This window comes from Bufo bufo, chromosome 3, assembly GCF_905171765.1.
Source record: "Bufo bufo chromosome 3, aBufBuf1.1, whole genome shotgun sequence".
NCBI classification, from domain to species: Eukaryota; Metazoa; Chordata; class Amphibia; order Anura; family Bufonidae; genus Bufo; species Bufo bufo.
The window spans coordinates 665,286,063-665,358,151 of NC_053391.1; the positions used below are offsets into that span (position 1 = coordinate 665,286,063).

The 72,089-nt window shown below is 45.2% G+C and overlaps 1 protein-coding gene across 1 annotated transcript; it reads right to left on the reverse strand.

Annotated features, from left to right (window-relative positions):
* Window positions 1–30,141: 30,141 nt before the first annotated feature.
* Window positions 30,142–56,252, reverse strand: PANX1 (pannexin 1). The gene is made up of 5 exons (XM_040426326.1): window positions 55,994–56,252; window positions 40,216–40,355; window positions 35,865–36,082; window positions 33,030–33,688; window positions 30,142–30,609 (listed from the first exon to the last, which is right to left on the reverse strand). The coding sequence occupies exons 1-5, from the start codon at window positions 56,172–56,174 to the stop codon at window positions 30,530–30,532; spliced, it is 1,278 nt and encodes a 425-aa protein (XP_040282260.1). The 5' UTR covers window positions 56,175–56,252; the 3' UTR covers window positions 30,142–30,529.
* Between the last annotated feature and the right edge of the window lie 15,837 nt (window positions 56,253–72,089).

The window sequence follows — 72,089 nt, forward strand, 5'->3', positions numbered from 1 at the left end:
TATGGTTAATCTACTGGTGTTATTAGTTAAGATTGATAGTTACTATCCATACAGCTGCAGAAAATCGCCTCAGTAAAGTACCTCAATTATAAATACTGGTGTTAAATTATAGACAATACCTTTAAAAAAATAACACATCTTAAAAATAGTAACACAATTTGTTTAACCCAAAAGACTGCTGTTTTCCTTATAGAGATAATGTCTCCTTTGAAAATAGTTCACTCTTAATGATACTTGTGAGACTGTTAGTTGATTCATCAGATTAAATACATTTAGGTGTTTATATTGTATCCATTATATTTTGCAACGCTCAGCCTTGTTAATAACGGTGCTTCACTCAACCTTGTTAATAATAGTGCTGTCTATAAGCAAGGTTAAAGACAGCACTATTATGAAAACATTAATATAAACATATTAAAACATAATATAGAGCGATTAAAAATCATATATAAATGAATAAGTACTATATGATAATTAATAACACAATCACCAAGGGGTACAGAATTAAGAAAATGATCAACGGTGATCCCTAATAAAACATAACTTTTAATCAGTTCAATTAATAAAGGTCCCTAAGAATATAACAGGTCAACAAGGAAAACATACAACAGGAGTGCTCGATGACACTCAAACATTATGGTCCACAGCGGCACCTAAAAAGTAACTGGTAGTCCTACCATATCGTGGGAGTCCTCCGGACTTTGTGGATACACAAACTGGTGGTACGAACCTGAAAAATCAAGGCAGGTAACAGACAGGTACGGAAAGGGGCTCTAGATCCCTAGACAGCCCTAAGGTACGGGTGCTATGCTGGCCCTATCGTCCTAGCCACAGAGGACCCATCCTAAAAAGAACGACCCCGTCCGGAACCTTGCCCTCAAGCTACTTGGCCCTAGTGCAGCTAGTCCCTACATGCATGTTTCGATTTACTCTCATCAGGGGAAACATAACAGAGACTGGATAGGAACAAAGACCAAATCCAGAAGGGCATAAGTAAAGTATGGTCTAACAACATAATGTACATACAAATAGGTACTGGTACATAGTGTGAACAATGCCTAAAAGATAATCAAGGCTATTTCAATGAAAGTGGGGCAATGGAGGCAATGGAAAAATGGCCCAATGGTCATTGAAAAGGGTTTAGGCAGAAACTCTTCTGTCCTGTGTGGGGGGCCTGGTTTGATCCTTGCTATGGGGCCCTTACGTCTCTATGTATGCCACTGCTCACAGTAGTTTTGCCCAGGTATGTGCCCCCCCTCACAGTAGTTTTGCCCAGGTATGTGCCCCCCCTCACAGTAGTTTTGCCCTATGTGCCACCTCACGATAGTTTTATCCTGATATGTGCCCCTTCACAGTACTTTTCCCTAAAACCAAACACTCACCTGGTTCTTCGATGATCTGTGCTCCCCAGCAGCAGCAGGCAGGATACACATCAGCTGCTCTGGTCTGTGGAGGAGGTGGAGCACAGCTGACTATCGGCCTGCCCCGCCCCCCGCACAGGCCAGCAGTGTGGAGTGCCAACTGCTGAAAGGAATGATGACACGGGGAGCTCCCTGCTTCACCATTACAGGCAACTGTCTCTGGGTCCTATGGACGCAGAGACAGCAGCCTGAGAGGAGGACATACCTCAACCATTCTGGGACCACGGGACAGCCACTGAAATCCGGAACTGTCCCACCGGATCCAGGACGGTTAGGAGGTATGTTAGATGACCAGCACAAAGTGAAAGTAAAAAGTATGATTCATACAGCTAGACAGTTAACCCTTTGTGACAGAACGGCACAATATTTTTAATAAAGACCAATTGAAAAAATTATTTTTAGCCCAAAATAAGTAAAATACAATCATAAAAAAATTTGCCTACGAAGGTCTACATCGCCTTTAAGGTATTTTCTACTAGAAAGTTCTATCAAGAGCAAAACAATCACAAAACCTTCCTGTATATATAGTTTTTGCCACAGTGCGGCTGTTACTACCATGTGTGAATGTACTCTGGTATGCAAGCGGGTGTGGACCAGCTATACACTGGAGTGGCGTGACTAAGTAACTACCTGGTCTTCACTAGAGCCTCTGATGGTGAGGATAAGGCTACTTTCACACTTGCGTTCGGGGTTCCGCTTGTGAGTTCCGTTTAAAGGCTCTCACAAGCGGCCCCGAACGGATCCGTCCAGCCCTAATGCATTCTGAGTGGATGCGGATCCGCTCAGAATGCATCAGTTTGGCACCGCTTGTCCTCCGCTCCGCTCAGCAGGCGGACACCTGAACGCAGCTTGCAGCGTTCGGGTGTCCGCCTGGCCGTGCGGAGGCAAACGGATCCGTCCAGACTTACAATGTAAGTCAATGGGGACGGATCAGTTTGAAGATGACACAGTATGGCTCAATTTTCAAACGGATCCGTCCCCCATTGACTTTCAATGTAAAGTCAAAACGGATCCGTTTGCATTATCATGAACAAAAAAAAAAAAATTAAAAAAAAAAAATATTTTTTTTTTGTTCATGGTTATGCAAACGGATCCGTTCTGAACGGATGCAAGCGTTTGCATTATAGGAGCGGATCCGTCTGTGCAGATACCAGACGGATCCGCTCCTAACGCAAGTGTGAAAGTAGCCTAAGCTTGGGCCATTAGGGTAGTTGCCAGGTGCCACTCCAGAGCGGTCCCCAGGCCAGTGGCAGCTAAACAGGGGGTCTGTTATCAGTTCAAGCACCAAGGGAAAAGACGTAGTCAACAAGTCTGGGGTCAGGGCAGGCAGCGGTCAAGCAAAGTCCGTAACCGAAGTCCAAGGTCAGAGGCTGGCGGCAATCAAGCAAAGCCTGTTAAATCAAGACGCAGGGTCCGGTATACGAAAAGCATAAACTTCTAAACATCTTCACTAAAGGGACTAGACCGGCTAGTGACCAAGATTGCTCAGGCGCCTTCCTGGGGCAGGAAGCGCCTTTAAATACTTCCTGCAACCCAACCATAGGCTGGGGAGATAGAGGGCGTGTACGTGCTGCCTCACAAAAGGAGGAGAGACACACCCTAACAAACAGTACAGGACGGAAGCAGGAAAGAAGCTTCGGCACGGAGTGAAAATACAACTACCTGCTGCCTGCGCTTGTCAGTGCACAGTGGCGGCCATGCCTGCGTGCAAATGCAGCAGCACAGGCACAAAGCACTGGGCTAACATACTCTAATCCTAAGTATTAATATGTGAGATATGATTTGTTATAGAGAATAAGAATATACAGAGAATCCTTTAGATAGTAGACACCACAGTCTCATGATTCATTTATGTAAACGGTAGTGACCCCTAGCAGGAGATAACCTCCATTTTTCACAGAAATAATTTCCATGTTCTCCGCCAAGGAGACAAATGGGGGTGATCGCTCTCGGACGCGGCATTTACGTCTTCTATTTCCTGCCTCAAAGAGAGCATTAACATTTGTAAGGTGCTCAGCTTCATGATTCATTTTAAGGACTTCAGTTTTACGTGACATTAATCTACTTATGAATAAGTATGTGATTAACAAGAACACGGGAAGAGGAAGGAGTCTAAAAATACAGTACGCAACAAAGAAAATGTACGTACTGCGGTATGGAACCTTTGATCAGCATTTATTCATGAGTCGTATTTAATAAAACTGAAAAGTGATGAATTAATTAAATAGCTTGTGTTCAATAAACTACACTGCGTGCAGAATTATTAGGCAAATGAGTATTTTGACCACATCATCCTCTTTATGCATGTTGTCTTTCTCCAAGCTGTATAGGCTTGAAAGCCTACTACAAATTAAGCATATTAGGTGATGTGCATCTCTGTAATGAGAAGGGTTGTGGTCTAATGACATCAACACCCTATATTAGGTGTGCATAATTATTAGGCAACTTCCTTTCCTTTGGCAAAATGGGTCAAAAGAAGGACTTGACAGGCTCAGAAAAGTCAAAAATAGTGAGATATCTTGCAGAGGGATGCAGCACTCTTAAAATTGCAAAGCTCCTAAAGCGTGATCATCGAACAATCAAGCGTTTCATTCAAAATAGTCAACAGGGTCGCAAGAAGCGTGTGGAAAAACCAAGGCGCAAAATAACTGCCCATGAACTGAGAAAAGTCAAGCGTGCAGCTGCCAAGATGCCACTTGCCACCAGTTTGGCCATATTTCAGAGCTGCAACATCACTGGAGTGCCCAAAAGCACAAGGTGTGCAATACTCAGAGACATGGCCAAGGTAAGAAAGGCTGAAAGACGACCACCACTGAACAAGACACACAAGCTGAAACGTCAAGACTGGGTCAAGAAATATCTCAAGACTGATTTTTCTAAGGTTTTATGGACTGATGAAATGAGAGTGAGTCTTGATGGGCCAGATGGATGGGCCCGTGGCTGAATTGGTAAAGGGCAGAGAGCTCCAGTCCGACTCAGACGCCAGCAAGGTGGAGGTGGAGTACTGGTTTGGGCTGGTATCATCAAAGATGAGCTTGTGGGGCCTTTTCGGGTTGAGGATGGAGTCAAGCTCAACTCCCAGTCCTACTGCCAGTTTCTGGAAGACACCTTCTTCAAGCAGTGGTACAGGAAGAATTCTGCATCCTTCAAGAAAAACATGATTTTCATGCAGGACAATGCTCCATCACACGCGTCCAAGTACTCCACAGCGTGGCTGGCAAGAAAGGGTATAAAAGAAGAAAATCTAATGACATGGCCTCCTTGTTCACCTGATCTGAACCCCATTGAGAACCTGTGGTCCATCATCAAATGTGAGATTTACAAGGAGGGAAAACAGTACACCTCTCTGAACAGAGTCTGGGAGGCTGTGGTTGCTGCTGCACGCAATGTTAATGGTGAACAGATCAAAACACTGACAGAATCCATGGATGGCAGGCTTTTGAGTGTCCTTGCAAAGAAAGGTGGCTATATTGGTCACTGATTTGTTTTTGTTTTGTTTTTGAATGTCAGAAATGTATATTTGTGAATGTTGAGATGTTATATTGGTTTCACTGGTAAAAATAAATAATTGAAATGGATATATATTAGTTTTTTGTTAAGTTGCCTAATAATTATGCACAGTAATAGTCACCTGCACACACAGATATCCCCCTAAAATAGCTAAAACTAAAAACAAACTAAAAACTACTTCCAAAAATATTCAGCTTTGATATTAATGAGTTTTTTGGGTTCATTGAGAACATGGTTGTTGTTCAATAATAAAATTAATCCTCAAAAATACAACTTGCCTAATAATTCTGCACTCCCTGTAGGCCCAGATAGTGTTTTTCTTTTGGGTTGCTGTGGTTTTTTACAGATATGCTCATGTAGTTGCTTACCTCTAGTACATCTTCCCGTGCTTTTTTTTTTTCAATTTGCACTCTCCTGACCCATTTCCACCATATGAACCAATCAGTGTGGTTTGTTTCTATCCTGTAGGTAGCACTTCCTGTTGCTGGATCCAACCAAACCCATGATGCACTTCTCCTTCCTCTGCCACAGCTCCAGCACTGTCCCAGCTACTGTATAACTTCTCCCACCCAGTTAGTTACATAGACACTCCCCCATCACTGCCCCGCCCATGGACATTACATCACAGGAAAGAAATTGCTGCATGGACATGGTCATGTGACCACAGCTCAGAATATCAGAATAGAAGACAGGCGCAATAGCACCCACCTTTCAACATTTCAAGGGATCTCGATACAAACTGGAAAACCACTTTAATGTGGAGTGGCACATGTACATACTGTAGCTCTTTCCAATGAAGTCTATGGGTGTTACATTGGTTCTTGAAAGTTTGTGAACACTTCAGAATTTTCTATATTTCTGCATAAATGTGATCTAAAGCTACATCAGATTTTCACACAAGTCCTAAAAGTAGATAAAGATAACCAAATCAAAAAAGAGTCAAAACTATTAGATATGATCTATTTATTGAGGAAAATTAACCAATATCACGTCTGTGAGTGATAAATGTGAACCTTTGCGTTCAGTATCTAGTGTGACCTCCTTCTGCAGCAATAACTAAATGTTTCTGGTAATTGTTAATCAGTCCTGCACATTGGCTTGGAGGAATGTTAGCCCGTTCCTCCGTACAAAACAGCTTCAGCTCCATTATGTTGGTGGTTTCCTCCCATGAACTGCTCACTTCAGGTCCTTCAACAACACTTCTATTGAATTAAGGTCAGGACTGTGACTTGGCCACTCCAAAACCTTACTTTTATTCTTCTTTAACCATTCTTTGGTAGAACAAATCTTGTGCTTAGGGTAGTTGTCCTGCTGCATCACCCATGTTCTCTTGAGATTCAGCTCACGGACAGATGTCCCGATATTTTCCTTTAGAATTTGCTGGTATAATTCAGAACTCATTGTTCCATTATTGATGAACCATATGCAGCAAAACATCCCCAAACCACGACACTACCACTAGTGTTAACCTAATCGAACTCCACAAAGTGGAATTCGATCCGAATTTTTAGGGAAAATTTCCCTAAAAAATGTATGCCATCACCATGCTGGCCAACGTGATGACATCACAAGCCACGCGAGAGTTCGCTCTAGATCTTCAATCAAGATGGCGGCGGCCGACTCTTCGAGATCAAATGAATGAGGGTAAGTATGATTTCATATATTTTTTTTTTACACTGTGTTATTACTGTCAGATACCGCAATCAGCTATGAATGCGGCATCAGAGGGGTACAATGACGGGGAGCAGTGCAATCTCCGCTCCCTGTCATTGCGCCCATTATTTACAAAGGAATGCGCTTTGTGACAAACTCAATTGTTACAAAGCAAATTTTTTTTTGTAAAATTCGGTGAAGCAGTCAAATCGAATTTTTGAATACTTCACTCATCACAACCACCACCATGTTTCACAGATTAGATGAGGTTTTTATGCTGAAATGCAGTGTTTTCCTTTCTCTAAGTGCTCATGCACACGACCGTATATATTTGGGGGTCCGGAACGGAAATATGGACATACGGAAACGGAATGCACACAGAGTAATTTCTTTTTTGCGGACCCATTGAAAAAAACTGAACGGACACAGAAAGAAAATACGTTTGTGTGCATGAGCCCTAAACATAATAATTCTCATTTAACCCCTTAGTGATTAGCCTGTTTTGGGCCTTTACTGACCAAGTGATTTTTTTTTTCATTTTTTTATTGTTGCTATAACTTTTTTATTCTTCTGTTTTTGACCGCCGTAAAAAGGTGTATTGGTGGTCACTAAGGTGCTAAACCAAATAGTTCTATTTTGGTCTCATTCATCCACAAAACGTTGGCGGAGATTTATCAAACTGGTGTAAAGTAGAACTGGCTTAGTTGCCCATAGCAACCAATCAGATTCCACCTTTCATTTTTTTTACAACTCCTTTGGAGCATAAAAGGTGGAATCTGATTGGTTGCTATGGGCAACTAAGCCAGTTCTACTTTACACCTGTTTTATAAGTCTCCTCCGTTGTTCAAATAGCCTTCTCGCTTGTCCAGGTGATCTTTAGCAAACTGCAGATGAGCAGCAATGTTCTTTTTGGAGAGCAGTGGCTTTCTTTCTTCAATCCTGCCATGTATGCCATTGTTTCTCAGTGTCCTCCTGATGACAGACTCATGAACATTAACATTAGCTAATGGGAGAAAGGCCTTTAGTTTCTTAGAGTTTACCTTGGGTTCCTTTGTGACCTCTTGTGGACTATTACATGTCTTGCTCTTAGCGTGATCTTTGTTGATCAACCATTCCTGGAAAGAGTAATAATGGTCTTGAACTTCTTTCATTTGTATATTATCTGACTGTGTAGTCCAATCTCTTTAGTGATGGTTTTGTAGTTTTTTTCCAGCCTGATGAGCATCAACAACTCTTCTTCTGAGGTTCTCAGAAATCTCATTTGTTCGTGTCATCATACACTTCTACAAACGTGTTGTGAAGATCATTATTTAATAGATCCATGTTTTTTAAATACATACAGTATTCACCCCCTTGACTTTTTTGTGTTTTGTTACATTACAGCCTTAAGTTAAATGTTTTGTTAATCTGAATTTTATGTGATGGATCAGAACAGAATAGTCTAAGTTGGTGAAGTGAAATGAGAAAAATATATACATAAAACTATTGTTAAGAAATAGAAAACAGAAAATTGGCATGTGCGTATGTATTCACCCCCTTTGTTAGGAAGCCCATAAAAAGCTCTGGTGCAACCAATTACCTTCAGAAGTCACATAATTAGTGAAATGATGTCCACCTGTGTGTAATCTAAGTGTCACATGATCTGCCATTACATATACACACCTTTTTTTAAAGGCCCCAGAGGCTGCAACACCTAAGCAAGAGGCATCACTAACCAAACACTGCCATAAGGGCCAAGGAACTCTCCAAACAAGTAAGGGACAATGTTGTTGAGAAGTACAAGTCAGGGTTAGGTTATAAAAAAATATCTAAATCTTTGATAATCCCCAGGAGCAGCATCAAATCTATCATAACCAAATGGAAAGAGCATGGCACAACAGCAAACCTGCCAAGAGATGGCCGCCCACTAAAAATCATGGACCGGGCAAGGAGGGCATTACTCAGAGAGACATCACAGAGACCTAAGGTAACCCTGGAGGAGCTGCAGAGTTCCACAGCAGAGACTGGAGTATCTGTACATAGGACGACAATAAGCCGTACGCTCCATAGAGTTGGGCTTTATGGTAGAGTGGCCAGAAGAAAGCCATTACATTCAGCAAATAACAAAAAGGCACTTTGTGAGTTTGCGAAAAGGCATGTGGGAGACTCCCAAAATGTATGGAGGAAGGTGCTTTGGTCTGATGAGACTAAAATTGAACTTTTTGGCCATCAAAGAAAACACTCTATGTTGTGGGGATGGGACTGGGAAACTGGTCAGAGTTGAGGGAAAGATGGATGGTGCTAAATACAGGGATATTCTTGAACAAAACCTGTCCCACTCTGTGCGTGATTTGAGGCTAGGACAGAGGTTCACCTTCCAGCAGGACAATGACCCCAAACACACTGCTAAAGCAACACTTGAGTGGTTTAAGAGGAAACGTGTTGGAATGGCCCAGTCAAAGCCCAGATCTCAATCCAATAGAAAATCTGTGGTGAGACTTAAAGATTGCTGTTCACATGTGCAAACCATCAAACTTAAAGGAGCTGGAGCAGTTTTGCAAGGAGGAATGGGCAAAAATCGCAGTAGTAAGATGTGGCAAGCTTATAGAGAGTTATCAAAAGCGACTTGGAGCTGTGATCGCTGCAAAAGGTGGCTCTACAAAGTATTGACTTTAGGGGGGTGAATAGTTATGCACATTGACTTTTTTGTTATTTTGTTCTATTTGTTGTTTGCTTCACAATAATAAAAAATTAAATAAACACCTTCAAAGTTGTGGGCATGTTCTGTAAATTACATGATGCAAATCCTCAAACAATCCATGTTAATTCCAGGTTGTGAGGCACCAAAACACGAAAAAAGTCAAGGAGGGGTAAATACTTTTGCAAGGCACTGTAGGTTGCCCACTCAAACCTGATTGTCATCCCATTGAATAAAAACACTAGGGGCCAGATTTATCATTAGCTCAAGTCAGAATAATGGAGTGAAAAAATCGCAAAAAAATGCACAAACGCTAAAACTGCGCACAAATTTGCGACTTCCTTCTGCTCTGCACTATGCTCGCCAGTTTTCTGAAAGTGAGCGTGTTTTCTTATGTAGACAGATTTACTATTGGGACTATTTAAAAAGTCACAAAAAAATGCGCAATTTCACTCCAGTGAGGACCATGCTTATCTTATGAGACTTTTTAATAGAACATGCAACTTTTTCGTAAAGACGTGCGACTTTTGTAAAGCTGCTTACTGACGGATAAACTACTACCGTCAAACCACATTTATTACAGTCTTAAAGGGCCAATCATAAATCTGACTTGGCTAAAACTGACTTTAGCCATATGTGAAAGTGGAGTGAGCTGTCAGAGAAGTGATAAATCTGGCCCTAGATGTTGATTTAGAAGATATTGGATCATTTTCTTCAATAAATAGCGAGGTTTAACATTTTTGACTCAATTGTTGGATTTTGTTATCTATCTACTTTTAGGATTTGTGTGAAATTATGATGTCGTTTTAGGTCAGATTTATGCAGAAAAATAGAAAATTCTGAAGGGTTCACAACCATTCAAGCACCACTGTATGAAGACAATCAAATCTTGTGACTGTTTTAGGTGACATAGTCCCTTTATAGTCCATTCAGACGATTATATTTCTGGGTCTGCATCCATTCCGAAATTTGCCTGCGGACAAGAATAGGCATTTCTCACCATAAATGGATGGACAGAATATAAAAAGACTTCTCAAGATGATAATCAGGGTCTATTTCGGAAAAGGGGGAACCACTCTGAAAGTAGGAAGAGTCACCAATGGTTTAACAGAAAATGCGGGCTCCTTATAGAGACGTATCAGAAAAGCATTCAATTAGTGGAGAGACAAAATGACATGGCATTCGGCTGCGATGTGTTCTGGAAAAATGTCATGATCCACCGTTTTGTTGTAAGTGCCACCTCATTATCCAGCTGGTAAAGTGGCACTTCTGTTATCCAGAAAATTGAGTTTTGAAGGTTGTGGGATTAAAAATGCCAGTGAAGCCAAGCCTATACGATAGAGGAAAACGACAAAGGACAGGCCGGTAGAGGAAGATTTTATTAGGCTGCAGATGTTCTGTAAATGGAAAACCTATCACAGGCAATGTACTGTAGGTTTACTGTTCTCCAAGCTGTGGCACTACAGCTGCTGAAAAACTACTACTCCTGGCTGGCAGGGCACACTGGGAGTGGTAGTTCTGAGAAAAACCTACAGGCTACATACATACTAAATACATCCGTCACATGTAAAATACCATACAGTCAGGTCCATAAATATTGGGACATCGACACAATTCTAACATTTCTGGCTCTATACACCACCACAATGGATTTGAAATGAAACTAACAAGATGTGCTTTAACTGCAGACGGCCAGCTTTAATTTGAGGGTATTTACATCCAAATCAGGTGAACGGTGTAGGAATTACAACACTTTGTATATGTGCCTCCCACTTGTTAAGGGACTAAAAGTAATGGGACAGAATAATAATCATAAATCAAACTTTCACTTTTTAATACTTGGTTGCAAATCCTTTGCAGTCAATTACAGCCTGAAGTCTGGAACGCATAGACATCACCAGACGCTGGGTTTCATCCCTGGTGATGCTCTGCCAGGCCTCTACTGCAACTGTCTTCAGTTCCTGCTTGTTCTTGGGACGTTTTCCCTACAGTTTTGTCTTCAGCAAGTGAAATGCATGCTCAATCGGATTCAGGTCAGGTGATTGACTTGGCCATTGCATAACATTCCACTTCTTTCCCTTAAAAAACTCTTTGGTTGCTTTTGCAGTATGCTTTGGGTCATTGTCCATCTGCACTGTGAAGCGCAGTCCAATGAGTTCTGAAGCATTTGGCTGAATATGAGCAGATAATATTGCCTGAAACACTTCAGAATTCATCCTGCTGCTTTTGTCAGCAGTCACATCATCAATAAATACAAGAGAACCAGTTCCATTGGCAGCCATACATGCCCACGCCATGACACTATCACCACCATGCTTCACTGATGAGGTGGTATGCTCAGGATCATGAGCAGTTTTTTTACTTCTCCATACTCTTCTCTTCCCATCACTCTGGTACAAGTTGATCTTGGGCTTATCTGTCTATAGGATGTTGTTCCAGAACTTTGAAGGGTTTTTTAAGATGTCGTTTGGCAAACTCTAATCTGGCCTTTCTGTTTTTGAGGCACACCAATGGTTTACATCTTGTGGTGAACCCTCTGTATTCACTCTGGTGAAGTCTTCTCCTGATTGTTGACTTTAACACACATACACCTACCTCCTGGAAAGTGTTCTTGATCTGGCCAACTGTTGCGAAGGGTGTTTTCTTCACCAGGGAAAGAATTCTTCGGTCATCCACCACAGTTGTTTTCCGTGGTCTTCCGGGTCTTTTGGTGTTGCTGAGCTCACCGGTGCCTTCCTTTTTTTTAAAAAATGTTCCAAACAGTTGTTTTGGCCACGCCTAATGTTTTTGCCATCTTTCTGATGGGTTTGTTTTGTTTTTTTCAGCCTAATGATGGCTTGCTTCACTGCTCTTTGGATCTCATCTTGTGAGTTGACAGGAACAGATTCCGAATGCAAATAGCGACTTGAAATGAACTCTGGACCTTTTATCTGCTCATTGTAATTGGGATAATGAGGGAATAACACACACCTGGCATAGAACAGCTGAGAAGCCAATTGTCCCATTACTTTTGGTCCCTTAACAAGTGTGAGGCACATATGCAAACTGTTGTAATTCCTACACCGTTCACCTGATTTGTAAATACCCTCAAATTAAAGCTGATAGTCTGCAGTTAAAGCACATCTTGTTCGTTTAATTTCAAATCCATTGTGGTGGTGTATAGAGTCAAATATCTTAGAATTGTGTCGATGTCCCAATATTTATGGACCTGACTGTATATACAGCATAAATATTTGGATGCAGCAGAGTAACATGTGATCCTGCAGTGCAGCAGAAAGTCCACCGGCTCAGTGTACATCTCAATGTTATAAATTGTTTAACCACCTCAGCCCCCATAGCTTAAACACCCTTAATGACCAGGCCACTTTTTAGACTTCTGACCTACACTACTTTCACCATTTATTGCTCAGTCATGCAACTTACCACCCAAATGAATTTTACCTTCTTTTCTTCTCACTAATAGAGCTTTCATTTGGTGGTATTTCATTGCTGATGACATTTTTACTTTTTTTGTTATTAATCGAAATTTACCGATTTTTTTGCAAAAAAATGACATTTTTCACTTTCAGTTGTAAAAGTTTGCAAAAAAAACAACATCCATATATAAATTTTTCTCAAAATGTATTGTTCTACATGTCTTTGATTAAAAAAAATGGTTTGAGTAAAAGTTATAGCGTTTACAAACTATGGTACAAAAATGTGAATTTCCGCTTTTTGAAGCAGCTCTGACTTTCTGAGCACCTGTCATGTTTCCTGAGGTTCTACAATGGCCAGACAGTACAAACACCCCACAAATGACCCCATTTCGGAAAGTAGACACCCTAAGGTATTCGCTGATGGGAATAGTGAGTTCATAGAACTTTTTCATTTTTTGTCACAAGTTAGCGGAAAATGATTATTTATTTTTTTTTTCCTTACAAAGTCTCATATTCCACTAACTTGTGACAAAAAATAAAAACTTCCATGAACTCACTATGCCCATCAGCGAATACCTTGGGGTGTCTTCTTTCCAAAATGGGGTCACTTGTGGGGTAGTTATACTGCCCTGGCATTCTAGGGGCCCAAATGTGTGGTAAGGAGTTTAAAATCAAATTCTGTAAAAAATGTCCGGTGAAATCCGAAAGGTGCTCTTTGGAATGTGGGCCCCTTTGCCCACCTAGGCTGCAAAAAAGTGTCACACATGTGGTATCTCCGTATTCAGGAGAAGTTGGGGAATGTGTTTTGGGGTGTCATTTTACATATACCCATGCTGGGTGAGAGAAATATCTTGGCAAAAGACAACTTTGTATAAAAAAATGGGAAAAGTTGTCTTTTGCCAAGATATTTCTCTCACCCAGCATGGGTATATGTAAAATGACACCCCAAAACACATTCCCCAACTTCTCCTGAGTACGGAGATACCACATGTGTGACACTTTTTTGCAGCCTAGGTGGGCAAAGGGGCCCATATTCCAAAGAGCACCTTTCGGATTTCACCGGTCATTTTTTACACATTTTGATTTCAAACTTCTTACCACACATTTGGGCCCCTAGAATGCCAGGGCAGTATAACTACCTACTTACCACACATTAGGGCCCCTGGAAAATGCCAGGGCAGTATAACTACCCCACAAGTGACCCCATTTTGGAAAGAAGACACCCCAAGGTATTTCGTGATGGGCATAGTGAGTTCATGGAAGTTTTTATTTTTTGTCACAAGTTAGTGGAATATGAGACTTTGTAAGGAAAAAAAAATAAATCATCATTTTCCGCTAACTTGTGACAAAAAATATAAAATTCTAGGAACTCGCCATGCCCCTCACGGAATACCTTGGGGTGTCTTCTTTCCAAAATGGGGTCACTTGTGGGGTAGTTATACTGCCCTGGCATTTTCCAGGGGCCCTAATGTGTGGTAAGTAGGTAAATGACCTGTGAAATCCTAAAGGTGCTCTTTGGAATGTGGGCCCCTTTGCCCACCTAGGCTGCAAAAGTGTCACACATGTGGTATCGCCGTATTCAGGAGAAGTTGGGCAATGTGTTTTGGGGTGTCTTTTTACATATACTCATGCTGGGTGAGAGAAATATCTTGGCAAAAGACAACTTTTCCCATTTTTTTTATACAAAGTTGGCATTTGACCAAGATATTTATCTCACCCAGCATGGGTATATGTAAAATGACACCCCAAAACACATTGCCCAACTTCTCCTGAGTACGGCGATACCACATGTGTGACGCTTTTTTGCAGCCTAGATGCGCAAAGGGGCCCACATTCATTTTATGAGGGCATTTTTAGACATTTGGATCCCAGACTTCTTCTCACGCTTTAGGGCCCCTAGAATGCCAGGGCAGTATAAATACCCCACATATGACCCCATTTTGGAAAGAAGACACCCCAAGGTATTCAATGAGGGGAATGGCGAGTTCATAGAATTTTTTTTTTTTTGGCACAAGTTAGCAGAAATTGATATTTATTTATTTTTTCTCACAAAGTCTCCCTTTCCGCTAACTTGGGACAAAAATTTCAATCTATTATGGACTCAATATGCCCCTCACGGAATACCTTGGGGTGTCTTCTTTCTGAAATGGGGTCACATGTGGGGTATTTATACTGCCCTGGCATTCTAGGGGCCCTAAAGCGTGAGAAGAAGTCTGGAATATAAATGTCTAAAAAATTTTACGCATTTGGATTCCGTGAGGGGTATGGTGAGTTCATGTGAGATTTTATTTTTTGACACAAGTTAGTGGAATATGAGACTTTGTAAGAAAAAAATAAATAATTTCCGCTAACTTGGGCCAAAAAAAATGTCTGAATGGAGCCTTACAGGGGGGTGATCAATGACAGGGGGGTGATCAGAGAGTCTATATGGGGTGATCACCCCCCTGTCATTGATCACCCCCCTATAAGGCTCCATTCAGACGTCCGTATGCGTTTTGCGGATCCGATCCATCTATCAGTGGATCCGTAAAAATCATGCGGACGTCTGAATGGAGCTTTACAGGGGGGTGATCAATGACAGGGGGTAATCAATGACAGGGGGGTGATCAGGGAGTCTATATGGGGTGATCACCACAGTCATTGATCACGCCCCTGTAAGGCTCCATTCAGACGTCCGTATGCGTTTTGCGGATCCGATCCATCTATCAGTGGATCCGTAAAAATCATGCGGACGTCTAAATGGAGCTTTACAGGGGGGTGATCAATGACAGGGGGGTAATCAATGACAGGGGGGTGATCAGGGAGTCTATATGGGGTGATCAGGGGCTAATAAGGGGTTAATAAGTGACAAGGGGGGGGTGTAGTGTAGTGTGGTGCTTGGTGCTACATATTGCTGAGCTATCTGTGTCCTCTGGTGGTCGATCCAAACAAAAGGGACCACCAGAGGACCAGGTAGCAGGTATATTAGACGCTGTTATCAAAACAGCGTCTAATATACCTGTTAGGGGTTAAAAAAATCACATCTCCAGCCTGCCAGCGAACGATCGCCGCTGGCAGGCTGGAGATCCACTCGCTTACCTTCCGATCCTGTGAACGCGCGCGCCTGTGTGCGCCGGCGCGTCCAGGTGGAATCAATCAACCACCTCCAGGACGTGTCGCTGCGTACGGCGGTCCGGAGGTGGTTAAGCTCCATCCCTGATTTCCCTAAGAACGCCCACAAACCGTTTAGGATACATTTGCATAAACCACGTCCACTTTAAAGGGCATCTGTCAGCAGATTTGTACCTATGACACTGGTTGACCTGTTACATGTGCGCTTAGCAGCTGAAGACATCTGTGTTGGTCCCATGTTCATATGTGCCCGCATTGCTGAGAAAAATGATGTTTTACTATATGCAAATGAGCCTCTAGGAGCAACGGGTGCGTTGACATTACACCTAGAGGCTCAGCTCTCTGCAACTGCCGCGCTCTCTGCACTTTGATTGACAGGTCCAGGTGTGATGACGTTTTCACTGCCCGGACCTGTCAATCAAAGTGCAGAGGGCGCGGCCAATGCCGGGAGAGAGCTGAGCCTCTAGGAGTAATGGCAATGCCCCCGTTGCTCCTAGAGGCTCATTTGCATATATTAAAACATCATTTATCTCAGCAATGCGTACACATATGGACATGGGACCAACACAGATGCCTTCAGCTTCTAAGCGCACATGTAACAGGTAAGCCAATGTCATAGGTACAAATCTGCTCACAGATGCCCTTTAAAAGCAGTTTGGCAGAACAATCCAGTGAAAAATATATGAAAAAGACATTAGTGGAGGTTGCCTTGCCATTTGAGTGACCACCTGCTGTTGCATGTCACAATGAGTTCTAGCTACTGGAGAAGACAATACGTTGTATTTCTAAAGACTAATATGTACAGTGGATATAAAAAGTCTACACACCCCTGTTAAAATGTCAGGTTTCTGTGATGTAAAAAAATGAGACAAAGATAAATCATTTCAGAACTTTTTCCACCTTTAGGCTGGGTTCACACTTGAGCATTTTACAGCGCGTTCAAACGCGCTGTAAAACGCTCAACACATGAAAACCAATGCTTCCCTATGGCCCTGGTTCTCACTTGAGCGTTTTACAGCGCGTTTGAACGCGCTGAAAAACGCCCTACGCTCAAACAAGTTCTTGAGCTTCTTTGGGGTGTTTTGACGCGCGTTTGTGGCCATAGGACACTGCAGTCAATCACACAAACGCGCGTCAAACGCGCGTTTACTATTGCAAAAAACGCTCGTCAAAGACGCTCAGGTCTGAACCCAGCCTTAATGTGACCTGTAAACTGTACCACTCAATTGAAAAACAAACTGAAATCTTTTAGGTGGAGGAAAGAAAACAAAACAAGTGTGCACACCCTTAAAACTAATACTTTGTTGAAGCACCTTTTGATTTTATTACAGCAATCAGTCTTTTTGGGTATGTCTATCAGCATGGTACATTTTGACTTGGCAAGATTTGCCCGCTCTTCTTTGCAAAAACACTCCAAATCTGTCAGATTGCGAGGGCATCTCCTGGGCACAGCCCTCTTCAGATCACCCCACAGATTTTCAATCGGATTCAGGTCTGGGCTCTGGCTGGGCCATTCCAAAACTTTAATCTTCTTCTGGTGAAGCCATTACTTTGTTGATTTGGATGTGTATGCTTTGGGTCGTTGTCATGCTGAAAGATGAAGTTCCTCTTCATGTTCAGCTTTCTAGCAGAAGCCTGAAGGTTTTGGGCCAATATTGACTGGTATTTGGAACTGTTCATAATTCCCTCTAGCTTAACTAAGGCCCCAGTTTCAGCTGAAGAAAAACAGCCCCAAAGCATGATTCTGCCACCACCATGCTTCACCGTGGGTATGGTGTTCTTTTGGTGATGTGCAGTGTTGTTTTTGGGCCAAAAAGGTCGACCTTGGTTTCATCAGACCATTGTAACGGTCGCGTACACACACACACAGGGGGAAGGGAAGTGACCACTGCGCTCCACCCTTACCCCTGGCCCTGCCTACTTGCCTCGCGAGTTCTAATGACAGGGGACAACTGGACGGCAATCCCTAGCTTGGAATAAGTGCAGGGATGACAGACAGACAAACAACAGAACGTGAACGGACCGAGTCAATACCAGGAACGCTACAAAGTACAAATGGAGCAAGCAGAGAATTGTCAGGAGAAGCCGGGGTCATAAATACCAGGAGAGTCGTGAAGTACCAAAGGAGTCAGCAGAGGATCGTCAGGAGGAGACCGGGGTCAGAATACCAGATGAGCAGCAAAGTACACAAGGAGCAGGCAGAGGATCGTCAGGAATTCAGCAGGAGGTAAGTACGCCAGGAAGACAAAGTCACAGGTGGAACCTAAATTACCAGGCAACCTGTAGCCAGCAGGCTGCCTGTATTTATAGTGGGGAGTGAGGGTCATGTGACGTGGCCAGCGTCACATGACCGACAGACCAACCAGTCGAGCACCGAGTGATCAGCCCGGCGCTCAAGGCAGACTTAGGAGCAGGGGGCCTCCCAGCTAGCAAAGCCGCCCTGGGAACGAGGTACAATAGAACATAAATAATGAATAGAACAAAAAAGAAAAAAAAAAGAAAACAAAATTAACATGCGGAGATCATGTCAAAAAGCAAAGGTTAGCTGATTTAGTACCTACAATTACTTAATAAATACACAATGACCCTCAATTAAGTATTCCCAAGCAACGTACCTTAAGAATCGTAAATTCTAATAGGTCAACCCACATTGTACATTCATTGAATATGAGGAGGACATCCAGGGCTCCCACAGCTTCTCAAAGGCTTCATAAGTGTCTTGGCGTATAGCAGTAAGTCTCTCGTAAAGGAATATTTTGTTAATTCTGTCCACTACTGCTTGAAAGCTAAGTTCCGCCATTCTCCATTTATAAGCAATATGAATCCTGGCTGCTAATAACATGTGCTGAGACAATTTAAATTTGGAGTATGATAGCCCTGAAGATTTGTCGCCAAGGAGGCATAAGGTAGGTGATAATGGGAAGGCACAATCCAGCACAGAGGAAATCAGGTCACGAATCCTACTCCAAAATCTCTGTACTACTGGACAGGACCACCAAATGTGGTAGACTGTGCCGTCCACTCCACATCCCCTGAAACATAAAGGAGAGACTTCTGGATAAATGCAGTGAAGTCTATATGGGACTAAATATGTCCTATGAAGAACCTTGATTGAGGTCTCTGCTAGAGTAATTTGCCAAGAGGTCTTAGTCAAGGTCTGCGAACATTGATGCCATTTAGCTATAGAGAGATCTTCCTGGATGTCCTTCTCCCACTCTAACATATATGGCAGTTTAATCCCTTCCGGCATGGTATTCAACAAACCATAAATCCTGGAAAGTAACCCCTGCTTATACAATGAGTAAGTAATAAATCTCTCAAAGGGTGTAAAATCCAGTGTCATATTACTAATCTTCAGGGAGTGGAGGCATGAAAAGATTCGTAAGGCATTAAATGACTCACTATCTGGAAGATCGTATTTATCCTTAAAGTCGGCTAGGGACATAAGTTTCCCTCTAATCAGAAACCTGTAAAGGGTAGTAAAGTTATTGGAGATCCACCACCGAAATGTCCCTATCTGGAGGCCAGGCGGGAACACTGGATTACCAAATAAGTGAAAAAGCGGTGACTGTTTGGATTGGAAGCCCGCTTTAAATCTAACAGACCGCCACAGAATCAGTGAGTGATGTGACAATGGTGAAGTTGCTCGAATGGTTGATGGTAAGGGAGTGGTATTCCAGAGCAAGGATCTTCAGGTCCAGGGTGCACAAAGAGTTTGTTCCAGGGACACCCACAGGGGGAAGACCTCTGGTTTTAAGTGGGTCAAGAATAATTGAGCCAAACCTGCTGCTTTATAGTACTTGATGAAATCTGGCACGGAGAGACCTCCCTGAGATTTGTGTCTACACATTGTGGACCTGGAGATCCTGGCCCGCTTGCCGGCCCATATAAATTTCATAGTATCTGCCTGTAAGTTGCGAAGATCTTTGATAGGGACCTGAACCGGGAGGGTCCGAAATAAATAAAGGATGCGGGGCAAAACCACCATCCTGACTATATGTATTCTCCCAATCCATGAGACTGGTAGTGAGCCCCAAGTTTTGTAATCTTCCCTAATCCTGTGATAAAGCGGAAGGTAATTGAGTTTGTATGTCATGAACAACTTCGCAGGTATTGAGGTTCCCAAATACTGAATATGGGTGGTTAGTTGGGAGAAAGGAAAGTTTTGCGAAAGTAAAGATTGAAGGGATGGAGGGGAGTTACATAGCAAGAGTTCAGACTTCTTGTGGTTAATTTTAAGCCCAGAGGCTATGGAAAAAGTCTTCAACAGCTTTAGTAAATTTGGGAGCGAGATAAGAGGGTTGGTCAGGGATAGTAGGAGGTCATCGGCAAACAAACTCAGTTTATATTCAGTGATTCCTATCTTAAGGCCTGATAAGTTAGGGTCATTTCTAATAGAAACAGCGAGGGGTTCCATGGCCAGGGCGAATAAGGCAGGGGAAAGGGGACAGCCTTGTCGGGTGCCTCTGAGAATTTGGATTGGGGTAGGATAGGTTGTTGGGAGTTTAAGGTATGCAACAGGCGCAGAATATATAGCCTGTACCGCCTGTAAAAAAGGGCTTTTGATGCCCATAGTGAGCAAAACTTTATACAGGTATTCCCAGCTAACGGAATCAAAGGCCTTTTCTATATCTAGAGCCAAAATGGCCAAGGGCGTCTTTCTTGTGTTAGCCACCTGAATCACGTTAAGGACCTTTCTGATATTGTCCGGTGCTTCCCTGTCAGGGATGAATCCTACCTGATCTTTATGTATAAGACCGGGGAGGATGATATTAAGGCGTCTCACTAAAATAGATGTAAATATTTTGGTGTCCAAATTCAGCAGAGATATCGGTCTGTAGTTTGTAGGCGATAAGGGATCCTTTTTAGGTTTGGGCAGTACAGTAATGTTAGCAAAAAGAAAATCAGGATGGGGAGTATGGCCAGTCAGTAAATGGTTGCAGAATTGTGTAATATGTGGCGTTAAAATTGGGGAATACTTTTTGTAATACAGAGCTGACAATCCGTCTGGGCCCGGGGCCTTGCCCAGTTTCAAAGAGCTAATCGCATAGACTACCTCCTCAGAACTAACGGCCCTACCCAAATCACGCAATGCATCGGGAGTCACCTGGGGGAGTGGGATCGAAGACAGAAAGTAGTCTCCAGCTGAGACACGTCCATCGTCCGATCCCTTACAAAGCTGTTGATAAAAAGCATGGAACGTATCGTAGACGGTATTAGGGTTAAAAGTTATATGGCCAGAGCGCAAGCGGATTTGGAAAACCTGGTTGATTTTCTGTTTAGCCTTCAGTTGGCGTGCTAACATTTTATTGTACATGTATTTTTAGCGTAGATACAGAGAAAAAAGTGCATGGACGTGCCGTATATCTACAATGCCTCTAGCAGTCGCTTCCTGCAGATTTCCCAAAATATACAGTTTGGGGGTGTGGTCTAATATACTGCAAATATGCATATACGATAAAACTGTGGGTCATGTAGCCAGTCAGACCGTGCATTTTGTAAACTGCAGTGCATTCTCTAAATGCATATACAGGCAAAACTCGAAAAATTTGAATATCGTGCAAAAGTCCATTTATTTCAGTAATGCAAATGATAAGGAATTGTATTAATGCAGCTTAAAATTAGAATTGAAAAAGGTTCAATATTCTAGGCTCAAAGTGTCACACTCTAGTCAGCTAATTAATCCATATCCCCTGAGCAAAGGGGGCCTCAAAATTGTGACTTTGGGGTTAAATAAGCTGTAAGCCATAATCATCCAAATTATAACAAATAAAGGCTTGAAATATCTCTCTTTGCATGTAATGAGTCTCATATATTAGTTTCACCTTTTAAGTTGCATTACTGAAATAAATGAACTTTGCACAATATTCTAATTTTTTAAGTTTCTCCTGTAATATACCGTACATACTGTATAATAAACATTTCTGCAGACAAAAGAAAATATTAGTAGTAGAGAATACAAAAAATTTCAGTTGGCTGTAAAAATCACTCGACCTCCCTTGTGTAACTTAAGGGAGGACTCCAGGATATTCATCAGTACAGCAGACACCATGTCTTGTAGGGCTCGCTCTGCTGTATGTAATGATCCCTTTCACTTAGTGATTCGTTGCTTCATTCTGGAGAAAAAGTACTTTTAATCTTTATGCAAATTAGTAGCTAGGTGCACTAAGGGCGGGCCCAAGCCACTCTGTGCACCTTTGCTCCTCCTACCAGCCCCTCCCTCTCCTTTTTGATTGTTAAGAACAGGTTCTTGCATAGTTCTCTTGCCTATTGTCACTTTTTTCCATGGGCTGGCTCTGGTTTTTTGGAAGAGGCGGCCATGTTTTTCCAATCTCACCCAACATTCACAGAAAGTCCTACCTGCTACATAACAGACTGCCTCTGCATGCTACACAGGCTTCTTTCAAATACCTTCCACTTAATGGGTTTATCCAGGAATTTGGTATGGATGGACTATCCTCAGGATAGGTCATCAATACCAGATCAGCGGGGGTTCGACTCCCGGCACCCCCGCTGATTAGTTGTTTGAAGAGGCTTCGGCGCTCCGTCCTCTTCCTAGGCCATTGTAGTAAGATTTCAACAGCACTCAACTGGGGCGTTCCCCAATACCAATATGAAAGTAATCCCAGCAGACGTTTTTCAATTCAGCACGGTATATTCTTTTATTCCAGCATACAAATATAGGTTTACAGGACGCGTTTCAGCCTCAACTTCCTAGGCCAGTGATGTCACTGTACTTCGGTCACATGGCCTAGGTTCATTTCAGTCCAATTCAAGTGAATGGGCCAGAGCTGCAATACCAAGCACAGCCACTATACAAAGTATTGCGCTGTTCTTGGCAAGGTGCGAGGAGGCCACAGCCTGATTTAAGAAAGCAGGAAACCAGGTTCTTGGAAAAATTCATTATTGCTCATTTTCGTTCCCAGGGGAAGGCACTCGCTCCTCAGGAAGGCGTCACACAGCACACAATGCAACGGGTGCGGACTAGTATACTGGAATAACAAAGCAGAGAAACAATGGACGCCCGGACTTTCCTCCGCTCTACATTTCATACATTGTAATATTCACTATCATTTCATAGCAACGCTCATCGCTCCTACTTTAGAAAATCCTAATCCTTTCATTCCCTAAGAAATTCTGGGGTACCTTTTCTGAGTTGTTGTTCCTCCGGGAAATGTATTAATGACAATATGCCACGAGGCATAATGTCTGATATTGTCCAATCACTATCAGATTGTGCAGCGACACAACCTATTGACAAGGGGAATGTCAACCTCCAGTTGGGGATTTATTCACACATTTCCAGGAACAATAAAGGACTATGACATCGATGCTATAAGAAAAGATTCCCCAGAAAAGTTTACTTTGTGGATAATACAAGTATTTACTATAACATAAGACAATTCCTCATTGGGGGTCGCCCAAAGCTTATATTGTGAGTAACAGTGGAGGAAACAGTCAGTAGGGTGCCTATCAAGACCACATGTTCTATCTTGTGGGACTACAGAATGGATATTTTTGGCAGCCCAATTGAAATGAATGTGTCTGCATCCAATCCGCAAAAGACGAGGATCAGATGCGGACAAAAAATACGGTGGTGTGAATGGGGCCTAAAGCACTTATGCCTGGTTTGCTCTCTCCTAGTCCCCACTCTCCAGATGGTACAGGCATCTTTCTCCTGCAGAGTTTCTTCCACTCCATCAGACAAGGACCGAGGCATTGGCCTGTCTCTTTATATGCTTTTTCGCGATTCTCCATGGTCTGATGTGCATCAGCAACAATAAAACTAATTTACTGCATCGAAAAAGGCGCCCTGGTCTCTGAATGGATCCTATCTGAGGGCATAAGAGGATAACGCTAAGCTCAGAGGTACAGTGGATATAAAAAGTCTACACACCCCTGTTAAAATGTCAAGTTTCTGTGCTGTACAAAAATGAGAAAGATAAATAATTTCAGAACTCTTTCCACCTTTAATGTGACCTGTAAACTGTACAACTCAATTGAAAAACAAACTGAAATCTTTTAGGTAGAGGGAAGAAAAAATATAAAAATAAAATAATATGGATGCATAAGTGTGCACACCCTTAAACTAATACTTTGTTGAAGCACCTTTTGATTTTATTACAGCACTCAGTCTTTTTGGGTATGAGTCTATCAGCATGGCACATTTTGACTTGGCAAGATTTGCCCACTCTTCTTTGCAAAAACACTCCAAATCTGTCAGATTACGATGGCATCTCCTGTGCACAGCCCTCTTCAGATCACCCCACAGATTTTCAATCAGATTCAGGACTGCGCTCTGGCTGGGCCATTCCAAAACTTTAATCTTTTTCTGGTGAAGCCATTCCTTTGTTGATTTGGATGTATGCTTTGGGTCGTTGTCATACTGAAAGATGAAGTTCCTCTTCATGTTCAGCTTTCTAGCAGAAGCCTGAAGGTTTTGTGCCAATATTGACTGGTATTTGGAACTGTTCATAATTCCCTCTAGCTTAACTAAGGCCCCAGTTCCAGCTGAAGAAAAACAGCCCCTTGGCATGATGCTGCCACCACCATGCTTCACTGTGGGGATGGTGTTCTCTTGGTGATGTGCAGTGTTGTTTTTGGGCCAAACATATCTTTTAGAATTATGGCCAAAAAGTTCAACCTTGGTTTCATCAGACCATAACACCTTTTCCCACATGCTTTTGGGAGACTTCAGATGTGTTTTTGCAAAATGTAGCCTGGCTTGAATGTTTTTCTTCGTAAGAAAAGGCTTTCGTCTTGCAACTCTACCCGATAGTTCAGACATATGAAGAGTACGGGAGATTGTTGTCACATGTACCACACAGCCAGTACTTGCCGATATTCCTGCAGCTCCTTTAATGTTGCTGTAGGCCTCTTGGTAGCCTCCCAGACCAGTTTTCTTCTCGGCTTTTCATCAATTTTGGAGAAACGTCTTCACTGTGTTCCATGGTATATCTAATGCCTTGGAAATTCTTTTGGACCCTTCTCCTGACTGATACCTTTTAGCAATGAGATCCCTCTGATGCTTTGGAAGCTCTCTGTGGACCATGGCTTTTGCTGTGGGATGCGACTAAGAAGATTTCAGGAAAGACCAACCAGAGCAGCTGAGCTTTATTTGGGTTTAATCAGAGGCACTTTAAATGATGGCAGGTGTATGCTGACTCCTATTTAACAGGATTTTGAATCTGATTGCTTAATTCTGAACACGGCTACATCCCCAGTTATAAGAGGGTGTGCACATTTATGCAACCACATTATTTTATTTTTTTTATTTTTTTTCTTCCCTCCACCTAAAAGATTTCAGTATAGGTCACATTAAAGGTGGAAAAAGTTCTGAAATTATTTATCGTAAATAATTATAGTAAATTCGGCAGGCTGCAGAGGCTCCACCCCTCCCACTTAGTCTTGCTTCATTTGAAAAGTGGCGAGATTCACAAAAAAAGTCCCAAATATGGCGTGCACCCCACCCAGAGTGATTGACAGCTCCCCTTACAAACAGTACAAACTCATATAACAAAAGCTGTCGATCCCTGTGCAGGTGGTGGAAGCAGGACTCACAGGCTTTCTCTACGAGTGGGCAGGACTCAGGCTCTCTCTATGAGGGCAGGTGAAGTAGGACTCACAGGCTTTCGATACAAGTGGGCAGGTGAAGTAGGACTCACAGGCTTTCTCTACAAGTGGGCAGGTGAAGTAGGACTCACAGGCTTTCTCTACAAGTGGGCAGGTGAAGTAGGACTCACAGGCTTTCTCTACGAGTGGGCAGGACTCACAGGCTTTCTCTACAAGTGGGCAGGTGAAGTAGGACTCAGGCTTTCTCTACAAGTGGGCAGGTGAAGTAGGACTCACAGGCTTTCTCTACGAGTGGGCAGGTGAAGTAGGACTCACAGGCTTTCTCTACAAGTGGGCAGGTGAAGTAGGACTCACAGGCTTTCTCTACAAGTGGGCAGGTGAAGTAGGACTCACAGGCTTTCTCTACAAGTGGGCAGGTGAAGTAGGACTCACAGGCTTTCTCTATAAGTAGGCAGGTGAAGCAAGGCTTGGAGGCTTTATGTATAAGGGGGAGAGGGCTCATAGGCTTTTGCTATAAGGGGAAGGACTCTCAGGCTCTCTACGGGTGGGCATATGAAACAGGACTCACAAAACTCTGGGCAGGTGAAGCAGGGCTCGGAGGCTTTATCTATAATGGGGAGGACTCTTAAGCTTTCTCTATAAGTACTGGCAGCAGTTAAACAGCTTTTTACATGATAACACTGAATCAAAATCATAAAAAAACACAATGTTAACATTAGTCTATTCTCCTGCAACAATAGACACCACCGACTGTTCTTTTCTCTAGCAGAAAAGTGCAATTACAGCAAATTGTTTAAACGTAGAAGTGATCTTTGCCCAAGTACCTGAGCACATAATGTGCCGGGGGACACAATTCTAAAAATTCAGATAATCTCAAACAGCACAAAGACCGCACATCCCTACATGTTCACAAACAAAGGAGCTTTTACGGTATTATCCAGCCATCTATGGAGTAATTGGCACACGATGCAGCCGTTTGTATGCAGCAAGAGACCAAGTGGCGCCCCTTTAACTCCTTACTCCCATGATACAGAGGGACTAAGGCCTCATGCACACAAACGTTGTTTGGTTCCACATCCATGCCACATTTTTTGCAGCTCGGATGCAGACCGATTCACTTCAATGGGACCGTGCGCTGTCTGCATCCGTTGCTCCGTTCCGTGGGGCCGCAAAAAAATAGCAAATGTCCTATACTTGTCCTTTTTGCAGACAAGAATAGGCATTTCTATCTGTCCCACAAATTGCGGAACGCACAGGGGCGGCATCCGTGTTTTGCGATTTGTGGATTGCAAAACATGGCATGTGCATGAGCCCTAAGGGTATAGATTTGTGGCAGAAAGTTCTGTTACTGGAAATCCTTTCCATACGTATAGATGAGGCTGTTCCTGCTGCCAGCGCATGGATTTCTGTGAGCCCCACCAAAAGTACACAGCTGGATCCTGCAGGCGCTAAGATATATGCAAATTCAGTATATATATATATATATATATATATATATATATATAATTTATTTATTATTATTATTGTAAACCGCGATCCTGCCATATCATTTGCACCTGCCTGCGGCGGTCACATTGCACTGGGGGTGGTGACTGCCTCCATTTTGGTGGTGCACTCGCTCCCCCCCCCCCCACATACCACCCGTCCAAGGCAGTTTTTAACTAGTGCAGGCTTACAGTATTGCTCAACCATACCAGGGTGTATTTGCTGCAATTAGTGCATGTCTGAAGCAGTGGTTTTTGTTTCCTCACTGTATACTCCCACGGTATAGTTCAAGGTACTGAGCCTCGATATGGCGGTAATGCTATGTATTGGAGGTTTCTGCACTGCTATGTGATGTTATAGGTTTTGCTGCTCTGTATGCAGCCATATGGGAAACGCTAGGTCTAAAAAAATAAATAAAAAAGGGGGCATGGAGCGGGCAGGGAAGGGTCAGCTGGCCCATCTCATTTATTATTTTCTATGCATGTTTTAGGCATAAAAAATGGTCTAAATTAAAGCCAGCAAGGACTCTGTCTTACATTTAGACCGGCGGTGGGTGCGCCAATGTAGAGGCCGGAGCCTCTTCGTAACTCAGCAGACGGGGTTATTACGACCGGTCTTATTAAACGATCCCCATAGTATAATGGTTTATATACACATTAACCCTGTCCAGCACCCACCTGAAGTAATACTATTAACCCATTCACTATCATAATCTACCAAGTACTGTACATTAACACTGCAGTGCGCTGGGAAGCTCCTGGTGCTTACAATGCATTCGCAAAGTCTTCAGACCTCTTGACTTTTTTTTTTTTACACATTTTGTTATGTTAAGGCCTTGTGTGAAAATAAAAATTACATTTGAGTTTCCCCCCCATTCACTCAGGACCCCATAATGAGAAAGTGAAAAACTATTTTTAGAAATATTAGCAAATTTATTTAAAAAGTAAAAACTAAAATTCTGACTCTTTGCTATGATGCCACTTTAGCTCTGGGGGCCTCCCATGTCTCTGGATCATCTTGGAGATGTTTCTACACCTTGATTGGAGTCACCTATGGTAAATTCAGTTGATTGGACTCGATACGGAAAGGCACAGCCCTGTCTATATAAGGCCTCTTGCACACGACCGTGCCCCCCCCGTGGCCGTATTGTGGCCTGCATACGGCGGGGGACACCCATTCACTTCAATGGGTCCGCAAATCCGGAGATGCTGTGCGGAATGGAAGCACTACGGAGTGCTTTGGTGGCATTCCGTTCCGCAAAAAGATAGAACTTGTCCTATCTTTTTGTGGAACCGGCAGATCGCGGACCCCATTCAAGAGAATGGGGTCGCGATCCGCATGCGGCTGGCCCACGGTTCGTGTGCAAGAGGCCTCAAGGTGTCAAAGCTGACAATGCATATTAGAGCAAAAACCAAGTCATGAGGAGGAAAGAACTGCCTGTAGAGCTCAGAGACAGGATTGTGTGTGGGGGCACGGATCTGGAGAAGGGGACAAAAAAATTTAAAATCCAGAGTGGCGCAGCCAGAGAACTGACTTGAACCCAATCCAACATCTCTGGAGAGACCTGAAAATGTCTGTCCTCCCCCAGTCCTTATCCAGCCTGGCAAAAAAATATAAATAAATCCTCAAATCCAGGTGTGTGAACCTTGTGGCATCACCCCCAAGAAGACTGGAGGCTGTAATCGCTGCCCATCGGGGCTTCATCTAAATCCTGAGTAAAGGGTCTAGATTTTGGACATTCTGTTCTCACTTCTCACTATGGGGTAGTGAGTGCAGAATGATGGGGAAAACTGAATTAAATTTTTATTTTAGCACAAGGCGGCAACATAAAAACAAAAAAAAGTGAAGGGGTCTGAAGACTCCCAATGCAATGTATATTCTACCAATGGTGGCCAAAATAGTGTCCTATATAATTTTTCTGCTGTATGAAATAAACATAGCCTGCGGCATCTTGGGAAAAACCTGTATACTGCATAGTATACTTTTTAGAAGCCTATGGGCGATGTATGCCAAGATATGTATATAGCAACACACGTCAGAGGTCCATGTCGGGAAATCCTCCCTACGTATACCACGACATACATTATGGTGTATATATAGACTCTTACCTCAAACCCTAGGCCTCAGGGAACATCTGGGTTTAACCCTTGACTGCTATACAACAGCATATTAACCCCTACACCACCAAGTCACAAGCTTCAGTTGGGAGGATGGGACTCTGAAACGCAAGCGTGCACGCAGCCGTAGTTGCATAAATGGATGCTGGTCATAGAGATGGCTCTCTTGTTGCTCCATAGGTTGCAATTGGTATTTGGCGCAACTCGGCAAAGCTATATACATGGATTTAGTTTAGATGTGGCAGAGATGAGTTTGTCATTATGGGATATGTTTGTTATATACGATTTTACATAGGACTGTTGGTAAACAAAAGGTAGCAGACCCTCATCAAATGACAAATTCCGCTCTGCTATATTCACTCTAGTGCAACAAGACTGAACTCCAGCGACTTGTATCCAAAAACATAAATGAGGGCACCAGGGCCCCTTCTAATGATCAAGGCAGGACTGGAAGCCTTCAATGAGATTTATGTGAAGGGTTGGGGTAGTGAGAAGCACTGCAGCATTGGGTCGGTTCAGACAACCTAGGTGTAATGGCTGATACACCTTCTCCTTATGGAGACCTGGCTGACAGGGTGTCCTTAGAGCAATGCTCCCTGGGAAAAAAAAGTATGCAAATGAGCTCTCCTAGAGGGTAGAAGAAAACTGTCTCTTTACTGCCACCTAGAGGCTGCACCACAGCATGTCACACAGATAACCAGAACCCTCGGAGAAGCTCAGGAACACGACTAATTTGCGACCCCGGAAAAGTTTCACATTCACTTAGGGTATGTTCACGTGGCAGATTGTCACATGTATTTTGGCGCAGAATAGGGGTGAAATACCCACAAAATGTGTCCCACTGACATCAATATGTACATTGACGATCTGACAATTTGCACGGATTATGTGCCAAATCTTTCCAGTCAATGGGAGGCAGAGAAAGCTGCCAAAATGTCCGCACAAAACTGAAAACCCATCATAAATATGCTTGTAAACGGGTGGATTTTGGCATCAGATAATTTTTTTTTCCGGCCTATAAAATACGCAACGTAAACATACTTTGCAAGGTAACCACCTGAAGGTGGCGCTACAATCTCCTCCCTTCAGGAGGAGCTCTACTTTGCCATCTAGGCTTATAGAAAGAAGACAACAAAATTTCCAGCGGCAGCGGCTCCCTGCCATTTTTAAAAAAGAAAAAAAAAAAAAAAAAGTCATTAAATGTAAACTTAAGAACGTTCTAAAAACACGTATTATGCAGTTTTATCAGTTTTCCCCAGTTTTGTGACATCCAGTGTTGATTTTAGGTTTTTTCTTTTTCTTCGAGGCGCTGTATACCCAAAGACAAAACCGGTCAGTCTGTAAGAGTTTGATTGACAGCTCATTAGTATCGCAAAGAGTCCTTGGACACAAGCAACTTGCATTTGATTGCTGCCTTAAAGGTACAGCTCCACATTAAGTCTCCATATGGCCCCTCATTAGGAAGACCTGAGTAGTAACGGTTCAGCCGCAGTCCGGCTGTCCGCTCGTGCAGTGAATGGCCGCAATGGTTGCTGTAAACATGGTTGGAGAGGTTCGAGGCATTGATCAGCATGACGAATCTAGAAGTCTCTGTCTGACTTTCTTATCCTCCGTAGAGTTCTTCACCCCGTCGTTTGGGGTCAGATCTAGAAAGAGGAACACAACAAAAGGCATGGTGATTTTCCTGATACACAGCTCCAAATCTTCTGCATAGATATACATTTTAAAGGATTGTCCCATTACAACAATGAGTGTCTGATTGGCAGGGCTCCAATCCTCTCCCCCTCCCACTGGTCGCTAGTATACCCCCCCATTTAAATGAAGCAGAAGACAGCCATCCATGTCCACCGCGCCATTTAACTCTAAGGGATTTACGGAAAGAGCACAAGAGGAAACATGCATGTGTGTTCAATGTGCCATTCAAACGAGGCAGCACCGGCTTCCATTCTAGTGTTTGTCAGGGGCCCTAATGGTTGGGTCCCCCACCTATCAGACACTTATCCCCTATCCCATAGATGCAAATAACATCAAGGAGAAAGCGTCAGCCTGTGGCTCTCGTCTGCTTCCTTGTACAGCCTCCATTGATACCAAGAGGAGATACAGGAACCGTTCTTCATGTTATCACCCCTCTTACCAATTACAGCCCGTTACTGTCGTCTCTCCTCGTATAGTCCACCGTCAGATCACGGAGATGGGGATACAGGAACCTTTCTTCATGTCATCACCCCTCTTACAAAGCACAGTCTGTTACTGCCATCTCTCCCTGTATAGTCCGGTCAGCTCATGGTGAGGGGTATATATATGGACTTTTTTTCATTTCATCACCCCTTTTATTCACCATCACCTCAAGGAGACCACTACCGTAGACTGATACTTTAGCAGTGGTAGGTGACCTAGACTTCCAACTGTGGCTGAATACCAGTAAAGGGGTTCTCCATTTGAGATCATCCTAATGAATAAGGTAGCGGGACATCAGGTTTGAGCTCTGCTGTGCCTCCATGCCCCTAGCTCTGTGATGGCTAACCTCCAGCACTCCAGCTGTGGTAAAACTACAACTCCCAACATATAGGCCTCTTTCACACGGGCGTTGCGGGAAAATGTGTGGGTGCGTTGCAGGAACACACGCGATTTTTCCGCGCGAGTGCAAAACATTGTAATGCGTCTTGCACTCACGTGAGAAAAATCGCGCATGTTTGGTACCCAAAGCCGAACTTCTTCACAGAAGTTCAGGCTTGGGATCGGTGTTCTGTAGATTGTATTATTTTCCCTTAGAACTTGATTATAAGGGAAAATAATACATTCTGAATACAGAATGCTTAGTAAAATAGCGCTGGAGGGGTTAAAAAAAATAAATAAATAACTTAACTCACCTTAATCCACTTGCTCGTGCAGCCGGCATCTCCTTGTGTTTTCATCTTAGCTGTGTGCAGGAACAGGACCTGTGGTGACGTCACTCCGGTCATCACATGGTCCATCACCACATGTCCTGTTCCTGCACACAGCTAAGATGAAGACAGAAGGAGATGCCGGCTGCACGATCAAGTGGATTAAGGCGAGTAAAATTTTAATTTTAATTTTATTTTTTAACCCCTCCAGCGCTATTGTACTATGCATTCTGTATTCAGAATGCTATTATTTCCCCTTATAACCATGTTATAAGGGAAAATAATAATGATCGGGTCTCCATCCCGATCGTCTCCTAGCAACCGTGCGTGAAAATTGCACCGCATCCGCACTTGCTTGCGGATCCTTGCGATTTTCACGCAACGCCATTCACTTCTATAGGGCCTGCGTTGCGTGAAAATCACCGCTCATGTGAACAGCCCCATAGAAATGAATGGGTCGGGATTCAGTGCGGGTGCAATGCGTTCAACTCACGCATCGCATCCGCGCGGAATACTCTCCAGTGTGAAAGGGGCCATAACACTTGCTTGGTTGTGCTCATAACTCAATAGAAATGAAGGGAGCATGCTGGGAGTCGTAGTTTCACCACAGCTGGAGTTCCGGAGGTTAGCCATCACTGCCATAACTCACTACCAATGTAGTCTTTAGCTAAGGCCCTGAGTATCCGGAGTGGTTACTATGGATCTACTACCTGTCACCAGCTAAGGGTGGCCATACACCTTCAACAGCTGCCAGCCGACAGCTATTCCCCCATACATGTGTTCACAATGTGGGCAGTGGAACAATTTAATGCCAAGCACCTCTGATGGCGGCATATCTCCCATGAGAAAAAGGACTGGGCATGTTGAAATCCAACATCCCTTCTTTGCCCTACCCCTGACATTATCTGTCAAAGGAGCGTCAGCAAACCCCATATACATAAGATAGTCAGCTGGTTCTGCTAAAATTGGTAGGTTCGACCAACTTTACTCTTAGGTGTATGGGCACACTGTAGTTAGGCATTGTACCCACAGCAACAAGACTGTCAATCCAGAATTGGGTGGCAGTATGCCAGCTATACTAAATAGTATACTACATGAACGTGGCACAATAGGATTGAATGGATTAGAACCTCCAGTGGTCAGCCAAGGAAACTTAGCATCCATCAGAGAAATGAATTTACCTTTAAGCTCAGCGCCATCTTGCCCTGCAGGCGGCAGAGCTGCATTTCTAAATGCCGTCTGCTTCCCGTCGACCGTGTCCGTCTTCACAGTCCCAAGCGACGTCAGAAGCTGCATGGTGTCAAAATCTTCTCCCGTGTCCTTCAAGTTGTCCAGCACTTTGAGGAACTTGTAAGACTTGAGCTCACTTACATTCTCTTCCAGGAACAGAAGAAAGATGCTGAGGTCGTCGTAGCTCTTGGAGTGACACTGCTGGATGCTGAAGGTGGGCAGCAGCTCGTACACTTTCAGCACGTCGGACCGTCTCCTGTAGGGTACCAGCATGGCGTAGATGACAAAAGGCATGACAAAGCAGTAGACAATCAGGTTAATGTAACTGAGCAGCCGGAAGACTCCCACCGCGATCAGCTTGCACTGGATTAAGGACGGCAGCGTGGTGTCATTCTTCAGGATGCCGGTGCGGATGTTGCAGCTGAACTCGTCTGTCAGGGAGAAGAGGCTGATGTAGTAGCCAAGGTAGATACAGGCCAAGAGCATAATCACCAGCGTCAAGGATCGGCAAATGAGGTACTTGATGATTAGGTTGTAAGAGGTCTTCTTGGTCTTCAGATACTGTTCCACAAATGGGTACTTGACGTGACCCTCTGAGATCTCCAACAGGCTGCAGATGGAGGAGCATCAGACATGTTAATGAAACCAATCAGAAGTCAGTGCCCTCAATTATCACCTTCATTAGAAATGTAATCTGAACCCCTTTAGGTTCAGCCTAATTTAGGTCTTTTTTCATGGCATGGATCTCGCGGTATAAACACCACGGTACTCATTATTCATACTGCCATCTACTGAGACCCATCATTCTTCTGCTGGTGTAGTTGCAGGAGGGATTGCTGGATGAGGGCCATTTTGGGGGACATATAATAATTTACTTGACAATTATTTTTTTTAAGTTGGGGTTTTTAAATACGGGAGGTCATGTACTACATGTTACAATGCTCTTGCCACCTTTTGCCACCAAAATTGAGTGGGTGTAGGCGGGAGAAGGTGGGCAGCGGGTGGAAACTCCACAGCCTGGCTGGAGTACATTTGATGGACAGCAGAAGATGCAACACATTGAGGCCTCTTGCACACAAACTTGCGGTCCGCAATACACGGGCACCGACCGTGGGCCAGCCGCATGCGGATCGTGACCCCATTTACTTGAATGGGGTCCACGATCCATCCGTTCTGCAAAAAGGTAGGACAAGTTCTATCTTTTTGCGGAACGGAAGCACGGAACGGAACCCCGCGAAAGCACTACGAAGTGCCTCCGTTCCGCACCGCATCTCCGAATTTGTGGACCCATTCAAGTGAATGTGTCCGCATCCGTGATGCGGAATGCACACGGCCAGTGTATTGCGGACCCACGGTCGTGTACAACAGGCCTTAGGGTACATTCACACAACCGTATCAGTTTTGCAGTCTACAAAATACGGATGCGGTCAGTGTGCATCCCGCACTTTTCAAGGGCCCCACTGAAAAAAACGCCTATTCTAAATTGGCTAAACGGACAAGACATGTTCTATAATTAGTGGCTCCCCCGCATGGATGACATCTGTGTGCTATCCACATTTTTTGCGGCCCCACAGAAACGAATGGGTCCGTGTGAGATCTGCAAAAAACGTGGTTCAAAAGTGGTTCCGAAAATACCCTTATTCAGAGGCGTGATTCTCCTAAAGAGGTTGTCCGAGCTTTTTAATATTGATGACCTGTCCTCAGAATAGGTCTTCAATATCAGATTGACGGGGGTCTGACACCCGGCACCCCCGCCGATCAGCTGTATGAGGAGACAGCGGGCGCAGTGTGCATGTGCCGCCTCTCTTCCTGTCCTATAGACATACAGCGGAGAGCAGGAAGAGAGAAGGGAGGCGGCACCTGCACACTGCGCACGCCGTCTCCTCAAACAGCTGATCAGGAGGATAGGTCATCAATATTAAAGGGGTTATCCAAGTTATATTTATTGATGACCTATCCTCAGGATAGGTCATCAATATCAGATCAGTGGGGGTCCGACACCCGGCACCCCCTCCGATCAGCTGTTTGAAGAGAAGGCATGTGGTGTCAGCGCTGCCTCCTCCTCACTGTTTACCTTCTAGCCGTTGCATCTGCAGTGGTGAGCAGGTGTAATTACACCCAAGCCTTCCTATTGAAATGAATGGGACGGCTTGGGTGTAATTACACCTGCTCACCACTGCAGATGCAACGGCTAGAAGGTAAACAGTGAAGAGGAGGCAGCGCTGACACCACATGCCTTCTCTTCAAACAGCTGATCGGAGGGGGTGCCGGGTGTCGGACCCCCGCCGATCTGATATTGATGACCTATCCTGAGGATAGGTCATCAATAAATATAACTTGGATAACCCCTTTAAAAAGCCCGGACAACCCCTTTAATAAATAGTTTGGATCTTCCACTGCAAGGTTTTTACTAAAGGTATGTGAAGCGCCAGTCTTTAGTAAATGACCCCCAACGTGTGTTTTTTTTTTTCTCCAGGTTGATTTTTATGGGATTTTTTTTTCACATTTACCAACTTTTTCAAGCAGCAATCCTTTGACAATAGTATTCTAAAGCATTACTGCCAACAGGCAACCTATTAGGCCATGTCTCTGGCAGACCATGCGGGGCCCTTGTCAGGCACAGGCTGCCACAGAACCTCACCAGTACCCGGGGGCACCAATGGGCTAACAGAGGGAGCCCGCTGGTACCCTAGAAGAGAAGTTTAGACCCAAACAATACAAGAAAAATAAAATCTAAAAACGCACAAGAGACTCTAAGAGCTGGAGGCTTCCTTTAGTGGACTTACCTCTGTGATACGTTGTCACTCAGCGTCAGCGAACTGGCCCCTTCTTTCTTGCCGCTGCTCTTGCCGTTGGCAGCTTTGATGACCCTGTTGTAGGACTTGTCCAGCTCCTCCATGATAAATTTCAGGTCGGAGCAGAGATGAGGAGCTGCCGTAAACCTCCAGAACAAGGACGGCAGGTAGAGCAGAACGGCCACCAGGAGCAGGATGTACGGGAAGAACTGCAAGAAGGAAAACCATAATTAGATCGCTCACGTGCTGGATTGAATTTTACCTGTACTAACCCATCGTTTCCCAAGAGATGAGCAGTGCCAGATAAGCAGGGAATTTCATCATTCATCTATGGACATGGCATGCACGAGCCGAGATGAACGCCCATGTACAGTACAGACCAAAAGTTTGGACACACCTTCTCATTCAAAGAGTTTTCTTTATTTTCATGACTATGAAGGCATCAAAACTATGAATTAACACATGTGGAATTATATACATAACAAACAAGTGTGAAACAACTGAAAATATGTCCTATTCTAGGTTCTTCAAAGTAGCCCCCTTTTGCTTTGATTACTGCTTTGCACACTCTTGGCATTCTCTTGATGAGCTTCAAGAGGTAGTCCCCTGAAATGGTCTTCCAACAGTCTTGAAGGAGTTCCCAGAGATGCTTAGCACTTGTTGGCCCTTTTGCCTTCACTCTGCGGTCCAGCTCACCCCAAACCATCTCGATTGGGTTCAGGTCCGGTATCTGTGGAGGCCAGGTCATCTGGCGCAGCACCCCATCACTCTCTTTCATGGTCAAATAGCCCTTACTTTCAAAGTTTTCCCAATTTTTCGGCTGACTGACTGACCTTCATTTCTTAAAGTAATGATGGCCACTCGTTTTTCTTTACTTAGCTGTTTTTTTCTTGCCATAATACAAATTCTAACAGTCTATTCAGTAGGACTATCAGCTGTGTATCCACCTGACTTCTCCTCAACGCCACTGATGGTCCCAACCCCATTTATAAGGCAAGAAATCCCACTTATTAAACCTGACAGGGCACACCTGTGAAGTGAAAACCATTTCAGGGGACTACCTCTTGAAGCTCGTCAAGAGAATGCCAAGAGTGTGCAAAGCAGTAATCAAAGCAAAAGGTGGCTACTTTGAAGAACCTAGAATATGACATATTTTCAGTTGTTTCACACTTGTTTGTTATGTATATAATTCCACATGTGTTAATTCATAGTTTTGATGCCTTCATAGTCATGAAAATAAAGAAAACTCTTTGAATGAGAAGGTGTGTCCAAACTTTTGGTCTGTACTGTATGTGGAGGAGTTTGGGCTGTAGGAATAATGAACTGAAGTCTATGGACGCTTTTAGACCTCACTACAGAGACCGTCATATAGAACAGTGATCCCTACGCTTAATCTGGTGTGCGGTTCAAAGTAATATTTATGGCACGGAAAATCAATGGCCTATGCCAAGAACAGCATTATATACGATCGGTAGGGTCTCCATTTCCGAGGACCTCCGCCAAACTGCCGAGTAAAGGAGCCGTGGGTAAAATAGTGGAAACTCCATAGCAAGTTAGTGAGACACTGCCACCTAGTGTCACGACTGTAAAAAAGTACATCCACAAATCAAACCTGATTACACTGCATGCAGATTCATTTATAAGGGGAATTCCGGTTACACTAAGGCCCCTTTCACAAGAGCGATTGTTCCGGGCGGGTGCAACGCGTGATGTGAACACATAGCACCAGCCCTGAATCCTGACCCATTCATTTCAATGGATCTGTGTAGATGTGCTTTTTTTTTTTCACGCATCAGTTCTGCGTTGCGAAAAAAACGCAGCTTGTTCTATAGGATGCGTTTTTCACGCAGCCCTGGCCCCATAGAAGTAAATGGGGCTGCGTGAAAAACGCATTGCATCCGCAAGCAGGTGGAGTCTGAATGGAGTGGTAGTTGAGCATGTATAGTTTCACTCCATTTAAAGGCAACAGAACTGACGGAAACAGCGGTGTACAGCTCTCTGCCGTTTCCATAAGCCCCAAAGACCTTGAATAGAGCGGCAGGGCGGATACGTGACCCCCCGCTCCACTCCTGGAGGACTACAATTGGTCGGAAGATAAACAAGCACAACTAGGACGACCGGATCAGCTGGGGATTTTTTTATATTTTTATTATTTTTGAAGGATTTCTGTAGTCAGTCACATAGGTATCAAGTCCAACCTTTCTCAGATCAACTACACGAGATGGACTCTAACCCTAAGTGCCGTCTGCTATTAGATCAGCCTCTCGCCCTTTCTTCTACACTGACGTAGTATCTGCCATCACTACCTCTCAGGGTCAGTTATTCCGGAGTGTGTCTGCTCTTACTGTAAAGAATCCTTTCATGTATTCATCTCTAAATCTCCCTTCCTTCGCATGTAATGAATGTCCGCTAAAAAGACTGGACAAAAAAAGTTCTTACTGTAGAAAATAGTCCTGTCTTTTTAGCGGACATTCGTTACATGCGAAGGAAGGGAGGGTCAGAGATCAATACATGAAGGGATTCTGTCATGTATGAATAACTGATCAGAATGGAGATGAACAGTTTCTATTAACTGTTCATCTCCGTTCTGATCAGTTATGTGCCCGATCCGGCCATCTTGTTATGGTCGCTGTTCTGCGCCTCTAACAGAAACATTACGCGGTGACGTGAAAGGAGCCAAGGCGTCTTTTCGAAGCTGAACGGGCTTGATTTTTAAGCCTCTCATCACGAGACCTTCCCTCCCCTGGGATAATCCGCTCGCCCGTCTCTGAACCCTTTCTCGCTCTCCTATATCCTTTATAGTATATAGAGCCAGAAACTGACTCCCATATTCAAGAAAAAGATTAAAGGCGTAATATGACATTTTTATACATGGAGCACTGCTGCTGAGCCTTCTCCGGTTGGGTTTCCTTCATGTAATGTGTATGCAGCCGTAGGACTCATCAAGGCCTCCCTGTCATATCTGACAATCAAGCCGGGTTTTAAGCATCCTACACAATTCTGGAGCATCTTTTGTTCTGACTTTATGTTGTGCCATTCCTCTATTATTCCTGCTAGACTTTTATGAATTAGGCTACTTTCACACTGGCGTTTCTGGGTCCGCTGGCGAGATCCGTTCCAGGGCTCTCACAAGCGGCCCAAAACGGATCAGTTTAGCCCCAATGCATTCTGAATGGATAAGGATTCGTTCGGAATGCATCAGTTTGGCTGCGTTTGGTCTCCGTTCCGCTTTTGAGGCGGACACCAAAACGCTGCTTGCAAAACGGATCCGTCCTGACTTACAATGTAAGTCAATGGGGACGGATCAGTTTTCACTGACACAATATGGTGCAGTTGAAAACGGATCCGTCCCCCATTGACTTTCAGTGTAAGTCAGGACGGATCGACTTAGACTTTTTTTTGAATGAATAATGCAAACGGATCAGTTCTGAACGGATACAAGCGTTTGCATTATCAGTGCGGATCCGTCTGTGCAGATACAAGACGGATCCGCACCGAACGCAGGTGTGAAAGTAGCCTTAATTTCCAGCAGTCTGCAAAATCTGACTCTGGCAGCACTGATTGGATAGTATCAGCCTGTGCAGGGACACACACTTTACTGCAAGCTGCCTGCAATTCATTCATAACTTCTAGCAGGAATAATAAAGGAATGGCACAACAGAGTCACAGGAATAGATGCTCCAGAATTGCCATTACATGGGGAATTGAAATAGTTCCTGAGACAGACATGTCCGCCTTAAAGGGGTCGTCTCACTTCAGCAAGTAGCATTTATCATGGTGAGAAAGTTAATACCAGGCACTTACTAATGTATTGTGATTCTCCATATTGCTTCCTTTGCTGGCTGGATTCATTTTTCCATCACATTATACACGGCTCGTTTCCATGGTTACGACCACCCTGCAATCCATCAGTGGTGGTCGTGCTTGCACACTCTAGGAAAAAGTGTCAGCCTCTCTGGTGGCCGGGACCTCACGTAGGCTGCTGCTTTTTCCTATAGTGTGCAAGCATGGCCACCGCTGATGGATTGCAGGGTGGTCGTAACCATGGAAACGAGCAGTGTATAATGTGATGGAAAAATGAATCCAGTCAGCAAAGGAAGCAATATGGAGAATCACAATACATTAGTAAGTTGCTTATAGTAACTTTCTCTACATGATAAATGCCACTGACTGAAGTGAGACAGCCCTTTAAGGGCAGGAATGGTCTACTCTGCTAAAGAGCTTTTCACTGCAAATCCCCGGCCAATATATTTTATGCAGAAATATTCAGAGGAGCCGCCAGTTATATTTAATTAGCGGATCACTTCCATGTGTGAGAGATAAGCCGGGATTCGCGTCCTACCTTGTGAAGCCAGAGGGGGATGTTGCCAGCCTCGCTGCTTGACAAGTTCTTCTGCTGGACGGCTGCCCAACAGAAAGAGTCCACGTAGGCCGCCTGCCTCCAGGAGAAGCTGCCGGGGGCAAAGCAGGAGATCTGGGCACCTGTCAGCAAAGCACAAAGCAAATCAATGAGTGACGGCCCACGGGGGGCGAGAGCCAGACCCCATTCACAACCGGGTCTGTATGTAGAAGGCCCTAAACACGTTAGACAAGCCAGCAGTATTTCACATACACAGCAATTCTACTGATCTCAGATTAACCCAACGGAGAACGCTGCCTCTTATTTTAAGGTGTAATTGATCAGGGATAGCGTCGTATCTAACATACAGGAAGACAGGGCGGCTGTTAAGGGGCCCGTGGTGCTAGGGGCGTCCAGCACTTTTCTGCTTGCCAAGTGGCAAAGCTTTTCCTGCAGTTGCCACTAGGGGGAGCTCACTGCATAGAGATTTGACAGCTCCCATTTAATAGCAGCTGAATGAAATCACATGCAGTGTGCTCCCCCTAGTGGCGTGAATGTGATGCACACTGGACAGAAGGGAGAAAGCTCCTATCAGGTCTGAAAACTGAAGGTCCCATCCCCGGTAAAAAAAATTACATATTCAATTAACGTGGAGCTCAATGGGGCCCATTCTAAGTTTTGCGATGGGGCCCAATGATCTCTGCGTAAAAATGTAATAAGTCTCCCCTGTAAGTGTCCAAGGTGTCTGTCCTCCTGCGAAGGGCCACACATGGGGCTTGTATTCGCTCCTCTTCATGTAGGACCCATATCACCAGCAGCGGACGTGTGCCCCTCGTCTCCTACAGTTCTCCTCACCTTATACAACAGCGCCCTCCAGTGCTCACTATTAGTTACTGCTGCAATGCTAGTGTAAAGACCTATATTCGAGGGGTTAAACTTCTTAGCGTACAGGCTGTGATTGCCATGGCGCTATGTAACCAGAGAAAGTTCCATTCCAGACCGATTAACCCATTAGATGCCGAAATCTGAAATAATTACAGAACCCATTAGGTAACAGACAACAGGGATGGGGATCCCCTTGTTCCAAACAGACCCAGCATTGTAATCGCTGAGGTTTTGTGAGAGTTTAGTATTAAAGCCAATGGCTTAATGAGGGTCTTCAGGGTTGAGGGCACTTGCCTGAAAATGAAAGCATGGAGGATCCCTTTAAAAGGGAAGCCGTCACTTTAACCATGGTGTCTGAGCTGCAGGCAGCGGGTTATAGAGCGGGAGGAGCTGAGCAGACTGATGTATAGCTTTATAGGAGAAGATTCAGTAACATTTGTATTTCATTTCCTTCTCATTCTGGGCTTTGACATCTAGAAGGCGGAGCTATTAGTGATTGACAGCATTCTCCCTATGACTGTGTATACAGAGAGAGCTGTCAGTCACCGTTAGCCCCGCCTCCTTGACGTCAAAGTCCAGAATGAGCAGGAATATAAGTGAATGAAATACAAAGTTCTACTGAATCTTTTCCCATAAAAACTATATATGTTAAAAAAAGAAGAAGAAATATCAAACTGCTCAGCTCCTCCTGCTCTATAACATGATGCCTGCAGCTCTGACGCCATGTTCAACGTGACGGGATCCCTTTAAGTCAGTGCTGGACAATATGAGCAGAGGTAAGTAGGTGCTGGCAAACTCAGGCTACATGATGTTCAGGTCATTGCAAAACACCTGCAAGATTAATCTGCCTAGGTCAGCTTGATATCATCCATAGTAATTTAAGGGTACGTTCATACATATAGAATTAATGTACAGAAAATGGGAATTACTTTGCAAATGCATTACTTATCCTGTACTGATCCTGCGTTACATCCTGTATTATACTCCGGAGCTGCACTCACTATTCTGCTGGTGGAGTCACTGTGTACATACATTACATTACTCCTCCTGAGTTACATCCTGTATTATACTCCAGAGCTGCACTCACTATTCTGCTGGTGGAGTCCTTGTCAAAAATTAGGTCCTGCAGTCTGTGCTCCTAGTATAAAATCTACACCAGCTCTTAGATAAAAGACGACTGAAATCGACTAGTCAGTGAATATCCTGGGGTCACACTACGCCCCCAGAAGATTTTGAAGGGTGTCTTTGGGAATTTTTGCCCCTTCATCCAGAAGAGCATTTGTGAGGTGCGACACTGATGTTGGAGGAGAGGGCCTGGCTCTCAATCTATGTTCAAGTTCATCCCTAAAGCGCTGGATGGGGTTGAGGTCAGGGCTCTGGGTGGTCCAGTCAAGATCTTCCACACCAAACTCCCCGAACCATGACTTAATGGACCTTGCTTTGTGCACTGGGGCTCAGTCATGCTGGAACAAAACAACAACAAAAATAAATAAAATCATCGTCTGCCAAACTGTTCCCACAAAGTTTCAGCATGCAATTTTCCACAATGTTCTTAATTCTTCAGAATAACTGATTTTCCTTCACCGAAACTGAGGAACTTGATCCAACCCCTGAAGAACTCCCCCACAGCATTGTCCCTCCTCCACCAGACATTACATCTGGCACCATGCAGTCAGGCAGGCAACGTTCTCCTGGCATTCACCAAACCAAGACTCGTCCATCAGACATCACTCCCCAGAAGAGGTCTCCACTGCTCCACCGTCTAGTGTCGGCGTGCTCTACACCACTCCATCCGACACTTGGCATTGTGCTTGGTGATGTAAGGCTTGCCTGCAGATGCTCGGCTATGGAAACCCATGCCATGAAGCTCCCGGCACAGCACAGTTTTTGTGCTGATGTTAATACCAGAGGAGGTCTGGACTCTGCAGTTATGGAGTCAGCAGAGTGTTGGATGACCTTCATGCCCTATGCTCCTCAGCACTTGAAGACCCTGCTCTGTAACTTTATGTGGTCTCCACTTCTTTGCCGAGTTGCTGTGAAGCAATACATGTAATACGGACCTCAGCTGATGGTGGAATATCTAAGAGGAAAATATTTTCACGAACTGGCGTGACGCAGCGGTGGGACCCTCTGACAGGACCAGACTGGTATTCAGTGAGCTCTTCAGAACGAGCCATTCATGCCTATAAGACAATGTTTTTCAGAGTGACCGAGCGGATGGAGAATAATTATTAATACTGATGAGAATGGAGAACACAGAACGGCTTTGTATTTTATAAGCTCGTATCAGGCAGAGGCCAAGAAAACGGCCCTTGTTTACAGGGGTACGACTGACCGCACAAGGGAGGATTGTGCCCGTTCGCATGACTGCGGCACAAGTCATAGATTACCACGTTATATAGTCAACCCATCGAGATCTACATTATGTCAGAAGTGGAGAGACCTGAACATCGAGTTCTACCAACAGCTAAAAACGAGGCTGCGGAGAATTCCGAGGATTTACTGAAGGTGTGATTAATATGGACATATGCGCTCATTCAGGTGGCACAGGTAGGCAGCATGTCCTATATGAATGGGTGGCACATAAGGGTAAGATTTTTTGCATCACAGATAAAATGAGTGGCTGGTTGATCAGCAGATTGTCAGGGGTTGCAAAGGCTGGATGTGTGGCGATCAGAAGAAGCCTGCGCCTCCACGTAACTTCGGAAATCCACTGCCAGCTAGAAGGCTTATTAAGACCGGCGTCTAAAACGCTGATCTTAATAACTGTGCCCCTAAGTGTCTAATCAAGGCCAAAAAATCCTCGATGCAGTTTTTCTGCATCAAGGATTCGTTTAAATCACATGACTACGGAGCGTGACTGAAATGAAGCTGCTCGCGCACCGCTCCGTAGCCTCCTGTCGGCAACGCGCTGCAGGACCTTGCGCTCACACATAGTCAGCGCACTGCTGGCGCTGTGTGTGACGTCAGGTCCCCAGTGCATGCTGGGATGAAGACGCGTCTCCTGCGAACTCCATGTGTTGGCGCACTCTGCACTGAAAGCTAAGTAAAAAGTTGGCAGAGGCAGCAGCGGCGGAGCGGGGGAATGGTGGCACCTGTGATTTGGCATGTATAGAGTTATTGGCGGGGAGGGGGGGCGACCTGTGATTTGGCATGTATAACGTTATAGGCACCAGGCAGTCAGACTCCCACCGATCAGAGACTTATTCCCTATGCTGTGAATAGGGGAGAGGAGTTTGTAACGGGACAACCCTTTAAATTACAGGTGATCTCCTCTTTAATATCCATGGTTTTGCCCTCATTTACATGGGGCAATTATCTAAAAGCTCATAGCTCTATTCTCATCACGTACGCGGTATTGACTAAGCGTAGGATGATGGGAGGAAGGCTCCTGCTCCCCGGCTCGTCTCCAGGGGGATCCCTTTATTGTACAAACAGAATAATATCCCCGGGACAGAAGCTGCGCTCTGGTGTCAGCAGGGGATTTACCAGCCGGCGCTACTACTGGCATTACCAAGCAAAAACAGCAATTCAGGCGTGGCTGAACGCAGCAGTATTTGTCTGGCTGAGGCTGGCATTGATGCCAGAAAGCCGTCGGATCCCATTATAGTCAATGGTGATCTCTCGGTGCTCGGCGGTATCCGGCTATGCCAGATACGCCATCTCCTGTAGTCTTCTCCTCTGCCGGAACAGACCACCAGATCACCTTTAGCACATATGTGACTGTAGCCTAAGACCTAATGGCTAGTGGGGAAAAATTAATATGGAAAATGAAAAAAATTATAATAAAAAAAAATAAAAAATCTTTTTCTGATCCTCATCGTCAGCACTAGTCTATGTAGTGCTGAATATAATGATGACACAGCATCGATTAATATTTCATGGAGTTTTGATCCAGGCAGAAGGCGACGATCATGAAGTATTCCTGGCAGATGGCGAGCCTGACAGGATGAACAGAATGTGACTGACGCCCCAGCACCGTGTCTTCTTTGTGACTACCCGCCGTTTGCCGCTTTCAGAATGAGCCTCTTCTGTAATAAAGCAGCCCACAATCACAAGTAGATAATTATCGCAATGTTTAATGAGGAACATTTGGATTTTGCAGTCGGGAGCAGACTGGTTCGGACATTCAGCACCCGGAGCGAGGAACAAAAAGATAGTCCGCTACCGGGGCGAAGACATTACCTGTGTATTAACCAGTAAGGAGACGCCAGCAGACGTGATGTAAAGTCTGGAACAGATCATTCTTAAAGGAGACTTCATGGGACGGATATGGTTGTAATGTCCACTCAGCGTCCCTACAATGCCTGCCGTAAATGAAGAGGATGGCCGGTTGATCGTGCTCTCAATAGGAAGAGGGGACTAAGTCGCTTTCAGACACTTCTGGTATTGCCAATCTTTCTTGAGACCTATTGAAATCCTTAAAATCCAACAACCCCCCCCCCCCCCCCCCCCCAACATCTGCTGTCAGAGGCGAAATGGGACACCCCAATACACACTTGATGGCCGTCCAGTCCTGCCGAAAATTAGCCAGTTCTATGGACTGGAAAACACCTTTGAGACTACCCGTGGTCACCCCCTCAGTATGCCTCCCTGCCTAGTGGCCTCACTGAGGCACCGTAAATATATATATATTCCAAACGAAGAGCAGACATAATACTGCCATATAGTCCCCACATAATACTGCAAATCTATTGCCAAATGCGGCTGGTCTTGCACGTGCGCTGCCACTGCCTTCACCTCTATGGGACCGGTGGAAATAGCCAAGTGCTGTGCTCCGCAACCTCCCACATCCCACAGGAACTTTCTGCTCATTCTTCCCAAATGTGTTTTAGTAAATGATTCTATTCCCCATAAAATAAAAATCTGCTCCAGAATTGCTCTTAGAACGCTATGCGGTGCTGTTCCTCTATTATTCCTTTTGGAAATGTATCACTACATTTACAATTGGGGGTTACCATTCCACTGTTTAATAGGATGTGTCACTACATAGTCCAATACCAGTGACAGAGAGTGGACAGTGCCAGTGATGGATTGCAGGGTGGTCGTAACCATGGAAACGGGCAGTGTATAATGTAATGGAAAAATGAATCCAGCCAGCAAAGGAAGCAATATGGAGAATCACAATACATTAGTAAGTGCCTTGTATTAACTTCCTTTACATTATAAATACCATTTACTGAAGCGAGACAGCCCCTTTAAGGAATACGGGTATTATAAGGAGAGTTTACTGAGCCTTTTTAACAAAATCTACCGTTTTGGGTCCACAGCTGCCCTGCATCCATGTGTCTCCATGGGTAACAGACTACAAACAAATCCTCTGCGTAGTCTGATCCTGCATCAGTGTGTAAACTCCTGCAACCTGACAAGCTAGAAAGAATGAGGACTTTCCTTAAAGGTCTTCTGTCAGCAGTTTTGTACCTATGACACTGGCTGACCTGTTACATGTGCGCTTGGCAGCTGAAGACATCTGTGTTAGTCCCATGTTCATATGTGCCCGCATTGCTGAGAAAAATGATGTTTTATTATATGCCAAGGAGTCTCTAGGAGCAACGGGGGCGTTACCATTACACCTAGAGGCTCTGCAACTGCGGAGCACTCTGCACTTTGATTGACAGGGCCGGCCGGGCGTGATGACATTTAAACTGCCTGGTTCTGTCAAAGTGCAGAGGGAGCGGCAGTTGCAGAGAGAGCTGAGCCTCTAGGTGTAATGGCAACGCCCTCGTTGCTCCTAGAGGCTCATTTGCATACATTTAAATATCCCTTTTCTTCAGCAATGCGGGCACATATGAACATGGGACCAACACAGATGTCTTCAGCTGCTAAGCGCACATGTAACAGAGGTCAGTCAGTGTCATAGGTACAAATCAGCGGACCTTAAAGGGGTTTTGCCATCACAGACAATGGGGGCATATCGCTAGAGGTAGGACCCGCACCTACAAGGAGAACAGAGCGGCACACTGCACATGCATTGGCGCACTCTGGCTTGGCAATTTCCGTCGGCTCCATAGAAACGAATAGGAGCGGGTCTGCGCATGCGCGGTGCACTCCCATTCACTTGTATGGGAGCAGCGCTTGGCGGTGGCCGGACTTTTTGGTCAAAAGCTAAATCTGCAGAGGCAGAAAGATTAAAGGTGATAATGTTTTACAAATGTGCTGAGACTAGACCAGGTAGCTGCTTTGCAGATTAAATCTAATGAAAACACCAGCTTTTTCTGCCCAAGAAGAGGCCGTAGCACTGATATTTTATACCCTCTGGACAGGGTATGTTCTGAATGGAGTAGCAGCACTCTATGGTGGATCTAATCCATTGAGGACTTGGAAAGCTTCCTTCCTTTGTTTCTTCCTCTGAACTGAACTAAAAGGTGGTCGTCTTTTCTGAATACTTTAGAAGCTTCTAAATATTGTAAGATGGTGTTCCTTACATCAAGGAGCCGCATTTTATCTTCTAGCTTATCTTCTGGAGAGCTGGTAACTGATGGTAACACAATTTCCTTGTCTCGGTGAAATTCTGACACGACTTTAGGGAGGAATCCTGGATCTAGCCTTAACACTATTCGGTCCTCAAAAATCTTAAGATATGGTTTTCTACAGGAGAGGACCTGAATTTTACTTAAACGTCTGGCTGAAGTGATGGCTATCAGGAAGGCAGTCTTGAGGAACAGGTGTTTTATAGAGATTTCAGCTAAGGGAAAGAAGGAAGATCTAGTTAATCCTTCTAATACTAGATCTCAAGGTCGGCTTTAATCTGGAAGCTCCTCTGACGAGTTTCCCTATCCCACCTGTGTTCTGCAAGACTTGTGTCGTAAAAAGCACTAAGAGCTGATATCTGGACCTTAAGTGTGCTAGGTCTTAAGCCAATTTCTAGTCCGTTCTGTAAAAAAAAAAAAAAAATTATTGGAGGAGAAGAGATGTCCGGATGTTCTTCTCCTAGCCAACTGCAGAATCTCTTCCAGATCTTGAGATAAATAGCGGAATTGACTTTTTTCTACTTGCTTTAAGGCTGGGTTCACACTTGAGCGTTTTACAGCGCGTTCAAACGCGCTGTAAAACGCTCAACACATGAAAACCAATGCTTCCCTATGGCCCTGGTTCTCACTTGAGCGTTTTACAGCGCGTTTGAACGCGCTGAAAAACGCCTAACGCTCAAACAAGTTCTTGAGCTTCTTTGGGGCGTTTTGTCGCGCGTTTGCAGCCATAGGACACTGCAGTCAATCACACAAACGCGCGTAATACGCGCGTTCACCATGGACAAAAACGCGCGACAAAAACGCGCGTTAAATGCGCACATCAAATGCGCTCAAGTGTGAACCCAGCCTTAGAGTACGAATTACTCTGTCTGAAAGGCCCTGTCTCCTGAGAGATTCGTTCTCAGGATCCAGTCAGCTAGATTGTAGATCTTTGGATTTTGGTGCTTTATTGGTCCCTGAGAGAGGAGACCCTCCTGTAAGGGAATTTTCCATGTTTCTTCCAGTGCCATTCTTTTCAGAGCCGAGAACCAGCTTTTCGGCCAGTGAGGAGATATTAGGATCATTGTTGTTGGTTCCCTCTGAATTTTCTGTATCACATGGGGAAATCAGTGGGAAGGGTGGAAAAGCATAGACAAGGCCCCATCTCCAGCTTATTGACAGGGCATCTACTGCCCATAGTCGGTCCCTGGGGTCTAGCGAATAGAATCTGCGGACCCGAGTATTTTTTCTGGATGCGAACAGGTCTATATCTCTGGAACACCCCATCTGGATGCGATTTCCTGAAAATGTTTCCGATTTAGGGACTATTCTCCTGGATGTAAGGATTGTCGGCTTAGGAAATCCACTTCTAGATTCTCTGACCCTTTTAGATGGATCAATCGATGTGAAGGAGAGAACATTTTCTTCTACCAGAGAAAATACTAATTTTTGCTACCTCTGCTAGAGGGCTGGATATTGTGCCGCCCTGATGTTTTAGGTATGCCACCGTTGTGATATTGTCTGACTGCGTACAGCTCTCTGAAATTTGAAGACCTGTTTCTTATGGATGACTGACCCTGGAGAAGTTTCTCTTCTTTTTTCCCACCAGTTCAGGTCTATTTTGACCACCAATGGAATGCTAAATATTCTGTCTAGTGAGGACTTCTTTTTGTTCCAGTTTTTTTAGGAACCAATTCTGCATGGTTCTGGTATGTGCCTGGCTCAATGGGACTGAGTTTATCCAAGAAGTTAGGGTACCTAGTAGACTCATTTGCTTGCCGAATGGAGCATCTGCAAGAGTTCTAAAACTTTCTCATTTTGTTTTTTAGGGATTTTATCTTGTCCTGAGGTAGATACATCCTCTGGAATACAGAATCTAACACTACACCCAAGAATCTTATTTTTGTGGACAGGACGAGTGTAGATTTTTTCAGGTTTATCAACCAGCCCAGATTTGAAAGGGTGTTCATAAAATCTCTTGTTACCTTGGAGGTTTCTTCTTTTGAGTCTCCAATTATTAGAAAGTTGTCGAAGTATGGGACGATATTTGCTCCCTTCCTTCTTAGGAACGCCACCATTTCTGCTACCAGCTTGGTGAAGGTCCTTGGGGCTGAAGAAATGCTGAATGGAAGCGCCACATACTGAAAGTGGTGGAGGTAACACTTGGGATCTTTTACCGCAAATCTTAGGTACTTCTGAGAGGCCTGATGGATTGGTATGTGGTAGTAGGAGTCTTTTAAATCTATTGACGCAAAAAAGGTGCCTTCCGGAATTAGAGGAATGGTAGAGGCAACCAACTCCATTTTGAACTTCCTGTACACAATAGACCTGTTTAGGGGTTTTAGATTTATTATTGCGCGGTACGAATTGACTAGGAAGAGACGTGAATAAAATCCCCTTCCTATTTCGGTAAGTGGCACTTTTATTATAACTCTTTAACTGATCGGTTCCTGAACCCCCTGCCAGATCTTCTCTTGAACTCCTATGTTGTGGGTAGTAATTGTGAATCTTTCTGGAGGGGCTGAAGAAACGCCCAGGGATTTGATGTGATCCGATGCCATTGCTCTAGAAAATCTTTAACCTTCCTCCTACTTTGGCGTCATTGTTTGTTCTGCTTATTCTGGGGATTGAGGATAAATCCCCTACCTTTGCCTCCCTTGCTGTAGCTCCAACCTGTCTTACCCTTCCCTCTATAGGATCTAGATTGGGAAGAGAACGGGCGAAAGGGTTTCTTTTTAGTTTCTTTCTTTTCCGGAAACCCTTTCTTGTCGGAAGCTTTTTCCAGTATTTTGTCTACTACTGACCCAAATACAAATTCGCCTGAAAAGGCGATGGAACATAACTTGGCCTTGGAGGCCTTATCCCCCAACCAAGCTTTCATCCATAATGCTCTTCTGGCAGCATAGGATAAAGCTGCATCTTTGGCGGAAAAACGCACTGACTCAGTCGATGCGTCAGCCAAAAAAGAGTTGCCGATTTTAAAAGCGGGACAGAATTTATAATATCTTCCCTGGGGGTCTTATTTTTTAGATGTTCCTCTAATTCTGATAACCAGAAATACATAACTTTGGCTACAGATGTAGCTGCAATGTTAGTCTTCACGCCAAACATTGCAGCTTCCCAAGCTTTCCTTAGGAGGGAGTCTGCTTTGCGTTCCATCGGATAACTAAGTTGCGAGGAATCCTTACACGGTAGCGCAGGTTTTTTTTTTTTTTTTTTTTACTACCTTAGCCACCTGGATATCGATCTTGGGAATTTCATCAAATATTTTACATTCTGTCGTATCAAATCTTAATCTATTCCCGAATTCTCTTGATACTCGTAGCCTTTTTTTTTGCCTCGATCCATTCATCCATAATCATGTCTTTAATGTTTTCGTTGATGGGGAATTTTTTTTGCTTTTAGACCCCCAAACCTCTCTTCCTGTACTGTACGTGGTTTGGGAGTATCTTCTATACCCATAGTGGATCTTATGGCTTTGATTCATTCTTCCATCTCATCTGAGGAGAAGAATTTTTTATCATCCTCCACAATTTCTCCCTCAGACAAGAGATCCTCTTCAAAAACTGGTCTGGAGGAAGAGGCACCCTCGTCAATGTCATCTGGCTCAGAGGAGGATTGAACGGACAGTCTGGGTTTTTTAGGATTTGGAGTGGGACTAGCTGCTCCTAGTGACGCCATGGAAGATCTGATCTCTTCTTAAATAAAAGATTTCATCTCAGAAAAGATAGATGGCTGCTCTTCTTTTATGATGTCCGAAATGCAGACTTTACATAATTTATTTTTGTAGTCATCAGGCAGTCTCTTGGCACAAGTAGCGCACTTTAGAGGTCTTGCTCTAGATTCTCTTGCTCCCTAAGGAACAGAGAAGAGCAACCAAGTATCATACATTGGGTCAAGAAAAAAAAAGACAAATGCAAAAATCATACTCCCCATAGGGGAACTCACAGGGAGTGCAGCCGGAGAGGGATCAGAGGAGATGCAGTTTCCAGGTTGCATGAGCGCCCTGCTTTCAAATACCAGCATCTGACGTCATCCTTGTGCGCCTTGCATGGTGCGCTATAGCTCAGCCTTCCTCTGCTTCTGATATGTGAAGCCGGAGGTGCGCGTCCCACGTGACCCAGGTCTCCCCGAGCGTACCCTGTAGAAGCAGGATAGCAATCTGGATGGAACTCAGGCCCCCAGCACGAACCGGAGCGAGCGTCCCATGATCTAAGTTATCCGAGGTCTGCTTCCGATATAGTAGTGGAAGGAAGACCCAGACATGAATGGAGCACAGGTCCCAGCTTAAGCCGGAGCGAGCGTCCATGTTGCTCCCGCTGCCGAGCCTTAGCTCCTGCCGCGGGAAGGTAGCGGGAGATCTTCAACTCCCGACAGGTGCAACGCCCCCCCCCCCCCCCCCCCCGCTCCTAGAGGATCATTTGCATATTATAAAAGTTTATTTTTCTAAATAACGGCGGCACATAGTGACATGGGACTAATATAGTTATGTTCAGCTGACATTAGCACATCGCTAATGTCAGCCAGGTAAATACCCATTTTTCTGATCACAGAAACCCTTTAAAGGGAACCTGTCACCGGGATTTTGGGTATAGAGCTGAGGACATGGGTTGCTAGATGGCCGCTAGCACATCCGCAATACCCAGTCCCCATAGCTCTGTGTGCTTTTATTGTGTAAAAAAATCGATTTGATACATATGCAAATTACCCTGAGATGTATCCTGTATGTGAGATGAGTCGGGGACAGGATACATCTCAGGGTAATTTGCATATGTATCAAATCGATTTTTTTACACAATAAAAGCACACAGAGCTATGGGGACTGGGTATTGCGGATGTGCTAGCGGCCATCTAGCAACCCATGTCCTCAGCTCTATACACAAAAGCCCGGTGATAGGTTCCCTTTAAGTGCTTAAGCAGATATGACAGTATCTAATGCAGCAGATCTGACGCTATGTGTAATGTAATACACTGCGGTAAGTATCAGTCATGTAGCACCCTCGTGTCTCTTACAGGCATAACACAGGGCGTCGTGCCAGGAGTGCGCTTTGGATAGTTCCTGGCAGAAAATCTTGGCCCTGCTCATTAGTTACAAGCAAAACCGCATCCAACCACTGCAATGAGATCATCAACCAGCCACCAACAGCGGCACGAGCGGCTGAGAGTTTGAGGAAGGAGCATCTCCATCACATTCCGCTCCACCCAAGACCTGCAGCGCCCACATAGATACCCACTGCTTGCCCGTACGTTAGCCTCGGCCACAACCGTATGGTCAGTTCACAGAATGACTTCACTGGTGGCAGTCAGAAAATTGCATGTAAGCTGATCGGAGTCCGATGCCCGCCAATCATATGCTGATGAACTCTCCTAAGGATATTCCATCTACTCCTGGAAAACCTCTTTATGGGCCACTAGGTGTTGCGGCAGCTGCTCCGTGGGACCAGACCCTTGCACACGAACGTTTTGTGCCCGTGGCTGTATTGCACTCCGCATCACGGGCACCAATCAGGCCAGGACGGGTGCGCACCAATCAGGCCAGGTGTGTTTAGGGTTTGGCCCCCCTATGACTCTTCAGCCACACCGGGCTTTTCCATCGTGCTCGCGTGGCGCATGCGCAGAGGGACAAAAGGCGGCCGGCTGAGTGCGGGGCCGGAGACGGGATCGCGCAGTGACATGGAGCGCACCGCGCATGCGCAAGACTTGCACGATCCCAGCCTCACAGCAGGATGTCAATCACACTGAAGGGAGGACGGGTAAGGGGCAGGCTTAGCTTGACTTGAAGCGAGGAGGCCGCTGCCCCCTTGACTTCAAACTCTGCCGTTACATAGCGCGTGCAGGGGACTAAAGTTCATTTTTCAAGATTTTGGTGCATCTGGCCGGAGGAAGAAAAGGATCTTTAGGAACATACTGATGGCTACTTTAAGGTAATGCTGGCGGTCTGGGAGGCGTTTTTTAGGTGACAGGTTCCCTTTAAGCCAGGGTCATTCAGTGCCAGGGCATAATCGCATCAGGGCGCACAGGCTTTCAGTAAGCCCTTTGTTGCCTTCCGCTTCCCTCTGCCCATCACTGAGGTTGGCACAAGATCGGCAGAGACACAGGCGCGGGGGCACACCTACCTGTATGTCATGATTTATCACAGGTCTAATTTTAGTAGTGGGTGAGACGGATTAGTGATGCCACCCACTGGTTACACGGGTACCAATTATAGGAGATGAAACGCCACGGCCGATGACATAACCAGAAAGCAGGAATGGGGAAGAACCGGAGGGGGCGTCACCACAGCCGGCAATTAACGGCTAATTATTTCTAATCTGTCAACCTGCAGAGCAAAATCAGGTTATGTAACAGAAAGGTGTACAGAATCTCTGCTTCAGCTTCTCACCGTTTTCAAGATCTCAGCTGCCTGTCAGTGAAGGGAAACATCCCCGTTTACATCCACAGGCTAAAAACCCATATAGACCTAACAACAAGGGAGATTTGCTTCAATGTATCCAGTCTAGACGATCCCCTGTCCACCAGATACACCTGTAGCACACGCGGCTTTTCTGTCCTGATGGTTTGCTACAATGTATCAGCCTGGAAGAGCCCTCACAGGACTACAGGGGATACAAATAGACCAGCTTCTGGTTAATATCAGATCGGTGGGGGTCCGACACCCGGTAGGTACCCCCGTCAATCAGCTGTTTCGGGTAGGAGCTGGGAGAAGAAAGGCTCCATTCCTATCCCAATAGCCTTCTCTGCAGGTCAAGCCTCCAGTGGCTGCTGCTAGCAGTTTATCGGCCGGGGTCCCGGGTGTCGGACCCCCACCATCTGATATTGGGGAGAATAGGCCATCAATATGGAGAACCCCTTTAAATCCAGAAGCTGATCTATGTATATCCCCCTGTAGTCCTGTGAGAGCTTGCCGAGAACTTGGACTGGGGGCCGATATGTTTACCTGCACTGATACATTGTAGCAAACTATCAGCACAGAAGAGACGTGCGTGCTTCAGGTGTATTTAGCTTCCAGTGCCGATACCGATCATCAGAGCGTACCCCTTTCATTGCAGCGACATTCATCCACATGCAGATGGGTCTTTCAAAAAACAGCGCCACCCTTGTCCTCAGGTTGTATGCGGTACTGCAGTACCAGAGGAATGCGGCGTCGGGCCAGCATGATATCGAAGGGCAGGAAGGACCTCTAGGCAGAGCATGCAGCTACTATGTGGCCCTTGGAGAAAGGGGGACCACATCCTGGCAGATCGATAAGAGCAGACCAGGTAAGTGCGCGCCGGCAGGGTTGGTTAAGTGTCTGCCGAGCAGCACAGCCATCAAGTAAAAAGCGTACACCGCGCAGGAGAAGAAGTTTTTACATGGACGCCTATGGGTGGTGGAAACCTCGGACGTGAAAAGATCCTAACAGATACAACGAGAAAACTGCTGGCGGCTCCCGCTTTCTGTACAGGTCATGAAGCTTCCTATTACTTCCTGCGTCCCGGCGGTCGGGTCTCTCGTCAGTTTCACTTCAGTGTTTTGGATTTGGTGCCTAAAGAGAACTAAGAAGATGTCTCCATGTCTGTTCCCTCCACAAATTACAGGGGCCCCAAAACCAGACCCCCCCGTACAAGTGTGAAAGGGAACGTCTGGCCAGGAGTCAGACCGCCCCGACCTCGTCAGTAGGGTGTATACCGCCATAAACCAGGGTACCTACCTGACAATACTCCCATACAGTACAAGAATACCACCATAAACCAGAGGACCTACCTGACAATACTCCCATACAGTACAAGAATACCGCCATAAACCAGGGTACCTACCTGACAATACTCCCATACAGTACAAGAATACTATAAACCTGAGTACCTACCTGACAATACTCCCATACATCCAGGTACAGTGACAACATGCAGCCACAAATAATGAAGCACCTAGTCACTGCACACTGGTATCACAGTCCACAGGTTGTGCACTAGGATAACCCCCCTGCCTGGCACTAGGATAACCCCCCTGCCTGGCACTAGGATAACCCCCCCTGCCTGGCACTAGGATAACCCCCCCTGCCTGGCACTAGGATAACCCCCCCTGCCTGGCACTAGGATAACCCCCCCTGCCTGGCACTAGGATAACCCCCCCTGCCTGGCACTAGGATAACCCCCCCTGCCTGGCACTAGGATAACCCCCCCTGCCTGGCACTAGGATAACCCCCCCTGCCTGGCACTAGGATAACCCCCCCTGCCTGGCACTAGGATAACCCCCCCTGCCTGGCACTAGGATAACCCCCCCTGCCTGGCACTAGGATAACCCCCCCTGCCTGGCACTAGGATAACCCCCCCTGCCTGGCACTAGGATAACCCCCCCTGCCTGGCACTAGGATAACCCCCCTGCCCATTGTCAGCTGGCAGGTGGGCGCAGACGGGGCGGGGCCTCCACCTGGCTTTGTGTCTGGCACTGTGCCGGGCACCACTCACCCATGGTGATCTCCTGGGCGAAGGCCAGCGAGATGAGCAGCAGGGGCAGCCCCACGGCGATGCACGACACGATCTTGTCCACCGCCAGCTCCAGCCGCAGCCCCTTGTACTTGGCCTCGGACGCATCCTTCAGCAGGAAGTCGGAGAACACGTACTCGGTGGCGATGTGAGCGATGGCCATGTCTGCGGCCGGCGGAGGGTCACCGGGGGAGAATCACACCCGACTACTCACCCGAGGCAGCAGCCCCATACAGTGACCTCCGCGCGTCACCGAGCGGCTAAGTCTGCCTGGGCCGGGGGCGGGGCCTGGGGGCGGGTGTGAGGAGGGGGCGGGGCCCTGCTGAGGTGAGGAGCAGCGCCGTGGGATTCCCGCTCCGTGCTGCACAGTGTACACGGACGTCTATGGGATCTTAGAGGGGGTTTCCATCATCCCCTCCGGTACACAGGGTTAGATTAGGTCAAATCTCTGCGGCTGTTATGATTTGTGGACGGGAGCAGCAGTGGGAAAGCCAGAAAATGTCTGAGGAATGGAGTATTGTCTGCACTGACCCTGCTATTGATGTGCATCCTGTAATGTGGAAAATAATGCAGAAAACGTCCGATAATCCAGGACATTTACAATCTCCAAACCATTGACAAAGTCAGGGACGTATAAAACCAACGGCGTCCAGTGAGGGTCCACACACGACCAGTACCGCCCTGTCCGCCTTGTGCGCACCCACAGTAGAAAGCCTCTCATTGCCACTTCACAATGGTGCTGCCCCCTTACAAAAAGTGCCCCCCCTTACAAAACTTCTGCCCCCTTGTGCAACGTGTGACTAGGGTCCGTCTAAGATGTGATAAATGTAATTTTTTGTGACGCCAGTTGCATTTCAGCAACGAGGGACTAAGTCCCCCCTATGTAGAAGGTGATGGTGGTACCCAGGTGTAAGGGTTGCCTGTAGTGTCCCCTTAGGTGCGGCTTTGCACTTGTCACGGTGCTCCTACCTGGATATCCAGAGCCCCAGGCGTCGCCGGACGAAGCAGAGCAAATAGGGTGCATAGGTGGTGAATTTGCAGAATAAATTGAGTCCAGGCTTGTATTGAAGTAGTTAACAGCTTTACTTGACTAAACTTGCATCAGAGGAACAATCTTCCAGACTTTATCTTGGCTATCAGCAGGTTTTGGACTAACTTTTGGCAGGCAAACACAATCATCTCTGCTACATCTGTACTCTCTCAGCTCTGCTATGCTGGCTGGATTAAATAGGAACTTTTCCCTTTCTGCTGTAGGCTGACTCTGTCTTTATCTTGATCTGTATCTTTGTCTCTATTCAGGGAATCTTTACTCCTGGCTTCTGAGGCTCTTTACTCTCTGTTCTTGTTCCCGCAGAGCTGTTGGTGCTCTGCTGGCCTAGGCAGCGCTCGCCCAGAAGGGACGAGCTCCTTCCAGCACAACCTCCCTTGGAGAGGTGGTCCTCTACTCTGACCTTCACTAGCTAAACTCCTCCTCCCTAGAGAGAGCTGGAATAGACAAAAAGGTTCCATTCCAGGGAAACTAGCTCTGCCAATGTTGCCGCCATCTGCTGGTGAACCAGGCACATTACATATAAATACAACCGTTGCATAGAAATGAATACACATTTTTGCAGGATCAGGAATAAATACACATGATGGCATTAGATCAACCATAAGAGATAGTGATGGGGCAAAAAGAGTGGTAATGCCCCCTAGTGGGGTGTTACACTTGGTGTCCCCTTACAAAAGAGATGACCCTTAGTGACCCCTCACAATAGTGCTGCCCCCTTGCAAAAGTTCTTCCCACTTAGTGCCCCCTTACAAAGGAGAAGACCCCTAGTGCCCCCTCACAATAGTGCTGCCCTCTTAGTGCCCCCCTTACAAAAAGTGCTGCCCCCTTATAAAAGTTCTGCCCCCTTGGTGCCCCTCTTACAAAACATGCTGCCCCCTCAGTGCACCCCTTACAGAAGAGATGCTCCCCCCCTTAGTGCCCCTTACAAAACTGCTGCCCCCTTATAAATGTTCTGCCCACTTGGTGCCCTCTTACAAAAGTGTTGCCCCCTTAGTTCCCCCTTACAAAACTGCTGCCCCCTTAGCACCCACTTACAAAAGAGTTCTACCCCCTTAGTGCCCCATTGGAAAAAGAGCTGCCCCCCTTACAAAATGGCTGCCCCCTTAGTGCTCCCCTTACAAGAGCTACCCCCTTAATGTCCCCATGCTAAAGAGCTGCCCCTTAGTGCCTCCCTACAAAACGGCTGCCCCCTAGTGTTCCCCTTACAAGAGCTGCCCCTTAATGCCCCTTACAAAACTGCTGCCCCCTTACAAATGTTCTGCCCACTTGGTGCCCTCTTACAAAAGTGTTGCCCCCTTAGTTCCCCCTTACAAAGCAGCTGCCCCCTTACAAAAGTTCTACCCCCTTACAAAACTGCTGTCCCCTTAGCACCCACTTACAAAAGAGTTGACCCTTACAAAAGTTCTACCCCCTTACAAAACGGCTGCCCCCCTAGTACTACCCTTACAAGAGCTGCCCCCTTACTGCCCATCTAACAAAACAGCTGCCCCTATAGTTTAAACAAAATTTTTAAAAAACAGTATTCACCTATCCCCGCTCCCCCATCACCCCCGGCACGATGACATCACTTCATTGTGGCTGGGGAGCGCACAGGCGGATGGTGGAGCAGGCTGCTGACGGCTCCCAACTTCACCATCATCTCCAACTGTATCTGCATCCTCAGGATGCAGTTACGGTTGTAATTGGGACATACCCCAGCCGTACCGGGACCGCAGGACCAGTACTATACATAGATCAGCCATAACTTTGAGGGCATAGAGTGTCGGGGTGGGCGGTTCCTGGATTTTCTGTGCTTCACTTGTACTTGCCGAGACACTGGTAATTCACTGTAAACTGCTGCGGTTTGGCCACCCGGCAGGTGAGGTGAATAACACACTGATTATCTGGTGACAATGGCGCCTGTCGTGGGGTCTGATATATTAGGCAGTAGGTGAACTGTCCGTTCTTCAACTTGATGTGGTGGAAGCAGGAAATATCGGCAAGACCAAGGATCTGAGCGGCATTGACAAGGACCAGATTGTGATGACCAGATGAGAGCATCTCCAAAATGGCTGGTCTTGTAGAGTGTTCCTGGTATGGAGTTGTTAGTTAGTACCTACCAAAAGTGATCTAAGAAAGGACAACCAGTGAACAATGGGTGTTCAGACCTCCTTGATGTGTGTGGGGAGTGATGGCAAACTGGTCTCGTCTGATCCAGTAGATGAGGAACTGGAGCACAAGTTGCTGAGAACATTCCTGCTGGCCATGACAGAAAAAATTCAGGACACATAGGACATTGCAGCTTAGTCAGAGCATCCATGCTGACCCCTGTCTACTGCCAAGAACACCTACAATGGGCACGTGAGCATCAGAACTGGTCCATGGAGCAGTGGATGAAGGTGTCCTGGTGTCTGATGAGTCATGTTTTCTGTTACATCATGTGGAGGCCAGGTGCGTGTGCATCACTTAACTGGGGAAGAGATGCCACCAGGATGCACTATGGGTAGAAGCCAGGCCAGCGGAGGCAGTCTGATCCTCTGGGCAATGTTCTGCTGAGAACTTTTGGGTCTTGACATTCATGTGGATGTGACACGTACCTCCTACCTAACCATTGTACAGGCAAGTTCTGTCCTCCCCCTCATAGCAGCGGTGCCCCCTAGTGGCAGTTCCCTCTTTCAGCAGGATAACGTCCCGGGCCACAATGCAAAACTTGCATGAGGAACACAACAAAGAGTTCAAGGTGGTGATTTAACATTTTCCAGATCTAAATCTGATCGTCACCTGTGGGATACGGTGGAAAAACAAGTCCGATCCATGGAGGCCACACTTTGCAGCTTACGGGATTTAAAGGATCTGCCGCTACGTCTTGGTGCCATAGGTACATAGCCACCTTATGGGGAGCAAGAGCCTCATGTTAGACCTCTGAGTGGTGCTCAGCTGAGTGTCCACCATCGTGAGGGAGGGAGGTCGTATAACATTGCAAAGTTCTTACTCTTCAGTATTAGGCTCCATGCACACCACCCTATCCGTTTTGCAGTTCGCAAAATACAGTTGCGGTCCGTGTGCTGTCCGCGTTTTATTTGCGGACCCATCATTTTTTAAAGGGTCCGTGGTCCATAGCGTATCTTTTTGCAGAACGCACATACGGATGCGGGAAGCACACAGATGATCCGTGTGCTTTCCACATCCGTATGTCCGTTCCGCATAAAGATAGAGAATGTCCTATACTTGTCCGCAAAATGTGGACCACTGACCCATTGAATTCAAAGGGTCCCGAAAAAATGCGGATGCAACACGGACCGCATGCGTATTTTGTGGGGCCTCAAGATTTTCAAGATTTGTGATTGCTGTCAGTGAATGAGAACACAACCAGTTCCCCCCACCCAGCCCTTGTCCCACATGCTTCAACTTACTGCATGTCCCAAAAATGGCCGTTCTGTGTGTCACACCCGCAGCGCTGTTTGGGTCCAGCCCTGCTGACGTCACATGGAGGGGCCACAGGCGCTTCTCAGGTTCATCCGCACCGTCAGCAGTGACATTCTGCTTCAGGGCGATGTTTTTTTGTAATATACCCCAGAAGCCAGGGATTGAGAGGGGGGTGGGCTGTGTTACCAGGGGGAGCAGGGCATGCTGGGAACTGTAGTGTTTGCACAAAGCTGATCCTATCAGCTCGCCCCACCAGGTGATACATAAAACGTTGCTGGGGAAAGCAGTGGAGGCGATTCTGTGTGATGGGTGCATGACCAAATTAGCCATCCACTAACCTGTAAAAAGGAGCAGCCATTAAAGGGGTTGTCCAGGATTTCAATATCGAGGGCCTATACTCAGGATAGGATCGGTGGGGGGTCCAACTCCGTGGATCACCTGGTGCTCCTCCACACAGCATACCAAGCACAGCGCCGTAGTGGCCATGCCTGGTATTGCAGCTCAGGAACATTCACTCAAATAGGATGAACGTGATGTCACTGGCCATGGCGTCGTGACATCATGGCGCTCACTGGGCCACAACAGCCTCTTTATACGGCCATTCGGCACGGTTGCCAAAAGTCGGACCCCCACCGATCAGATATTGACCCTCAATATTCTACTCCAAGAACGAATAAACCATGCGGTGCAGCCACCCGGTACCTGGGCGCAAGGTGGACGCAGCACGTCCTCTCCATGTCGCCATACCCTATGGGAAACTGTACCAAACAGGGGGGTTGTCGCTTGTCTCTGAGACGGATGATGCGGTTGTCAGATATGCCTTAACTCACTGCATTGATTTTTAAATAGCCCGATTAATGGAGATCTGGTAACAGAGAGATGAGGACATCATAAGGCAGCTGCTTCCATTTCTCGGCGGCTTTCATCCAGATACTCGGCAGGTTGTGTTGCGCCTTCCAAGAAATAAAAAAGACTTGTGGTAAGTGGACTGACGCCCTTAAAGGTGAACGACCGAAAAAACTATAATACAAAAAGTTCTGTAATACTTCTCTGCTGATATACCATCGTATATATTTACAGGCCCAAAGTCTGCCTGAGACTGCACCACTGAGAGATTCTGATGACAACACGTCACCTAGTAACACCCTCCAGATTGTCTGGGAGTTTTCCACTATATCTTTGTCTCCTGCAAATTCTGCTGGCAGCCACCACTAGGGGAAGCGGGCAGCATCTTTATTTAGAACTTCAGTTACAGCTGTAGAACTGTGGATGCAGTGAGCTCCCCCTAGTGGCAGCTGTAGGTAGACAGAATATTAGCGCTGGATTCTGAGGCTATGTGCTGCACTTTTTGTGAGGTGGCGCTCTGTTCATATAGGGGCGTTAGCACTAAAGAAATGCAGGGCACTTTATGAACAGCTCCCAGAACCCCCAATACAGACCCCAGATTTATACAGACACCTGACCCCTGTTTATACAGAGCCCAGATCGGACCCCAGTTTGTACAGACCGTAGACAAGTCTAGTGCAAAAAATGAAAATCAGACATCATATAGTACATGACAAGACCTAGAACCAGCCCTGTACCTCACAAACATCCATATTCACTGCTCCAATTACTCTGCTAGCTTGTCTTCAACCTGGCAGCTCGGGGGACGTGTCCTTTCTGCTGCACAACTCTCCCGGTAACTGCCACAGCTTCTAACTGAACATATGACTACTGACAGTTGAAGATTTAAACTGAGCGTGTTTGACCAGCTCAGTGAGACGGACAAAAAATAAGGAAAAGAACAAAAAGCAGGTGGCGCTATACAGATACATTTTATTGGATAGCTTGCTGGGTATACTAAATGTTTAATGACATGCAATTACAAAAGTATTCAAATCCTGGTGCCGGTTTGAAAAATGTAGAAAATGGTTTGTGACACAACCCCTTTAATATGGACCTCAGACCACACATACACATAATACTCACCTTTCCTCATTACCAGGCGTTCCTGTCACAGACAATGTCCTGATGCCAGAGTCTAGGGACACTATCAGAACATTGTCTGCAGAGGAGAAAGGTTTTTTTGGTAGGAGGGGAAGTGAAAGTTCTGAACAATGTGGCACCCCTTCCAGGAACGTGGGAAGTCTCTCCAAGTATGTGACACCAGCTCCGTCCACCTGACTTCTTGGAAATAGGAAAGGTCAGGACTGGAGAGGACGTCCTATATTACTGTACTAAAGTTTTGGGGGGTTTCCAGTCTTTAATGTAGTGGATTAGAATAATGTTGTAAAACGCTGAACTTCCTAAACACCAAGTATCAGACGGCCGGGGGGGGGGGGGGGGGGGGGCCTCATCTGTCCGTCACCAACTCCATGGGGTCGTGGCCAGTTCTGGCTTTTATGATGCAAATATTTTTTCATTTGTTCTCATGCTATTATCTCTCTATTATCTCTCTATTATCTATCTCATATCTCTCTATTATCTATTATCTATCTATCTATTATCTATCTGTTATCTATCTAATATCTATCTATCTAATATCTATCTCATATCTATCTATCTATCTATCTATTATCTATCTGTTATCTATCTAATATCTATCTATCTAATATCTATCTCATATCTATCTATCTATCTATCTATTATCTCTCTATCTATCTAATATCTATCTATCTATCTATCTATCTAATATCTATCTATATATCTATTATCTATCTATCTGTTATCTCTCTATCTATCTATCTATTATCTATCTATCTCATATCTATCTATCTATCTATTATCTATCTATTATCTATCTCTTTCTTTCATATCACTTCTAGGTCTGTCTGTCTATGATCTGTTTAGTATCTAATGTGTCTCTATAGATACAGCCATATAACCCTCACCTTCCCAGATAACAGACGTATTTCATGGTTGGAAGCTCAGTAATTGCTTTGACCTTTCCTCTTTTTGTTCCACTTTCATTTTCTTTTACAGGAACTCCGGAAAATCAATGTGACCTGACAAATGCTTGTTATTACAAGAGCTGATGTATTATACACATGATATATATGGTTAAACCTGTATGGACACTGTAGGATATATTCGTCCCTGTCTTCCTAGAGCCATAACATTTTTTTTTAATATACAGATGAAACTCGAAAAATTAGGATATCCTGCAAAGTTCATTTATTTCCGTAATGCAACTTAAAAAGGTGAAACTAACATATGAGACATTACATGCAAAGCGAGATATTTCAAGCCTTTATTTGTTATAATTTGGATGATTATGGCTTACAGCTTATGAAACCCCAAAGTCTCAATTTTGAGGTCCCCTTTGCTCAGGGGGTATGGATTAATTAGCTGACTAGAGTGTGACACTTTGAGCCTAGAATATGTAACCTTTTCACACAATTCGAATTTTAAGCTGCATTACTGCAATTCCTTTTTATTTGCATTACTGAAATAAATGGACTTTTGCACGATATTCAAATTTTTCGAGTTTCACCTGTATATAGCCATTTTATGTAGGATGTGTTGTATTTTTCATGGCACCATTTTATTTTGGGGTACATGTAGGGCTGTAGCCAAAATATACGGGATCTTTTGGTTCACAATTTTTACCAAAGTCCCAAACACCCATCTTGGCTACACAACAATCTGACTGGTACCTTTCCATGTGGGTCTTGTAAGTTTTGCAAATACATAAACCAATGTAAATCCTTTCCTGGTAGCGTACCCAACAAAACGTACTACATCAGATCATTTATCAATTGCAAATCAGCTGGGGTGATTTATTTACTGACGTGTGTGTGGTCTCAAATATGTCGGTAAAACGATACGTGGGTTTAGGCGACGTATCGGAGAACACATCTCGGATATCAGGGCAGGGTAGTGTCCGTAAAATTTCAGGGCATCAAACAAATCAGGATGTTATCAAGAGGGGGCCATGTGGATGGCATTGTGTTACAAAAAGAGGCTCAGTGGATTTTTAGATTGCATACTATGAAACCCAATGGCCTCAATGATGCTATTTCATACACCCCTTTTATCTAAACCCCTTATGTGGTGGCGTGGGATTTATTATAACCCCACTTAGTCTCTGTAGTGTTCGGAGCGCTACTTAGACATGGGGTCTTCTTCTTCCCCGTATCTGGGTTTATACCTGGTCAGGGGGCTTCTTCTTTTTGCAACCTGTACTTTATATCTGAAGGGCAATTCATGGATTATGTGGGCTATTACATCTTTATGTGCCCACGCTTGGTAATCCATGTATGTTATTGCGGGGCACAGTTTGTGCTCCTAGTTGCTGACTTATGGGGCTGTATGCCTTCCCCCATTTCTCGCTCCTCCTGCTCGTCAGCTGACCGGCGTAGCTAGAGCTGTGTCTCCCGCCGGGTTTGGCTGAACGAGCGGAGGCGCGCCTGCGCGGCGGGGTGTCTGCCCTTTAAACCGCAGCACACACGCGGCCATCATAGTGCCGTGGCTCACATCAAGCCACATCAGTACGCGGACTCTCAAACTAGAGAAGTGCGGCTTAGGAAGGCTTTAGTTTTTGGGTGCCATATGCTCCTGAGGAAGTGCGCTAATCAGCCGCAAAGAAACTCGTCGAGCCCTTTATGCTAAACACTCCCGCCAGTCTGTGCTGATGTTCGGCTGAGTATGAGCCATATCAGCTGCTTTACCTACTGACTTGAGTGAGGCACCATCTATTTAGTCCCCAGTGGATGGCAAAGTGCACGGCCATCTCCTGGGTGACGATTGTTTATCCAGTGGCGAGTTTGGTGCGTTTACTGTGCCTAGCACTGGGTACCTCGTCTGTGTCCAGAGGTCTGATCTCATTGGCCATTGATGTTTTAAGGGCATATTATACACTGCTCAAAAAAATAAAGGGAACACTTAAACAACACAATGTAACTCCAAGTCAATCACACTTCTGTGAAATCAAACTGTCCACTTAGGAAGCAACACTGAGTGACAATCAATTTCACATGCTGTTGTGCAAATGGGATAGACAACAGGTGGAAATTATAGGCAATTAGCAAGACACCCCCAATAAAGGAGTGGTTCTGCAGGTGGTAACCACAGACCACTTCTCAGTTCCTTAGCTTCCTGGCTGATGTTTTGGTCACTTTTGAATGCTGGCGGTGCTTTCACTCTAGTGGTAGCATGAGACAGAGTCTACAACCCACACAAGTGGCTTAGGTAGTGCAGCTTATCCAGGATGGCACATCAATGCGAGCTGTGGCAAGAAGGTTTGTTGTGTCTGTCAGCGTAGTGTCCAGAGCATGGAGGCGCTACCAGGAGACAGGCCAGTACATCACGAGACGTGGAGGAGGCCGTAGGAGGGCAACAACCCAGCAGCAGGACCGCTACCTCCGCCTTTGTGCAAGGAGGAACAGGAGGAGCACTGCCAGAGGCCTGCAAAATGACCTCCAGCAGGCCACAAATGTGCATGTGTCTGCTCAAACGGTCAGAAACAGACTCCATGAGGGTGATATGAGGGCCCGACGTCCACAGGTAGGGGTTGTGCTTACAGCCCAACACCGTGCAGGACGTTTGGCATTTGCCAGAGAACACCAAGATTGGCAAATTCGCCACTGGCGCCCTGTGCTCTTCACAGATGAAAGCAGGTTCACACTGAGCACATGTGACAGAGTCTGGAGACGCCGTGGAGAACGTTCTGCTGCCTGCAACATCCTCCAGCATGACCGGTTTGGCATTGGGTCAATAATGGTGTGGGGTGGCATTTATTTGGAGGGCCGCACAGCCCTCCATGTGCTCGCCAGAGGTAGCCTGACTGCCATTAGGTAACGAGATGAGATCCTCAGACCCCTTGTGAGACCATATGCTGGTGCGGTTGGCCCTGGGTTCCTCCTAATGCAAGACAATGCTAGACCTCATGTGGCTGGAGTGTGTCAGCAGTTCCTGCAAGACGAAGACATTGATGCTATGGACTGGCCCGCCCGTTCCCCAGACCTGAATCCAATTGAGCACATCTGGGACATCATGTCTCGCTCTATCCACCAACGTCACCACAGACTGTCCAGGAGTTGGCAGATGCTTTAGTCCAGGTCTGGGAGGAGATCCCTCAGGAGACCGTCAGCCACCTCATCAGGAGCATGCACAGGCGTTGTAGGGAGGTCATACAGGCACATGGAGGCCACACACACTACTGAGCCTCATTTTGACTTGTTTTAAGGACATTACATCAAAGTTGGATCAGCCTGTAGTGTGTTTTTCCACTTTAATTTTGAGTGTGACTCCAAATCCAGACCTCCATGGGTTGAAAAATTTGATTTCCATTTTTTTATTTTTGCGTGATCTTGTTGTCAGCACATTCAACTATGTAAAGAACAAAGTATTTCAGAAGAATATTTAATTCATTCAGATCTAGGATGTGTTATTTTTGTGTTCCCTTTATTTTTTTGAGCAGTGTACATTGCCCAATGCGATCTCGTTTCAGTTGGGTGTTAGCCTTTGGTATTGAGGTTTAATTACATTACAGTGTTCACCTATTGGACCTGTTTGACACAGTGGTAATATACATATTATATACCACATATTGCCAATTGTGATTCACATAATATCAGGGTTTTTGACAGTGGCAATACATACATTATACGGCACAGACTGCCCTATGTGATTCACCTTATACCTGGCCTGAACCTTTGGAATTTTGGTCAAATCATATGACTGGATTCACGTGACTGGTACACAGTTAATTAGCTCCTAGTGCTTGGCCAACGCTATGCCTAGGCGGTCACAGTGAATCACACAAATCACGTATCTGACCCTTAGTCAATCATTTATATTTTACGGCTGTAGATCACACGCCCTATTGTGTTTTTAATGTAGACTATCAATAAACTTTTTTAGTTTTGTTTTGAGTCTTAACGTCCTATACAATATTTGCTTGATGTAAGATCAGCTTGGACGTGCACCTTTTCACCACACCATTTTGTTTTTGTGATCGTACGTGTAGGGCTGGGCGATTTTGCCCAAAAAAATAAAATCTCCATTATGGATGATTTTTTTATTTTACATTTTTTTATTTAAATTTTCTTATTTTTGTTAAACTGAAAAAAATACTAAGACACAATTCAATAAATTATTTTCTTTATAGAAATACATTTTCAACATATTCAATTATGTTAACAATTCTTTGTGGGGTTCACTGTGCGCTAAAAATGACATGACGTCCTTACTCTGCGGCTCAATGCGAATACTGCGTTACCAAACTTGTATATATATTTTTTTTGTTTTACTACTTTAAAAGACTTTAAAAAAGGAGGCATGTAAAATGTAGAGCAGATAACCAGTGGCACTACACCAAATCTAAAATTGTCAGGATGCGACTGCCGAGGAGTGGTGCCTCACGGAGGTGCTCAGCTTGTAGCTGCAGTGAGCATATGTGATAAAAAGAAAAAGAAAACAAAACGAGCGGCACTCACCGTTGATAGGCAGGTTACTTTATTCCATGGCAGGAGGGGGGTGCAAGGGTTGCAGATACAGCAGCAAATAAGCAACAGCCGTTTCGCGCGTGTATGCGCTTCTTCTGGCTTTCCAACACTGAAGAGGTCACGGCACCTTCTTATAGTGCACAGGAAGCCGCATCATCGCAGTAATATGCTTAATTACTAAGTAATCAACACCTGGCCTCTCAAGAGGGAGGGCAGGGATTACAGTCAGGCGGGACCTCTTCAATGATGTAAGGTGCATATGTGAACATACATAAACCAATAAGAACAAATCAAAATACGAAAATACAATAAGCAAGAGTGGTTCATTACAAAAATACGCTCATATCTATTTTTTCATTTAGTCCCAGCGGACCCAATGCATCCGTGCGTAGGATCCATATAGTTTCTCTTCTCAGAAGCTCCCTTTCTCTGTCACCACCTCTTTCAGTGCGGTTAACTACTTCAAGGCCAGCAAAAGTCAGCACATTGGGATTTCCACTATGTGCCTTATTCACATGATCTATTAACCGCGGAACACCCTTTCCTGTTTTTAAGGAGTTTAGGTGTTCGCGGAATCTTTCAAATAAGCAGCGGATAGTTTTTCCGATGTAGAAGCGTCCGCATCTACATAAAATTATATAAACCACAAATTTGCTGCGGCAGGTAATAAGTGGAAAAACCCTATGTTCTATCCCTGCAACAGAGATCACTTGTAGTTGGGAATTGAAGCTGCAGAAGGAACAGTTTCTGCAACTCCTATTCCCTTTTGGTCTCTGTTCAGACAGCCATGTGAGACGTTTTTTCCTGAAATGGCTAGTTACCACTTGATCGCGTATAGTATGGCATCTTCTAAACGCTATCACTGGTTTCATATCTTTCAATTGTTTTAGGGAATCGTCCCTCACTAGGATACTCCAATTTTTCTTTATGACCTGTTTTATCTTATCGGCCATAGGACTGAATTTAAAGGAAAAGGCGAAGGGTGGGGGCCCTTTTATTGAGGGTTTACCCTCCCTTACTTCTGTCTGATGTACTTGTGACGCTTTTGTCATAGCTTGATTCAACAAGTCTGGGGGATACCCTCTACGTCTCAGCCTAGCGCGCAGATCCTGCGCCTGTTTATCATAACTCATTGAGGTGGTATTTATACGTGCAAGTCTTCTGAATTGGCCATATGGCACTGATTGTTTTACTGTGCTTGGGTGATAGCTGGAGAAATGGAGGAGGGAGTTGGCGGCGGTCGGCTTGCGAAAACCTTCCGTCACCAACTCCCCCTCCACCACTGATACCACTACATCCAGAAACTCGATTTTATTGCCCCCAAACTGGTAAGTAAATCGCATGTTCATGTCATTCTGTGTATTCAAGTAATCCACGAAAGCCCGGAAATGTGCCTCGTCGCTGGACCATATGATGAAAACATCATCCACGAATCTGTAATAGGCATGCATATATTTCAGAAATGGATTAAAACTCGAGTACACAAAACGGTCTTCGAACCGGGCCAGGTACAGATTGGCAAAAGTACACGCCACTGGGGTCCCCATCGCGGTACCGACCCTTTGTTTATACCAGGAATCTCCGAACATAAAGGCATTGTTAGTGAGAATTAGTTTCAGGCCTTCCGTGATGAACATCTTGAAGTCCTCACTTCTATCTGTGTTCTGTAGGACTTCCATCACTGCCTCAATGCCCTTATCCTGAGGGATCCGGGTATAGAGACTCTCCACATCGAGGGACACGAGTCGGAACTCCTCCTGCCACTGAATATCGGTCAGTGACCGGAGGAGGTCCGACGTGTCCCTCAAATGTGAGGGTATCATCTTAACGATAGGTCTCAACAGCCAGTCTATGTACCTGGACACCGGTTCGGTCACTGACCCAGTCCCGGAGACAATAGGTCGCCCAGGGGGCTGGGTCAGTGACTTGTGTATTTTAGGCAAAAAATACCAGGTGGGCCGTCTCGGAAAAATCGGAAGCAGTTTTTCTGCCTGCTGGCGTGGTACTACATTTTTCTCTACGTATGTATGTAAAAAACTGCGCAGAATATTTTGGATTTTCCAAGTGGGATCAGTACACAATTTCTCATACACCTGTCTGTCATCCAATTGTCTAAGTGCTTCGGAAACATAGTAAGACTTGCTCAGTATCACTATATTACCCCCCTTGTCCGCCGGCTTCACCACTAGATCCTCTCTGTTTTTCAGCCACTTTAAGGCTTTTTTCTCTGCATCTGTGAGATTATTTTCAGCACGGGGATATACCAAAGCCTTAACCTCTTCCAACACTCTTTGCTGGAAGAGGTCAATGCTAGAGCCGGCGGGCAAGGGGGGACAATAGGTGGAGCGAATGCCCCCTCTAAACGCAGGGCATTCAATATCCTGTGCCTGATCCCTCAACACGGAATCTGTCAAGGCCTCAAGGCAAGAGATTTCTTCATCGCTAAAGTTAGCATTGATGCTGAAACCTAGAGGGCCGATACTCATAGGTCGTTCCCCTTCAAGGTGGATAGGAGGTATTTTGGGAGCTATAGGGTTCTCATATATTCTTTTAAGGTTAAGTTTTCTGGTGGCTTTAAATAGGTCTATCTCGAATTGTACTGGATCGAACTGTTCCGTGAGACTGTAATTGAGGCCCTTATTGAGCACGCGTTCACAGTCTCGGGGCAATTCGATCCCGGACAAATTAACCACCAGGGTCTCCTCACTGACAGGTTCCTCCTCTATCGTTTCCAGGATACCTGTTTGCGTTTGTAACCTTGCTTCCCTATATTTTTGTTTTTGTTTCTTACTATTCCCTCTTCCCCTTCTAGTGCCCTGTCTAAAGGGCTCATGTCCATAGAAGAGTTGTCGGTATCATCATGGGCACTAGAGTCCGAATCTGATGTCCAGTAGTCGCTCTTCCTTCTTTTTGGACGTATCCTTGTCTGTTGTCTGTTGCCCCAGTTGAACATTTTGCCTGCGTCGTAATCTAGCTTATCACGTAAAAACTTGTCACGTTTATTTTCTTTTATGCTATTTTGTATTATGGTCAGTTTTTTATCCATTCGTTTCAAAAAGGCTTGCGATTGGCTGTCAGTATGGCGGGATGCCAAAACGGTCTTTGCTTTCTGTAATTCAGTTGTTATTTTAGCGTATTCTTTCTCGTTTTGTTTTAGCACTGTGTCCATAATGGTGAGGGAAAATTCCTGGTGGATCCGATGCCATTCAGTGACAAAAAGTGGGTCCTCTTGGAACTGGGATATTTCCTTGAAAATTCTTAAACCTCTTGGCACTCTTTTGCTTTCCTGGTAGGATTTAAGCGAGCTGACTGTCCAATAAATACGGACTTCTTTTGCAGCCATTTGTATCACTTTTCCCTCCAGAGCTTTTGTGCTGAGTATTTCGTAAATATCTTTTTGGTTGCACTGCAAGAAATATGCGTCTGCCCCCTCTCTGCCTTCCATTACTCCCGGTTTAAGTTCAGACTCTGCTGAACTGTCCATCATATTTGGTACAGAACCAATTTGATCCATATGAGTAGGTTGCGTGTGTGCTCTACCGGAGCCAATAAGGAGCAAAGTTCAAAAAGTTCATGTAAAATGTAGAGCAGATAACCAGTGGCACTACACCAAACCTAAAATTGTCAGGATGCGACTGCCGAGGAGTGGTGCCTCACGGAGGTGCTCAGCTTGTAGCTGCAGTGAGCATATGTGATAAAAAGAAAACAAAACGAGCGGCACTCACCGTTGATAGGCAGGTTACTTTATTCCATGGCAGGAGGGGGGTGCAAGGGTTGCAGATACAGCAGCAAATAAGCAACAGCCGTTTCGCGCGTGTATGCGCTTCTTCTGGCTTTCCAACACTGAAGAGGTCACGGCACCTTCTTATAGTGCACAGGAAGCCGCATCATCACAGTAATATGCTTAATTACTAAGTAATCAACACCTGGCCTCTCAAGAGGGAGGGCAGGGATTACAGTCAGGCGGGACCTCTTCAATGATGTAAGGTGCATATGTGAACATACATAAACCAATAAGAACAAATCAAAATACGAAAATACAATAAGCAAGAGTGGTTCATTACAAAAATACGCTCATATCTATTTTTTCATTTAGTCCCAGCGGACCCAATGCATCCGTGCGTAGGATCCATATAGTTTCTCTTCTCAGAAGCTCCCTTTCTCTGTCACCACCTCTTTCAGTGCGGTTAAC

Bases quoted from the DNA above. Each gene is read 5' to 3' on its own strand.
- PANX1 (XM_040426326.1), bottom strand. From the start codon at position 56,174: ATGGCCATCGCTCACATCGCCACCGAGTACGTGTTCTCCGACTTCCTG. The intron at 40,356-55,993 runs GTGAGTGGTGCC...CTTTGCTGACAG, and splicing joins CGCCCAGGAGATCACCATGG to GTGCCCAGATCTCCTGCTTT. The intron at 33,689-35,864 runs GTAAGTCCACTA...CTCCATCTGCAG, and splicing joins AGTGACAACGTATCACAGAG to CCTGTTGGAGATCTCAGAGG.